Genomic DNA, 72,089 nt, shown 5'->3' on the forward strand with positions numbered 1-72,089 from the left:
AAAAGGAAGGCCTGACACTCAGTGTCTTCACAGATCTGCAACAAAAGCAGCAAGCCTAGAGAAACCTTTCTGTAGCCATCAGCTACATACAAGCGCGTGCGCGCGCATGCACACACACATACACACACTCACACATACACACATATACATATGTACACACATAATATACATATACATACATAAACATACACATGCATGCACACACATAGACACAAGCATACATACAAAAATACACATACTCACACACAAGACACATACACACCTCCACACATATGCATATACAAATACTCATACAAACACGCATATGCATACACATATAGACACACATGCAAACACAAATACACATACATATATACACATATGTACATATATACATACACATATGCATACACACATATACATAGGTACATATACACATACACACATATGCATACACACATACACATATACACACATACAAACATACATATTCATACATATACACATACATGTACACTTACAGACATACACACACATAAACACATGAATACATGCAAACACAAATACACATATGCACACACATATACACAGATACATGCACTCTCACACATACACAATATACATACTTCCATCCACACATACATATACACATACACACACATACACAAACATACAAACATGCCTACACACATACACACACACACACACACACACCTCTTTATCTCAGGACGTGGGATCCTCCCTTCCCTAGAGCTTTCAGGGTCATGGCTGACTCTAGCCCTTTTATAAGCCTCTCCACTCTTTCGAGTTTGATGATCCAGTCCTGTCAGTTCCTTCACTAAGATATCTTAAACCAATCTACTTGTTATCTCTGCTGCCACACCTGTGGTAAACTGTCCAAAACTTGGGATGTGGCAAGCGTCTTTTCCTGGGTTATTCAAGTGCTTTGCTTCCTGTCATCGGTGACACACCACCTCCAAGGCACTTTCTCAGCACAGGCTACCTCACCCTTCACTTCTTCCCCTAACACCGGAAGGCTCCGCCCTTCAGGGAGCCCAGGCCCTGCAAGATTCCTACCACTCATTTCTCTTCTCCCAGTTCTTGCCTCTTATTGCTGTGGCCCAGAGGCACTGAGTCTATTGCTGTCTACCCTGGCTTGCTCCCCACCCCAGTCACTTCTCAGGACTTACGGGGACTGCTCTGCTCATGTGTGGGTTTGGTTTGGGGGCTGTAAGCGCTGCAGAGACAGAGCTCACATCTTTCCTGTGATCTGTCCCTGTTTTTCGTAGTTGCTTGGAAAGTAAGTAATGTTCAGAAGACATTTGTGGGATAAAGGAATGTGTGGGATAAATGAATGAATGGCTGAATTCATTTCATTTGGATATGTTATGTCATAATCTTTAAGTTTTGTTTCTATAATATGATTTTTTTCTACTTCAATACTTATTTTAAGCTGTGCCTTTATAATCATATGTATATGCTATAATTTTCAATCATTTATTTTTTGCTTTCCAATTATTTTCAATTGAGGCTTATGTATATAAGATGATTTGAACCACATATTCACATTAAGATGCAAATTGATACTTTATGACATCAAAATAAACTCCTTGCCTGTTTGTAATACTTTTTTGCATATTATATTTATAATAACTAATTTCCAGAGATTATTTTTTGTAGTCTTCTTTAAGTGGAAACACTGGAGAGACATTTTAAGGCTGCAATCTGTAAACATTTGTTTGCAAATGACATGTTGATGTTGTTGCTAGATGTTTGCCTGGCCTGTATGATACGTAGGATTGGACATACTGGATTTTAACCCAGCCTTTGACAGTCTTCAATATCTGTGTGACACAGACAAGCTGTCCCTTGCTTTCTGAAACTTTCTGAATTGTGCTATCAGAAGATAATGAAAAAAAAAATCAGAGACTTAAATTTTAGTGACCAATATTGTAAAATTGTGCCAAAGTCCCTAGCATGTAGTGGTTTTCACCTGACTTTAGATACTAGTATGAGTTTCCTGTGGCAGCTGTAGCAAAGGTTCACAGACCAAGTCTCTGAAACAGCAGAGCTTTATGGTCTTACAGTCTGGAAGCAGCAAGGCTGAGGTCAAGATGTCAGCAGGGCTGCTCAGTTCTCTTTGCCTCCAGAGGCCTGGCTTCTCTCTCTGTCTTCCCTTGGGCTTCTTTCTCTGCCTGTGTCATAACCTCTTTTTTCCTATGAGGGCATCCATCACAATGGATTAGGGGCTACTTTCAGGACCTCAGATTTGCCTAGTTACTTACTTTTAAAAAAGCAATTTATTTTGTATGTCTATAATGTATATGTATGATTTGTGGAAATTTGTGAGTGTGTATGTGGTATGAGTGCATATAATGTGTATGTATGCTTGTGTATGTGCATGTGTGGTATGTATATTATATGTGCACATGTCTGTGTGTGCATGTATGCATGTGTGCATGAGTGTGGTGTGTGTCTATGATATGTGTATTTCTCTCTGTGTGAGTGTAGAGATATTCTTGGTACAGAAATCAAAGGAAAACCCATGGTCCTCACCTCCCAAGTTACATGAGACCAGGTTTGTCTTTTGCTATTCATGCTAGGCTAGCTGGCCCCTGAGTATCTAAAATTCTCTTGTATCTACCTCTAACTCTCTAGCTCTCTATAGAAGTAGTGGGGTTATAGACACACACTACTCTATTTGACTTTCAGACAGATTGTTGGGATTTGAATTAATGTTTGCCAAATGAAAGCCATCTCCCCAGCCCTCATTTAAATGACCACTTCAAAGATCCCATTTTCAAACACAGTCATATTCCTAGAGACGAAGAGTTGGGACTCTGAAAAGAATACAATAGACTCTGGCAGGCAGCATCAGGAGGCCAGTATGCAGGAAGAGCATCACTTATTTGCACATTAACGTGTTTCAGCATGAGCTTTCTTTATTCATCACGTTTCAGTAAATAGCGTATTACAGTGTGCTTAAAGAATGCAAGACTAAGGACAAACAACTGCAACGCGGATGGTGATCAGGCTGTCCTGGAAGTGTATGCTGTGCTGAGCTGTACATGCATAGGAGACTAAAACCTTAACATTTTTTTATATCCCCCAAGCCTTGATCTCCAATCGGGGCTTCTCATTGCCTGTGTAGACTTTCTGGCTCATCCAGTGAAAGCTTAAACTTAAATATAAAACTTTAAATGTTACCATCAACTATTCCATACCCCTGGGGGCTCCCAGAGACTAAGCCATCAACCAAAGAGCATCCTTGGACTGGTCTGAGTGCCAGCCCTTCCCTCAGACACATATGTGACAGAGGACTGCCTTGTCTGGCCTCAAAGGGAGAGGATGAGGTTAATCCTGTAGAGATTTGGTGCCCCAGGGGAGGGGGATGCATGGGGTAGGGAGAGCACTCTCTCAGAGGCAATGGGAAGGGGGGGCAGGGTGAAGAACTTTGGGAGGGGAAACAGGGGGGAACAATATTTGGAATGTAAATTTAAAAATTAACTAAAAAAAAGTTACTCTATTTAACTTCTTACAAGCAAGTGGAAATACATCTTTCAACCTACTTTAAATAGCAAGGGAGACATGGCTGCAGGGATCTCAGGCTCCACACTGAGAGATCCTGGTCTAGGCCAAAACTTCCTTCATTATATAGACTTGAAAGTTGATCACAGTGTTCAGGGGGCTTCTAGACAGGACCCCTACTATGTGTTAACCATTTGATGATCTGAAAATCCTCAACCTCCACTTAGCTTCGGTTTCCCATGCTGCATAACTAAGAAGGCACTGGGCATTTCTCTTCCACATCCCATAACGCTTATGTAGAGGAAGGAACCCTGAAGCATTTATGAAAGTTCAAGCAACCAATAAATCAATTTAGTTATCTCAACTTATCTCAACTGAAATGGCTTTTATTCCACTTTGATATCATATTAAGTATATGAATGGGTCTATGTAGCCCTCATAACAATCCCAGAGGGTGCACACTGTCATTAGCACCCCAGGTAATAGATGAATAAAGTGGAGTAGAGAGAATATAGGTCGCATGTCAGGGCACAGGACCAGGAGATAATGGGGTTGGGTTTTGACTCAAGAATTCAAGAATACTGGTGTATACCTGTGATACACGTGTCTGGATAATTTGCCACCTGCACAGGGACAGTCCCAAGGATGCAAAGAGAGATATGGGTAGTCATGATACCACAATATGCAACAACTAGGACTAGACAAATAGGCCAGCTAGTCACCTTCCCTGTAGGATGTGTTGATATGTGGCTGGCTTGAAGGTCTGACTGGGGGAGGAGGGTATTTCTGGGATAGACAAAGGTAATGTTGTATTACAAAAGGAAAAAGTAATGCACTGCTCCCCGAGCCTCCATCTTCCTCCTCGAGTGTCTCTTTGAGTACAGCAGGCAAGTAATCAAACAGCCCTATTTCTTAAGCTGTTAACATTGTCCCTAGAACTCTGAGCCTATAGGTTACATTTTGTAGGTATCATGGAGATACAGTGAGAACCCCATTCTCTATCATTTACCCTGAGGAGCCCAGGCAATTCTAAACAGTGTATTGAGAAATAGGACCACAAGGCCTTAGGCTTCTTCTTTCAGTGGACCCCAGGATGTGAGGCTACAGGGCACCAGTGCCTTCCTATCCAACTATGAAGATGAAGACTGCTTGTGGGAATCTGTGACAATTGAGAAGCTGTGTAAAAAGAGGCAAAGAGAATGATAGACATAGAAGATGGAGAAAAGCGCTATGAAACCTTTTCTTCTAGACACAACATGGCCATTGCACTAATGAACTCAAAAGCCATGCTTACCTGCCCAAGACCTGGACAACGTGGAGACTATGGACATTCTACTATGGATGGGAAAGGGACTCATGAGGACCCACCTCTAGTTGAGAGCTACTGACAGTTAATGGCTACTGAGGAATGGGGAGTCATTCTCCTTCAGAGATGGAGCCACTGTTACGTTGCCTATGATACAGTAAATAACCCTATACCCCTGTATATATTAGTTTAATTAAACTCTAGTTAAACTTCGTGTTATCCTTTAAAAGAAAAAACAAAGAAAGAAAACAAGGACATGAACATAGGAAAGTATGGTTGGAGTTTGCTTCCATGTTGAAAGAATCTGGAATCACCTGGGAAATAAGCCTCCAGCCATACCTCCAAAGAATGATTTAGTCTGTGGACATGTCTATGAAAGATCAGGTTATAGGGTAGGCTGATGCATAAAGGTCCATCTAAAAGTGGCGTCATTCCCTAGGCTGGCATCCCATACTATATACAAAGGAGAAAGTAGGCTGAGCATAAGTATCTATCACTCCTTGTTGGCTGTGTATGCAATGTGGCCAGATAATTCAAGCTCCTGAAACAAAGAATATATAGGCAAAACATGAACAAATATATGTTTATTCTAATACAGTTTTATTCTGTAAACAAACTAAAAAGGACTGTTTTCAAATATCCACTCTAATAGCTGTTCATGGTTATCATCTTGAGTACATCTGGAATTACTTGGAGGTCACATTTGTGAGGGACTTGAAATGGGAAGATCAACTTCTAGTCCGTAATCTTTGATGTAGAATGACACATTCGTAATTCAGATCTTTTATTTTTTAAATTTTTTATTAGGTATTTTCCTCATTTACATTTCCAATGCTATCCCAAAAGTCCTCCCGTACCCTCCCCCCCCCCACTCCCCTCCCCCCCACTCCCACTTCTTGGCCCTGGCATTCCCCTGTACTGAGGCATATAAAGTTTGTAAGACCGATGGGCCTCTCTTTCCAATGATGGCCGACTAGGCCATCTTCTAATACATATGCAGCTAGAGACATGAGCTCCGGGGGTACTGTTTAGTTCATATTGTTGTTCCACCTATTGGGTTGCAGACCCCTTTAACTCCTTGGGTACTGTCTCTAGCTCCTCCATTGGGAGCCCTGGGATCCATCCAATAGCTGACTGTGAGCATCCACTTCTGTGTTTGCTAGGCCCCGGCATAGCCTCACAAGTGACAGCTATATCTGGGTCCTTTCAGCAAAATCTTGCTAGTGTATGCAATGGTGTCAGCGTTTGGAGGCTGATTATGGGATGGATCCCCGGGTATGGCAGTCTCTAGATCGTCCATCCTTTCATCTTAGCTCCAAACTTTGTCTGTAACTCCTTCATGGGTGTTTTGTTCCCAGTTCTAAGAAGGGGCAAAGTATCCACATTTTGGTCTTTGTTCTTCTTGAGTTTCATGTGTTTTGCAGATTGTATCTTGTATCTTGGGTATTCTAAGTTTCTGGGTATATTTGAGTTGGGAAAAATCTACCTGCAATCTGGGCCACACATTCTGTTAGAAGTCTATGTATGGACATGTATGAAGGGAGCTTCTGCTCTTTGCCTGCTTGCCCTGGCCTTGCTGGCAACTCCATTTCCTCTCTGGTCTTAGAGCCTAATTCTCTGGGATTCCAGTTTATACTGAAAACCAACTAAGACATCCAACTTGTGTGCTGAACAGCTACTAGATATTCTGCTTGTCAACCATTGTTGGATTCGCTGGACCACCACCTATGTCTATAAATAGAGAGATGCATTCTGCGAGTTGTGTTACGCTAGAGAACCTTGAGTAAAGTGCCACCATGTAGCTCTCAATCCTTCTACTCGTGCCTTCCCGAGACCCCATAGTCACTCTATGCATCTTGTTTCACAGACCTCTATTGTAATACAGAAGCTTGTATTTAGCCCTGTTTGTTTCAACTTTGTTGAACTAGATCATGTGATATGAAATGCTCAACCACCTCTAAAAGGTTATAAAAGTGAAATCTTTCTTTTCCTTTGTTCTTGGCATTGACCTGAGATTCCTCAGTAGGATTTCCTGGGAGAGGTACTCTAACAGCTGCTCTCTGGAGAGGGTTCTCTGGCCTTCTCCTGCTCTCTCTCTCTCTCTCTCTCTCTCTCTGTCTCTCTCTCTCTCTCTCTCTCTCTCTCTCTCTCTCTCTCTCTCTCTCTCTCTCTCTCTGAAACTCTTCTTACTCTTCTTCAGGTTTAAAAGGAAGCCTCGATTTCCTGTTGGACACTATCATGTTTAGATCTCTCACTGTCTTGTAGTATTTGAGTCTAGTCCTCTTCCTCCCACCCCAAGACCAGTTCATGGCCTTGAGAACTTGACATTATGAGAAACCCTATCAAAGGGAACTGAGTTTCAGCTTCTTTTGCATACTGACCACTGCGGCCTCTACCTCTTCTGCACTTTATTTACAACCTGTTCTTGTGGCTCACTCAAAATTAAGATATCAAAGAGATATTGCTTGCTCATTGAGATTGGATAATTACCAACAACAGCCATGTGGGAACACTGTAAATGTGGATTGATAGAAGAGAGTGCATTGCCTAGTGGAGTATTGCTCAACTTTTTTTTTAAGTCACAATATGCAACAAAATGGATGAACTTTGAAGACATCATGTTGGGTGGAATAAAACAGTCATAGGAAGACAAAACATCACGATTGCATCCATAGCTGGTATCTGAAGTATTCAAATTAATAGAATCTGTAAGTGGAATGGTGGGTACCTGCAACTAGAAAGAGAAGAGATGGGAGGTACTGATTAACAGTCTATACATTTCAAATAATGCAGATAACAAAGCTGTGGAGATCTGCTGTACAACACTGCACTTAGAGTCAGTAACCATATATTGCATGCTTAGAAATATGTTCAGAGGCTCAATCTCATGTTGTGTTTTCTTGTGTCATGATAAAAAGAGTTTAAAAGCAAACAATACAAATGTTAAGGAAAGTTTTTAGTGAAATCCGTTAGTGTTTAAACAAATAAAATAACTATCTGAGAAACTCAAGTCATACTGACTGGTTGAAGGGGAAACGAAAGAGAGCCATACATACTGTTCTTGGAAAGGTATAGTAGACTAGATGAAGGAAAGAAGAAAGCAGAGGTGACTCCTATTTAAAATATTTGGCTTCAGATATTGGCACAAAAATACTTTTCTACTTTAAAGTAAAATAATATTTATTGCCGTGGAAAGGGATCCACAATATTTTATTGTAAAATGAGTGTGCCTTAAGCTATTACAGACAGCCAATTCTAATTTTGCTAGTATTTAAAGAGATGGGAATGAATGAACACATGAACGACCATCTAAAATATTGCTACTCAGCTCATAGAACTGCAAATGGGTTTTGCTCTCTCCAACTTTGTGTATAACTTCTAATCTTCAAAAATCAAAGACTGTCTTTCTAATAAAACGTGTTTGCACACAGACACACAGCATTTTATTTATCCCTGCAGTTGATGGATATTAAATTGTTCCCACTTTTTGGCAATTGTGAATAATAGCCACAATGAACATAGCTACTAGGAACATTTGAGTCCAAGTTTTTCTGTAGACATATGTTTTTAATTCTCTTGGATACATATACCTAGGAACAGAATTGCTGGGTCATATAATAACTCTGTGTTTAACATTGTGAAGATGTGCCAAAATGTTTTCCAAAGCAGACACACCATTTTACATGCTCTCCAGCAATGTAAGAGGGTTCCAATTCCTCTCCAACCTTGCCAATAGTTGTTGCCTTTAGTCTTTTTGATTGTAGACATTCTGGCTGGGTTCAGAGTGACTTTCTTTTGTGTTTCCTTGATGAGTAGTGATGTTGGGTGTCTTTTCATGTGTTTGTTGACTATTTGTATATATTCTTCAGAAAATTCTTTGCACATTTTCCATGTGTTTGTCTTGACATTAAGCTGTAAGAAAATTTTACACATTCTAGATACCAAATTTCTCATCAGGTTAAGGTTTTAAAGGCCCCCCTACCCCCAACATGTGAGTTATCTAATTTTCTTGATGTTCCTTTGAAGACTTATTTTTTTCTTTCCATGAAAGAACTCTAGTTTGAGTCTTTCCGTTGTTGCATCTGCAACTGGTGATGCAGCTAACCAACCATTCCCTTATCAAATGTACTCCCATATTTTCTTCTAAAAGTGTTAGCAATTGGGGTAATTTATTCGGGTATATGGTTCATTTTGAGTCCAGTTTTATGGGTAGTATGAGGTTCCTGTGCAATTTCATATTTCTGTCTATGAATAGCTCCACTTGTCTCTGTGTTATTTGTTGGAAAAAAACCCTATTCTTCCCCATTGAATTGTCTTGGCACTTTTATTGTAATGGTTAAGTTGCATGTGTTGAATTTATATACAACGGCTATAATGCTCAGTCATTTGGTCAGCTAGATGTTGCAGTGAAGGAATTGTAAGTCACCATGTGGGTGCTGGTATTTGAATCTTGAATCTCTGCAAGAACATCCAGTGCCTTAACCACTGAGCAATCTGTCCCACCCCAGACATTTCTCCCTTTACCTTTACAAAGGACCTAGCTGAAATGTTTTTATAGATTCCCTTTATAGGATTGAAAGTTTTTTATTATACTTTTTATTTGCTGAGTGTTTGAACTACAAAGAGATATTGCATCAAATACTCTTTGTTAGGCTGTTGAAATAATCATGTGGATTTTTGTCCTTGTTTTATTTATTTATAATATAACAGATTTTTTTGTGTGTGTGTTGAGCTGCTCTAGAATTTTTAGAATTAATGTCATTTTGTTATGATGTAGAATTCATTTTGGAAATTGGCACACATGCAAAATAAAAATTAGTATAGTAAAAGCATTTATCAATAAAAATATCTAAAATAACGAGTCAAGTCAAAGAAATGCAGGATAAAATTCCTCTGACAACTTCATAATTTGAAGATGTTTTTCATGAATTTTTGACCATCTTCTCTAGAAAATTGTCTAATATGTGAATCACCCAAAGGGGAAAAATCAAAACCAAGTATAATACTGACGAATTAGACTTCACTAGTCAAATAGACCTCAATGCCTTATAGGGTGACTCTGAATGTCTGTCACAATTTCAAATACTATATTCTATTTCTCTTCAGTATCTCTATTCCCAATCTTTGGTTTCCAGATTCCTAAGGGTTGAAGGCAGTGAGTGTTGGCACAAGATGTGTAGGCAAGGCTCTAGATTCCCCTCACACATGGTATACCCAATAATCAATAGTCAAGATAAGAACACACGAGCATTATGTGTGTCTAGTTACATATAGTTTTGAACCTCTCTCTGTCTGTCTGTCTGTCTGTCTGTCTGTCTGTCTGTCTGTCTGTCTGTCTCTCTCTCTCTCTCTCTCTCTGTGTGTGTGTGTGTGTGTGTGTGTGTGTGTATCTGTGTGTGTCTCTGTGTATGTCTCTGTGTGTGTAGGTACTCTCAGAGGTCAGAAGAAGGTATCAGATCCTTTGGAGCTGGAGTCATACAACATGAACTGGGAACTGAACTCAGGTCCACTGCAAGCACTGTTAATCATTGAGCTACTCTTCTAACCCCTTAACTCTGCACTCAGAGCTCTCTTGAGCCATTCAGCTCTTGGCCTTACCCAAGCTTCAGCTTCATTTTCTCTTTAAAATGACAGTTTCTAATTAGTTTTTACAACTGTTTCTAGTGTGTATTAATGCTCTTTTATAAGGAGGTCCAGTCATTGAGTGTGGAATAGCTCCTGAGTGTACAGAGAAGTGTGTGTGTGTGGGGGGGGGGGCTATTATAAAATCCTTGAAGTATCAAGGCTTCACAGTGACATGGCAGTCATTGAGTTTGTGTACTTTAAGCATCCATTAGAGGATGTGACTTCTGGGCCCTTCCATGGTCCTCATCCTTCCTGTTAGCATCAGTGTAGGATTCACTGCTAGAAGTTCTTCCTTACCTCAGATCGCATGCGTTCTCTTGTTCTCTTTATCAATGGAGATAAAGAGCATCTGTTCTCTTCTATGGTCCCATTGAACTTAATTTATACCTCTGCAAACAGTTGCTCAAAACTTAGTAGAACATTTCAGTCTGGCATGATGGAAGGGGCCTCTGTCTTATCCCGTTTAGTCTCAGTAGCTTTGTGTTCTGGCTTTGATTTATGTTTTTGTTTCTGTTGTTTTTTTTTTTTTCTGGGTTTGATTTTTGGAGTGGACATTTATTTTTATGACTAACTCTTCTTAGGAATCCTCAGGACATGTGACATTCCGTGTTACTTGTTTAATGACTTGTTCCACAGCTAGAGAGATGGCCATAATAAGACAATGAATGGACACTTTAGACATACCATGTGATGGGGAGTTAGAAATTCAGCCCTGCCACTGTAGCTCCCTAGAGGTGGTGTGGATGGAACACTGAAGATGGCCTTAAAGTTCTCTCATGTGAGTATCTACTGTCACTGCCAGTATTTCATACAAATGAAAAGTATTTAAGAGGGAAAAAACTAACATGAAATGAGGCAGCTATGTCTTATTAGGAGACATTTCACTTGTCTTTGTTAGGCTTCTATTGCTGTGAAAACACACCATGACAAAATTAACGTGGGGAGGAAAGGGGTTACACCAGCTTACAATTCTCAGGTCACATTCAATCACTGAGGGACGCCAGGGGAGGAATTTAAGGCAGGAACCCAAAGGCAGGAACTGAAGCAGAAACCATGGAAGAATGTTGCTTACTGGTTTGCTCAGCCTGCTTTCATATAGAAACCAGGACTACCTGCTCAAGGGTGTCACCATACCCAGTGAGCAGGGCTCTCCCACCTTAATCACTAACCCAAACCAATTCTCCATACACTCACCTACAGGCAATCTGATGGCGACATTTTTTCAGTTGAGGTTCCTCTTCCCAAACAACACCAGCTTGAGTCAAGTTGGCACAAAACTGACCAGGACCCCTGCCAAAAGATGGGGAAAGAAGGGTTTTTGCAAAGATTATCTGGTGGTTTCTAGCCATCATTTGACTCAGAGCTGTGACCCAGAGGGTAAACATGAGGAATTTAAAAATAGGTCTGTGATTTCTTCAGAGGAAGTTGCATAAAGTTTAAGACAGGGCTAAACATTGTCCTCCCCTGTGGATTTATGGCCTCACATATAGATAGGAAAATGAAGCAGCAGATCTCCATGGAGTGAGCCGGCTGGCTGCCTCTGTTTTGGCTTGCAGTTCCTCGGTCAGCTAAGGCTTATCTGTTTACTTGCTTGTGCATGTCCACTGCAGTCTGTGTTCTAGCCCTCACCAGACTTAAAAACAACCTCTGTGCACAGTCCTAAAGTTGATTAGGGTTGTCCTTGGGGAAGTAACAGCTAAGGAGGAAAGTGTAAGTGTCAGAGTAAGTACTTCCATTTCTATTGTCAATTCAATTTTGTTTCTTATAGCAAGTGGAATTAATTACATATTCTTAACAGAATCAATTGCAGTTTTTTTTTAAAATAACAACAACAACATGGTACAGGACCTAAGATCTTGCTAAAGTGATTGTTTCACCTTATTATCAAATGGCTTGGCAAATATAAATCCCTCTGACATGCTTGTGTTCACAAAGGAACTCCCAATAGGTGGCCAATTTCAGTAGCACATTAGTCAGTAGTGACCTCTGTATACTGTGTATTTGTAATTTCAGTGCTGTATGATGAGATGAGAGGCAGAGATAGGAGACTTCCCAGACACTTGAGGGCCATCTGCCCTGACATAGAGGGCAGTCAACGACAAGAGCACCCTGCCTCAAACAAGGTAAAAGGTGAAGAGCACACATGAGCTGTTAGACCTCCGCATGAATGCACACATACAATTGGTTTTTTAAAGAAGAGAAAGAAGAAGGCTTAGAAAGAATGAATAATTAGCTCAAAGCCACACATTTCATACCAGAACACAGACCTAGACGCTCTTCTTCCTAATCCATTTCTAGAACTCTTTTTCTTTATTGCTCCTGGACTGACACAATCAATTTGTATTAAGAGTATTATTTACAATTTATAAATATTTTTATAAATATTACTTTTAATTGCTCCATCTTCACACGACTCTGTAAGTGTGGCTTTACTAGTATTGTAGTTGACTTATGAGAAATGAGTGCTGGTCAGGTGGCCTTATGAATTTGTACAGCCTTGATTAGGACCCAGAGCTTGACACAGCATTCCTCTTTGGTCAAAGTCACTGTTGAGTGGTAGATGAGTGTCTTTGTATGTTAAAGGGTAGCATTTTTGAGAGTAGATGAAAGAAGGTGGAACCTGTAGGAAGTCTTTAGGTCATTGGAGGCATGCCCAATGGGCACTTTGAAATGTTCTATTAGTTACCTTTCTTGTTGCTGTGACAAAATACCCAACAAACTCAACTTAGAGAAGAAAGGGATTCTTTTGACTCCATCAGTCCATCATGGTTGGGGAGGCATAACAGCAAGGGCATTGGGTGACTGGTAACATCGCGTCTGTACCCAAGAAGCAGAGAGAGATGGAATAAATGTACATGCTAGCTTGCTTTCTCCCAACCAATGAGGTGGTGTCATCTATACTCAGGGTGGATCTTGTCACCCGGGTGAAAGCTTTGGAGACAATCTAATGAGCACACCCAGACCTTTATCTCCTCAGTGATCCTAAATCTTCTCAAGTTCACAGTTAACATGAACCACTCGAGACTCCAATCTCTTCCCTGTCATGCTTGTGTTCTGCACGCGGAGTACGTAGTTTTCATTTGCCATTCATTGCCACTGGGATGTATGGATGTGCCACAGACCTGAGGCAACGGTACCAAATGATCATGCACTAGAATATTTAAACTCCAAGTAAAAACAAAACAAAACAACAAAACCAACCAAACAACAACAAACTTTTTTTTTTCTGAATTAATTACCCTGGGCATTTTGATATAGGGACAAAGTTGACTCCAAAAGAGGAACAGCTCCTTTCTGAAGGCGAAGTTTTTGTGACTTTCGTTTTCTAATCTGAATTTCTTTCATTTTCTAATCTGAATTTCTTTCCTTGGTCATCTGGACTATTCAGCAATTGAAATGAAGAATGGGGGACAGAGAAAGATGTCATCTACCCTTACAGCTTATGCTTTTGATTTTTCTGTAAGACAGTGCGGAGGAGTCTCCTTTTCTAGGGATTGTTTCTTGATTGGAGCTGACTGAGGTTTCTCACCAGGAGGACGACAACAGACTCTGACTTTAACTATTCTTCTCATGGTCTTGACATGGGTTTCCTCACACCTGTGCAGTGAGGACGATTCTGTGGTTGCCAAGCTCACAGAGATATGACTCAATGCAACCTGGACCCAGAGACCCTGCTATCAAGTACTTGCCTGTATCACTCTGTCCAGAATTGCCATTTCTGCAGCAGCTTTGAGTACCAGCTCCTAGAAGATCAGTGCAGTGGCTTCGTGCTACTGAGATAACCGGTGTTTGATTGACGTGCAAGCACCCAGTCAGATTTCACTGACTTTCCTTCAAAGTAAATCAAGAAGTAGATGCAGATATATGTGAGAATGGGCATGACATAAAATTGGCTCGTTGTGAAGGAGGTTGGTCCACATGATGAGCTCAGACGCCAGTGGACTGGGTTGCCCATGGTCAGGTGGAACTTATAAAACCCAAGAGATCATATCCTATATTATATAGCATACGTGATCATAAATATTTATTGAGTATATACATAAATTAGTGGGCATCATTCAAATGTTAAGTTCTAGGAACAGCACTATATATACAATGGTAGGACAAAATCCCTGTTCTTCCTTATAGGTGGAACAACATTATGAACTAACCAGTACCCCGGAGCTCTTGACTCTAGCTGCATATGTATCAAAAGATGGCCTAGTCAGCCATCACTGGAAAGAGAGGCCCATTGGACACACAAACTTTATATGCCCCAGTACAGGGGAACGCCAGGGCCAAAAAATTGGAAATGGGTGGGTAGGGAAGTGTGGGGGAGGGTATGGGGGACTTTTGGGATAGCATTGGAAATGTAGTTGAGGAAAATATATAATAAAAAATATTAAAAATTAAAAAAATCCCTGTTCTTATTTACATCTGGTTAGAAACTTTAGGCAAAATAATATTGTTATCATACACTCAGAAGTATCGAATTCTTTCTCCAGAAAAATACCTGGAGAGGTCGAGGTTCAGTATGGAAAGAGGGGTCACAGCAACTCGTTTTGAATGGGAAGCAGTAGAAAGCTCACTGGAAAAGAGAATTTGAGTAGAATTCTCTAAGATAGAAATGAACTGGTAATGTAAATATATTAGGGAAGAATGTTCTGGATTTCAGTCCTGAATATCCTTAGCATGAAGGTGCATATTTGCTAAATAGTAAAAAGTTATTTCCTCTGCCAAATATCCTAAAGCACTTTGTGAATCTCTGTGTCTTACTCCCCACAGTTACATAAAAGTCTGGATGCCAATGGTAATCTATCTCTTGAGACATAAATGGGTGAGTGTATCCCCCCTGCTCTTGTCCCAGCCCTACCACAGTCCTAGAGTTAATAATGGAGATAAGAGCTGTCTCCCAAAAGGACTTTCTAGGGGTTCTGTCTTCAAGCTTCTGCAGTCCAAGTCCCCAGTCTCACTCAAGCTCTGTCTCTTGCAACTTCAACCAGCTTCAACCAGAAAGGACTGGAAAGAATCCAGTCCTTTCTTTCCTATGCAGCACCATGCCCTGTGCAAGCAGCTGAACTGAAGCTTTGGGCATGGAGGGAGAGTAGAGGCAGGGCAAACAACCAGTACAGTAGTGGCAGGCCCAACACCTCAAATGTACAGGCCCAGGAAGTTAAATCACTCTTTCCCTGGGCTAGCCTCCAGCAGGCTGGCTCCTTTTCTCCCTCCATTTCCCTTCTAGTTGCAAAAAAACCAAGTTCTCTTCATTTTCTCCTGCCTGTCTGGCCTCCAACATCACAAAAGTCCAACTACCCAGGAATATCTCTCAAAGTATTTCTGGAACGAATATCTCGGCATCTCTAAATACTAAACCCTAGTTTTTCATATCCCTGTGTTTAAATTACTTCAACTTTGTTAGCTTATTGGAAAGATTCCGTGAGAGAGTACTTGGATCTCTTTAGCAGCTCTACTGACGCAAATTAAATGTTAAATAAATAGGAGCAATGATGAGTACAGTTACGGAGGTGGTGATAGTAGCTGTCAACTTACTGCATTCCAGTTTGAGGCCCGGTAACTTTGGGACTTAATTTAGAGAAATTGAAGAGAGGAAAACTCTATGCTAGTAAACAACAAGAAACAAAACAAGCCCCTAGGTGCTTGGGGTGGGGCAGCGGGAATAGAGCAGAGTGAAGGATATTAAATTATGCAACCAAATATAATCTAGCAAGATTTCCAGTCTAAGTTCTAAGCCTGATGATTAATGGAACTGGTGACCTTATGCCACATAGCATAAAGCTGCAGGGAGTTACAGAAAGACCAGTGGATTCTGGTTAAAGATCAGGCTTTATAAACATGAATCTGTCTTCCCCTTCAAAATCTCAAAAGGAACCCAAAATGGAAAACAGTTTAGTTGCTAGTAAAATAAACAAGTCATGGCTACAAACTTCAGCCACAGACCATGTTGCAAACCTGCCGACTATTGTGAAATTGGACGAAAAGGAGGTAGATCACGAAGAACCACCAACATACTCTCAGACCTTGGGCAAGCTGGACACTTCCCCCAGAGCAGTTGAGACTGCCCAATGATCCAAGTGATGGAAGATCCAAAACACAGACGGTCATAGCAGAAAAAGACTCATCATAGGAATCCAGTTTCAGTACAGAGTAACCCAGGCAGATAAGAGGAACCGGGCGGCATGCATTTTATCTACTGCTTACCTAGCTATGGAAACAATCGCAGGTGAAGAAAGATGATCAAGAGGGAAACCATCAATCCTTTTCCAAATTCCCAAACTTTTCTTTTCATATGTGTGGTGTAGGGGGGAGGGGCACACATTGCATATGCAGGTGTGGGTGCTCATGTGGAGGCCAGAGATACTGTATCTTCCTTGATTATTCTTTACCTTACATATTGAAGCAGAGCCCCTCATTTAAAACTGAAACTCACCAATTTGACTACTCTAGCTTGCCAGCTTGCTCTGGGAATTCTCTGTCTGTCTTCTAAGGACTGGGATTACAAGAGGGCCACCAGACACACCTGGGTGCCCAGGATCTGAATTCTGGTCCTCATGGTTATGTGACAAGTGCTTTATTCTCCGAGCCTTCTCCTTAGATGTGAAGTTACTGATCTCTTTAGTGCTAAAAGATGGATAGCCATTGATAGTCTCCGATTAAGAAACAAAATGGAGCCGGGCATGGTGGCACATGCCTTTAATCCCAGCACTTGGGAGGCAGAGGCAAGCAGATTTCTGAGTTCGAGGCCAGCCTGGTCTACAGAGTGAGTTCCAGGACAGACGGGGCTACACAGAGAAATTTGCCTCAAAAACAAAAACAAAAAACAAAACAAAACAAAAACACAAAAAAGGAACATAATGGAGTTGGTGAGAAGCCGTGGGGGTCAATGCACTCTGAGCCACGCAGCCAATGTGGGTCTTGAACTTATGAACCTTCTGCCTTCACTTGACCCAAGGACCCAGCCACGGAAAACTTTTCAATGAATATTTATGACAAATAATCAGAAAGAAAAAAATCATGGACTTGCTTTAAAATGAGAAAGGAAGTGAATACAAAGAAAAAGAAAAATAGAGAGAAATTATCCAAGGAAAGAGAAGAAGGGCTTTCTATAACATGGGAGGAAATATACGCAGGAGATGGGTATAAAGGAAAAATACTGCACAGAAGAAATCCAGACACTGTAAGCAACCAAAACAAAGTAAACCTAACTGGGATGAGCATGTGTCTCAGTGGTAGAGCCCTTACCAGGCATGCCCGATGCACCATGTTCAGTCTTCACAAAAAACAAAATGCACCTTAAAAACCCCTAACTTAAAATTATTCATTCATTCATTGAGTAATGTCCCTTAAATGCTGATGACTGACAGAGTCAACTGGACAACATCTATTCCTTTGTATAGGTACGGTAAGGAGGAAGAATATACAGTAAAAAACTGTAAAATTTAATAGACCAATGCAAAGTGTAAAACAGCACGATACAAGAGTGTCAAGAGGTTTTGGGTAGCAAAGAACATTCTCTCTGGCCACATAACCTATATTACTACATGAGTAACTCAGGCTCACAATTATTTTGGGGATATCTTTGACTTTTGATTGATTGATGAAGGTTTGAAGGCAATACATATTCAGTAAAAAAAAATATCATTTGAACTTTGACCTTTGCACAGACACTCCTCTGGGTTGGTAGTGTTGATGAAACTATACACAACTTTAAGATACCTATGAGATCAGTAGTGGGGAAAAACCCCTACTTTACCAAGCTATGTTTCTAAGCTCTGATGTTTGAGGGCTAAGAGTACAAAATGTAACTCCATTTTCCAAGTATTAGGAAAACATCGTACAAAGTCACGGAGGATCTATATAATAATAGTAACCAGTACAGATCATTTTTAAAAAGACTAAAATAGCAGGTAAATATAATATATAGTATATACATTATATCTCCAGCTGCTCCACACTGTCATCCATTCGGTCAGGGTCAGCCAAGCCACATAGACCCAAGGACAGCGACAAATGCTATCTGTGCTCAGCCATGATATTAAGGAAGTGAATCATTAGGGCAACAAGAATGAGGACTGTCTGTTTTTCAAAATCCTTTTGATATATTTCAAGAGATAATTTTAGAAAATTATGTCTTTTATAATGAAATGTTTACCTGCATTTCAGTATGTATTACCATAATCTCCTAGTATCTGGAAAACATTGGCTCCAGGACCTATAGATACAAAATTCCATGATGTTTTAATCTCCTATGAAAGTGATATAATATTCTCTTATAACCTAAGCAATCCTCTCCAATACTCTAGATAATCTTTAGATTGATTATAATAGTTGCTATCTTATAAATTAGTTGTGTTGTACTTTCTTAGGGGATAACCACAAGAGAAAATTCTATACATGTTTGTACAAACATAGTTGTTTCTAGATATTTCCAATCCATGAATGGCTGAATCCAAAAAGGATCTGGAGGGCCAACTGTACATTTTAATTTCTTTTTCTTCTGTTAAATTAAAATAGAATTATAGTTAATCTTTTTACTTAAATAGCACTTAATGTGTTTATTAAGGCTTATTTTAAAAACTGGATCCTTTTCATGCAATTCCAACTACTTTGTATTTTAGCTATACATCTGGCTGAAGAGACACCAACAGCTGTTTTCCTAATGGTAAAACTCTGTGTAATTTTTGCATTGTTCTTTGTTGTGTTCTGTATTGCTTAAATTTAGTGTAAGGAGTATAAGCTGATGTTATAAGATAGATTGATAGGTACATGATAGACAGATAGATTGGTAAATAGATGATAGATAGATAGATAGATAGATAGATAGATAGATAGATAGATAGATAGATAGATAGATAGATAGATGGATTAGATAGGTAGGTAGATAGATAGATAGATAGATAGATAGGTAGATAGATAGATAGATAGATAGATAGATAGATAGATAGATAGATAGATAGATAGATAGATAGATAGATAGATGTGCGGATGACAGATGGATGGACAGACAGACAAAATAGAATGAGAGGTCAGTACAGGACCTAGGCTGTCTTCCTGTCAGAGGGTGACTATTCATGGAGAGCTGATGAAATTAGAGACTTTAGCTCAATAAGAAATACTGAATCATTGTGTCCACAAATGAAACGGATCCTTGCTCTGTGCTTATGGGAAATGCCAATAATTGAAGAAGCCCAGTGAAGGTCAAAGGGAACCTCTTATACTATTCTACACTTAGGTGTGAAATTAAAAAAAAACAAAATAAACGGTACTAACATGTGTAATTAGTAAGTTAAATTTTCATCCTGCTTATTTTTTTGAGAAATAGAATCTATTATTCTTTGTGGAAGAAATGAGGGATAGTTTTAAATAACCTCTAATTAAAGTATATAATTAAAAATTAAGTTGTTAGGCACATGCTACTTTTTTTTTTTAAAGCTTTTGCTTTTTCTGAGAATGGTAAGGACCAGACCCAGGGCCTCACATTTCTTGGGCCAGTCCTCTATATTGAACTATGTTATCAGATTCTGTTTTACTTATAGGCTTTAGAATTTATATTTTATAAAATGAATATCAAAAGGAGGATTATTGATGTAAATGTTCAATTTCTTCAGCACCCATCTACTGTGTTTAGCTAATATTTGATCTGCCAAGGACCAAATTAGCTTTATATTCTTTCAGTTTAAATTTAAGATTCTGTTCAGTCAGAGCAGCAGTTAAACAATAAAAACACTGCACCGCCACATTCACAAAAGACTACAAATACACAAGAAATACTGAAAGCTGCGGATGGAAGTTTGTGTCTGTGAAGCACAAAGGGAGATGCTGGTCCAGGCTGGAAAAGCGGTGTCCTAAATGAGTGACCCTTTGGTTCTCATCAGTTTTCCTTTATATCCACTTCCATACCATTACCCGTGATAGCCATACTCCACACGAATGCCAAAACACGCTGAAAACTTATAAACAAACAGCTACGACACATTCCAAATGTTCCACGAAGGAGCTATTTTTAGAAGGAGGATCATTTCATTCCAGATTCATTATAAAGGAAATTCCCTGGTGGATTCCGACCCAAATAGAAAGAAGACAGACAGCATAAACCTTAGAAACTTGGGCCTGACACAATAAATTTTCCTTTTCCTCATTTAGAACAAGTACTGACTTCTTTCTTATTAAAACAAACAAACATACAAACAGGCAGTAATTCTCACCAGGAATATTATGTTTGTTTACAAAAGCTGCATCCGAGTCTTCTGAAATACTACCTTCAAGTCAAATGTCAAGAATGTTAATGAGCTAGAGAACGGAGAGTGGACAGAGGCAGCCAGGAGGCTGGCCATCCCTGCCAGCTCCCTGTGTAAACAGCCCTGGGTCTCACATTCCACAGCAGCGACATGGGGGTGTACTTTGAGCAACGAAGAGATAAAAAACAGGAGGCATGCTGCAAAGAAGATAGGCAGAGTTTTGCAAAAACTGTTCCTGAACAAACACATTCTTCTTCAAAACTGCTAAAAAAAAAATTAAAAAAAGGGGGGGGGGTTCAATGATCTGGCTTACTGTGTTTTTGCTATTTGAGTAAGACTCCAGCATTTCTTACTTTGCCCATTCTTTGAATTAGTTTGAGATCTCTGTCCAAATGGCTTCTGCAACCAAGATTACAAAACGCAGGCACATTTTTAAAGTACATGGACAAGTTTTCCAACTCGACATATTTTCTTGTTAAATTACTAGCCCATTAATGCAAGTGTACAACAGGGAAAAAACTGTATGTTCAAACAAACAAAGCTTAACCCTTCATCCTCTCATAGATTACCTAATATTTATTGTGGTGCATGAAATTTAAAGTAGGTTAAGTTTGACAATTAATAACCCTTTAGTCCTTCATTTTAGCCCTTAAGTTTCACCAAAACCATCTCTTCTTTTGAGCAATGTTGCCCTAAATTCAACAGAAAGGACTTAGCAGTCAAACCAATGGCTCTCCCTCTGTCTGTCATGTCCACCAATGTCATGATTGTCTTAGAAGTTGCAAGGGGCATTTTATAACTTCACAGATCACTGTTCAACTCATTTAAAATAATCACCAGTTAAAAATTTTGAATTATAGAAATCAATCAGTAAGTCAGCTTCCCTAAGAGTTAAAGTAATTACATCAAAATGTTAGATTTTCAAGAAAAATTCCTGAGCATAAATGCACATGCTACTATGAATTTGTGCTAAAGACAAACAAAAATCTCCACTATATTATCAGTTGTTGAGATTGAACAAGAAGCTTAGTAGTACACCACTATCACTGAGAAGGTTAAAGTAGGGAGTAGTGGTGTAAGGTTGGGGATAGCCTAGGCTACATGGTAAGATATTAGATAGATAGATAGATAGATAGATAGATAGATAGATAGATAGATAGATAGATAGATAGATAACAAAAGTATTTATTGCCAATGAAATTTCCCAGGTATTCATTAGGCAAATCTTTAGTAGAAATCCTGAGCTCAGAGTCTAGGATATAGGTGCAAGGCTTTGTTCTTTGTTCTTTCTCCCCAATAGCCACTGTGTATTATGACCTGTGTAGTCATTCATACAGCACTACAAGCAGGCTCTGGATTAGACAAGTAGCAAGATCAAGGCCAACTCTGATACATGTTTTACTTTTGGTGATAAAGATATGGTTGGACAGTGTTGTTTTTCTTCCTGAAGGAGGACTTTACACGCATCATGGTGAGGAAGAAAATTGGGGCTGAAATAGTCCTGCCTCAGTGGACAGTGTCACCACTTGCCCTGAAAATAAGAGGGTTTGGTGAGCCTGCGTTCTTGAGGCAGAGTCTGCTTTGCCCTCTACACTGCTGCCACATACATGGACAAGGCCAATGTTTAAGAACAGGCCTCATGAGCAATGCACATCCTGCAGTGGGCACCAAGCTTTAAAGGATGAAGGGCACCGTAGTCTCCAAGACAGATGTGCCACATAGCCAAGTTCACAAGTCACTCATTCTCCTGAAGAGAGCCAGGCTCACTGTTAGACAAGAACCGATTGTACACAGTGTTTGAAATGGGCATTAGAAATTTTGTATTTAGGATTGTTTAGTCTAGGCTCTGCCCCATGGTTATCTGCCAATAGCCAGGTGTGCCTGACTCACTGTAAAAGGGACTACTTGCCACCTCCTCACTCGCTTTCTCTCTTCGACTCTTGTTCTTGCCCCTTGCCCTCTTCCCCCTCTCACCCCTTTTCACTCCCCCCTCTCTCCACATGCTCATGGCCACCCTTCTCTGCTCTTCTTCTCTCTCTCTCTCTTTCTGCCTTTTTTTGTCTCTACTCCCCCAACTCCCCTCCCTATGCCTTAATCCCCATTCCTTAAATAATTCTATTCTATACTTTTCCATTGTGTGGCTGGTCCCTCAGGACCCACTGAGGGACCCCCTTCCCCAATCCCTGATTTTCTTTTCAATTCTTCTTCCTTTTTTTTTAAATAAAACACAGTATTGGTGCTGAGATTTATCATCCAAGACAGACCCTTTCCAAGAGGATATTGTTATAAATTGCACTAGGTTGACAGGCATGTAGGAGCTTGCCTAGAGAAATCAGACAACCTACAAGAGGAGACCTACTTGGGATGGCTAGATCTTCTCTGCAGTAGGTTTGCAATCAATTGCATACTTGAGACATTAGAGTCCAGGAGGCTCCTCCTCCAGGGTTAGACTGCCTGGAAATGGTTTCAAAGATGTATTTTGGGACAAAACAGAGTTGTTGAAGAAAATGTTCTTATAAATGTGTAGTGATCTTTACGGAAGAGGTCACATTCCCACTTGCCTTCCCAGTGTGGTTAGAGAAGATTCTAGAATTAGAAAAGAAACCAAAAAAAAAAAAAAAAAGACCCGCTCTAAGGGTTTAATTTTGCCCTTTAAAAAACAAACATTCAAAGTGGCTGACGGAATCTTTTAAAAGGTCTCTGTCAATTTTTTACCTCTTGCTCATTTTGTCTGCTTTCTACTGATGTTCTCCTGTTTCCCTTTAAGGAAAAAAAATGTTGCTTTCTCTTCAGCATAGACATCAATATAAAACCTGTTACATGGGAAACTGCACATTATCCTTGCCAAAACACGGCTGCTGGTCCAGTGGGTGTCATTTCGTTCTTGCATCTTTCTTTATTTGAAATGCCTTTGATGGACCATCTCAAACAGAAATGGGCTGCCTCCACAGCTCAGAAAAGAGGGAGCCTGGGCTGTCATAGGAAGAGACCGAAGAGATGAAGAGAAGAGCTGGGGCTGGGAGAGGGCAGGGTGTAAATAAAGGCCCGGGCAGAACTACAAGAAATATTTGGAATTCCTGGCTTCCCACAAAGGATAGGTCAAGGAGAGGGGACAGGCTTTTGGGATGGTGTGTACACCACAGCTATTCTTTCTCAGGCCTAACCCAGTCCACTGAAGTACATCAGCCTCTGCAGTGGGAAGGCCCTGAGTTTATTTTGCTGTGTGGCATTAAATGCTCAGGGTAATTACACATGATGCCCGTCTATCAGGCAGGACGGGGTCAAACTCTGCAGCCAACGCACAGCTGCTGTGTTCGTGACTACGTATTAAATGTGCTTTTGCTCACAATTGTCAAAGCCGTATTGAGAGCGGCTCTGGGTTTAAAAGTCTGCATCCCCAGGCTCCAGTCAAAACAAAGTTTGCCTCTTTCAATGTGCCCACATGCAGGCAGTCTCCTTCAGAGCCCTGATGTCAGCTTTTTGCATGGGGATGTTGGCCAAGAAGGCACGGTTGCTCTTCCCTGCCTGGGCAAAGATTTGAGATTTGATGATGTATCTCATTTTTACTGAGACTCCAGAGTAAAAAACAAAACAAAACAAAACAAAACAAAAACCCACTTCATCATCAGTAATATAAAGCAGCACACACAGCCCTCGACAAAAGTAGCCACTCAGCAGCAGCTTTCTCTCAGCTCTACTCTGGTCTTTGGGGGGCAGTTTAGCTTCTGCCGTTAGACCTATAAAAACGCTATATTGAGACTATTTCACTGGGTTCCCAGTGATGGGGATTTCCAGCTACTGGAAATACCCAGTGCCAGTCTAAGCTCATTTGTTTTTCTTAATATGAGTCTCTGGCTACAGACAAAGAACAGAAACTGCTTGGAACTGGGTGTTAATTCACTCAAGTTCTCCCTAAGCAACCCTGAAGGAGCTAGGACTCGTGGGGAACAGGACGCTTGACAGAGGGGTCGCTGATAGACATAGCCCTCCTTCTAAGTTATGTGGATGGACGTTTTGGGGCAAGAAAGTTAAGAGAAGACATAGCCCAGCCTAATAACAAAGTGATCTTCATGTCCATAATTTCAAACATCGAATTGATGATTTCTATAAGCCTGTCAGGACCATGTTTCTTCTATGTTGGGTTCAGAGAATGTGGCTGCATAAATCTTAGCAGATGAGTGTATTTTACGAGAAAGATGGAGGAGTAGGAGAGAAGGGAGGGGTGGCCACTGAGTACCTCCTTTGAGACAAGAAACATGACAAGAATTTTGTATGGTTAGTATCTTCAGTGGTCACAGCCCAGGCATTATAGCCCGGTTTTATGACATCAAAGGGGAAACCGAAATTCAGAGAGGCTCAGCAACCTGTAGTATTCTACAGAGAAGTGGTCTATTGGGGAGATTTTAGGTTGAGCCAATTACATAGGAAGAGCCTCACTCACTGTGAGGTGAGCCATTCTGTGAGCTGGAGTTCCAGACTACACAGAAGGTGAACACAGAGCCAGCCCAGCATCCATCTCTTGCTGCTTCCTAACTGCACACTCAGTATGACCAGCTGCCTTATTAGCCCACCACCAGGACTCCTCCTCCTTAATGGCTCAACCAGAGGTGGATCTTCTAGATCCTGTCAAGTTGACAATCAATAGCAATTATCACAGGGAGGGCATCTGCTTTCTGGAGTCTATCCATTTACTGTATATCTCATCCAGATTATTCTTACTGAAATATCCAGGCACCTGGATATTTAGCCAGTGATAGATACATTAATACATAAATAAATAACTATCACATAATATGGTCATGAAGTGATAAAACCAGGCTTCAAAACAAAGTCCTTCTGACACTAAGACTTATGTCCTTTCTACCATTGTATAAGTTATTAATTTTGTTCTCAGCCAAGTTAATTGTTCTTCATGATAAAGATTCACAAACATAAAAACTCCCCTCATAAAGATGAGTGTTATGTGATTACAAATGGTCAATTCTACTAATGAAGTTATTTGCTCACATGCTATAAAATATCGGTCACATGTACCGATATTTTGTTTTGTTCCTAATAGAATCAATAGTTGGTCATTATATCCTGAAGAGGATTCTCAATTGCAACACAGATTGAAGGGTTTTTGTTGTTGTTGTTGTTGTTGTTGTTTTGTTTGGTTGGGTTTTGTTGTTGTTGTTTATTTTTATTTTTTTGTTGTTGTTGTTTTTGTTTTTCGAGACAGGGTTTCTCTGTATAGCCCTGGCTGTCCTGGAACTCACTTTGTAGACGAGGCTGGCCTCGAACTCAGAAATCCGCCTGCGTCTTCCTCCCGAGTGCTGGGATTAAAGGTGTGCACCACCACACCTGGCTGAAGTCTTTTTTAATTCCACACAGAAGCCATAACTTAAAGGAGTTAAGATCCTCTGGGTAAGATCCTAACTCTGTTCAATGTTTGGTGACAGAAGAGACGAAGAGTTGCCAAGGTCTAGCTGACAGCTAGAGAGGGATGTAATGTTTCATAATTACTGTCAGCTTCAAATGTGTTGTGTTCTGTAACATTTTCTGGGTATGTCCTCCAAACAAAGCAGTGTATTGACACATGCTCAGGTTACTGAGAAACAGAAGACCCAATCTCCATGCTCCATGTGCTTCCAATAGACTAGGAAAGAAACATGGTGGTTCTTAAGAAAAATGCCAAATGATAGATCCAAGCAATGTCTTCCGATGGCTCCCGATGGGAACGCTGTCATTGTGGTAAAAGGGAGGTCGGGGGAGGTAGTATTTGACATAGGCTTTGCAGTATTTGTAGGAGCCTAGCAGACACAGGAAGGGAGGGAAAAGTTGGAGAAAACGCTCAAAAGAGAAGAAGAAGAGGATTTGTCTAAATAGCAGTGAGTCATTTCTTTTCTTAGGTTGTAGACTATGGGAGAGGGAGTGGTAGGGACATGACTTAATCCCTTACCTTGCACTTGATCTTAAACTTTAGTTATAGGTAAGAGTTATCACGTTTGGCATGTGCTCCTGAGTATGACCAGACTTCCCAGACAGCAGGAAGCACTTGCCTGGGGGTCATAAGATGCTGCCCTATGTTCGTGTCTGGAAGAAGAGGACACTGGGAACCCAGTAATTTTCTCTCCATAAATTCAGCCTGACATAGGAGAGCAAACTCCTTCTTGGCTTGCATTATTGGTTTGACCTCCTTTCTGACCCCTCACCCTTGGTGATCCTCTGCTCCAGTCTACACCATTTGTTCTGAGCCTCAGACCCTCTGCATGGAAGCTGTGTCAGCTTTGCTTGCAGCAGAGGCCACAGAGGAAGCTAGGGGCCCCAGAGGAACAGCACTGCTTTCCATCTGGCTCCAGGGAATTGCTAAGGCTGGCGGCGACCTATCAATTAAGCTGCGAGGCTGTTTGCGTTTGGATGTGGTTTGTGTGTCAGTCTGAGATTTAAAACAAAACAGAACAAAACAAGGCAATTTGTTTCATTGCATCTTAAACTGTTGATTTCTCGTCGTGTTCTCAAAACATGCTGGGGCACAACCACCATAAGGCAACTTCCATAAGGAGAAGAAATCACGTGACGAGCCTGCTTGCCTCTTCCCTCATTTCACTGCCTTGTGAAAGTGGCGAATTCTAAAGTTGAACTGGACTTCTCAGCTGGGACACTTGCTGCATTTAAAATCTGCCTGGAGGGTTGCTTAAAGTTTAAGTACCAGGATCCATCTTTCTGAGAACCAAGTATAGTTCTAAGGCCAAGGACATAGGACTATGGGTTTTGAGTCTTTGAGATTTATTATTATTATTATTTGTGAATGTGTGTGTGCATGTATGTATGTATGTTTGCATGTGTGTATGTATGTTATAGCTTTGAATTTCAAGAGTTATAAGAGATCTTAGAGATTAATCAACTTAGCATTTTCCAAACTTATTATAGGAAAACTGTGAAGACTGGGAGCAATGGATGGAGCTGACAACATTGCCCAGCCTTTAGGACTGGGCACCATCTGCTCTTGGAGTATGAGTTGGAATCCCTCTGCCTGAGGATCACAAGGAATCTGTACCAGTTATGTCATCTTGACACAAGCTAGAACCGTTTAGGAAGAGGGACTTTCAACTGAGAAGATGACCTCATAATACTGACCTGTAGACAAGTCTTCTTGATTATGATTGGTGGGAAAGGGCCCAGCCCACTGCGGCAGTGCTAACCCTGGTTGGGTGGTTCTGAGTTGTATGAAAAAGCAGACTGAGCAAGACACCAGGGTCAGAGTAGTAAGCCCTGTTCTTTGATGGTTTCTGCTTCAGTTCCTGACTGCAGGTTCTTGCCTTGAGTTTCTGCCCTGGCTTCCTTTAGTGATGAAGTATGCCGTAGAGCTGTAAGCTGAAGTAAAACCTTCCCTTCCTACAGTCGTGGAGCTTGACACAGCAATTGAAACCCATCTAAGGAAATGATGGCTTAGGTCATCTGGTCAACCCCACCTGAGAACACGTGACCCATGACCTTGTAGCTTCCCTGCTTTCTGCCTGTGATGCTTCCATGTGATCCCTCAGCCTCCCATCACTGGATGAGGATGAAGTGTGATAGTGGATGAGATGCCTGCTGGAAGTGCAAAACAATGTGAGCAGAAGGTCAGGTGATCGGATTATCAGAGAGCATCCGAGAACAGTGGAAGTAAAGCCCTTTCTTCTCCCAGTGACAAACCTGGGTCTTAGAACCTGGAAACCGTGAATTTGAACACAGCTTCCATTTTGGCTTCTGAGGGTCACTAGCTAGGAATCTGTCTCTAAGCTCACAATCTCGCCTAGCTGAGGTTAACTACTAGGAGCTCTTGCTTGGAGGGGAAGATGGTCAGTGGAGCAGGGAGATGTAAGTGGAGAGCAGGAGGAAGCTGGCACACAGAATGGACAGAATGAAACCTCTGGGCCCCATTCCTCCCCTAGCTCAGACCTCTGGAGGCACGAGGCACGTTTGACCCAGACAGTGTGTGAGACCAATTACAGGGCCTCTTCATCCGATGCTGCAGAAACTATGCAATCATGCCTTCAGGACATCCAGCCTTGTTCTGGTTCATATGAATTATTCACCCATCATACAAATAATCAAGGGCCCAAAGTGGCCCGGTGGGACTTCTCCATCCTCACAGACATCTGTTCTTACCCTCTCTTTATCCCTTTTAGTGACAAAGCTCTCTAGCTGGTTGGGAATGACACTTCACTGGGAAAAACCATCTCATGACCCCCCCCCCCACCTTTTCCCTCACAACACCTCCTAATCCATTTACTTTCACATCCTTGCCTAGAAATCTCCTGGAACTTTGACTCAGCCCTGGCTCCCAGGTCAAAAGCTTTTGCTGTAACAGAAGCTAGTCCCACCTCAATTTTTAAATAGCAAGTAACTAAAATATTCCAGACTCCAAATAGCACAGGGAAAATGGCCCACACACAGGGTGGAGACTACTATCACAATAGATGATTGTTTAAAGTGTTTTAATGGGTCTCAAACCTTGGTACATAAGATCAGCCTCCACTTGTATCCCCTTGACAGGCTCCAGTAAATAACATGAATTGACAGGAGTAAAACAACTTGCTCAGGAGCAACTGAGTGGGCTTAGAAGGAACAGTCAAGAAAGGAAAATTGCCACTTGGGTCACAAAGGAACTTTTTGTTGGGAACACTGGGGGATTTGGTGGGATGTGGTCCTGTTGACTAATCACCACTATAGAAAGTTTATGGCCTCTCTACCATGCCAACTTCTCAAATAACTTGAAAAACCCAAGAGGTGGCTGTTAATTTCAAAGGCAGTTATGTGAAGCTTTTAGTGAGTATGATACAGAGTATGTAATTAACAGCCTGTGAGATAATAAACCCTTGAAATAAGGCTTACAACAACAACAAAAACCCAGTTATATTTTTGTTTCAGCTAAAAGAACAGACATTTGCTTCTGTTATTTAAAGACAGAAAAATGTATAGTAAGGCATCCATATGTCACATGAGATGGGTCATTTCATTTCCCAAGAGCATGTGCTATGCTGCAGATCCCTGACTGCCCAGGAAGGTGGGGCTCTGAGATCCTCCAGATAGTTCTTGTCCAAAAGAAGGCAGGTTACATATGGTGGCCACTAGTTGGCCCATAAACAATATCTCTGGAGCCTTCCCTGTCTCTTTGATAATAATGTGGCAGATAATGCAAGGGGGTGGGGTTCACCACACCCAGGAATGGCACTAGGTATAGAAGCCAGAGAATGAACCTGTGGCTTCCTTGACTGAGAGAAGAAAATGACCAAAGAAGAACAAGACATCCCGTGTTTTCTCTGTGGAACTAGGAGCTGAGGGGCCACATGGAAGAAGCAAAATGGGTAGACCTGGTTCTCCAGGCAGAGAACTTCTAGATCCACATGTACCATTTGATTCTGCATGTTAGGAAATGGGCACCTAATAGGTCTGAAAATTCTCAGCTGTGGTAACAGGAAGGTAGGGTCCCCCTCACCTTTAACCAGCTATCTATGACTGACCCATCTAATCCATGGAGTCTATAATAGTACCACTCCTCCTCTTCCTCCTCTTCTTCCTTCTCTTCCTCCTCCTCCTCTTTCTCCTCCTCTTCTTCCTCCTCTTCCTCCTCCTCCTCCTCTTTCTCTTCTCACCTTGCAAATCACACAGTACCTATCCTATCATTTCTGTATCGACCGCTCATTAAACATGGTCCTAAGAGCTAGGGATATAAATGTCAGAAGGTGAAAATCGACCAGAATCTCTCCTTCCCCCATTGGCCACAACTCACAGGGCAGCCCCACCCACAGGATGAGCAGGTACATCCCTGCTGGGGGCTGTGGCTGGCTTTACCCTTCTTTCCATATCTGCTGTGAGTCAGAGCGGTGTTTTCAGGCATGGGGATTCTTGAGCTAAACCTCAATGTGCCTAACGCCTCTGGCCAAGGTCTGAATTTTGTTTGTTGGTTTGTTTTTTGAGACAGACACTTTCTATGTAGCTCTGGCTATCCTGGAACTCACTACGTAGATTAGGCTGGGGTCTAACTCACAGAGATACGACTGCCTCTGTCTCCCCAGGGCTGAGACTAAAAGGCTGTGTCCCCGCTCCTAGCCCTTGGCCAAGGATCGAAACAAATATAGCATAACGAAAAACATAACATAACAAGCAGGCCTTCTTTGGAGCAGTGTTGAGGAGGGAAGGGAATAGTGTAAACAAAGAGATTAGTTACAAGAGAATGAATGGTTTCCTGCCTTGGCACTGGCACCAAACACAATCTTTCCCATTACCTAATTCAGTCTTGTTGGCAGCATCCATTCTGGCCTCAAGTCTGTGTTTTTTTGAAGGTGGTTTTTCTGCCTTGACACGGTATGGGAACATTAGTAGTTTCCAGGGACTGACCCTCAGTGCTCATCATTTTCTCTTCCCCTGGGTGTAAGTGCACAAGAGTCCAGGAAATCCCCTCCTAGAAGTTTGAAATCTGGAGAGTACTGGGTGAAATCTGACAGCTTTACCTACCTCCAGCAGATCTGAACATGCTGTGAATTGCATCTGTGGTCTGTGGGAGTCTGGAATGCATAGGAAAGCTACTTGCATAGGAAAGCTACTCGCAGCCCGTTTTGTATTTAGGATACTCTCTTGCTCTCTCCAGACAATCATATACAAAAAAAAAAAAAAAAAAAAAAAAAAAAAAACCAAGAGGGTGGCTATGCTTGAGGAAAGGAAGGCCATAGAAAGCAGAATTGCTCTCTGAGAGTCAAGAACATTATTCTAAAGTTTTTAACAAAAGAAAGTAAGGTTCAAAATGCACGTTGAACTTTGCCCTGAATTTTCAGCGTTCCCTAGTTCTCGAGGTGTCTAAGAAATCCCTGGTCAACGTGCTTCATTACTGTTAGCTCGTCCTTACTCCCCAGCCTCCACGCTAGGGAGGCTCCTAATGATTCTTAACTCCACTCCCCTGCCACGACAGACTGATGCTGATTGTCACTGGGGCCTCCCTCTGGGATAGGGTGTCTTAAGACTTAAGCCTGAGACACTCTGAAGGAACTTTGTCTTTCTGAAAACACATACAGAAGACTTTGGTTAGACAGGGTGCAGGAAGGCCAGGAGCCCCCAGTCCAGAGCCAAAAACTGCTTCTTAACCACTCCAGTTTCTGGGCTCAGATCCTCAGTAGCTAGGTCAGGGAGCTCCAACATCCCCTAGTGATATAGTCAGTAGAGGGAGGCATATAAGAAGTGCCGTCTTGGAGAGGAACTTGTAAGTTCTCCAGAGAAGCGCTAAGACGCAAGCTGACTCTCTGGTTATGAACGAGAAGCAGGTATTTCTGAATAAAGCCTTTTAACCTAACTTTAGATCCCTGCCAGGTTACTGTGTCTACTTCCTATCGTTACAATAGACTATTCCAGGCTGGGTAATTTATAAAGACATTTTAGTTCTAGGATTTTGAGGTCCAAAAGGATGGTACCAGCATCTATTTGGATTCTGGTGTAGCCATCTAATGTTCAGTGTATGGAGGAAGACGAAGGCACGTCAGCATGTATAGAACAGAGGTCACGTAGACAGAAGAGCAGTGATCAGTCAAGCATGGAAGAGATGCATCACATAGATGGAAAAGCATTGATCAGGCAAGCACGGAAGAGATGCACACATGCTCAATAGATGTACACACGTGCAGGAGGAAGTAAAAGAAAAATAGAGGAAGCTGAACATGTTTTATAGACACTCAACCTGGTGGTAACCCATCCAGTCCCACCAAGTGGGGATTCATTCCTGCAATAAAAGGAAGGAATCTTTCTCAGTCTCTTATGGGCTCCGTCACTTGTCGGCACCATTATCCTCGCAACCAGATTTGTCCCAGTGTAATCTTCAGAGAAGACAAACCATGCCCACCCCTACCATCAGCTGTGCACGCAGCTGCCAGCAAAGGCTTAAGGAGTCACTCTCTGCCCACACAAGCATGGGTGTGGTCAGCCCACAAGCAAGAGCAAACCTCTCTCTGAGAGGGATGGGGACCTTTTGATCATTTCCTGAGTTCCATAGATGTACCGGACTCTGTCCCTCTAGCTCAGTGGTTCTCAACCTTCCTAATGCTGAGACCCTTTAATATGGTTCCTCATACTCTGGCCACTCCCAACTGTGAAATTATATTTCCTGCAACTTCCTGTCTGTAATTTTGCTACTGTTATACATCATAATGTAAATAAATACCTGATGTGTAAGGTATCTGATATCCAAACCCTGTGAAAAGGTCTTTCGACCTCCAAAGGGGTCACGGCCTTCAGGCTGAGAACCGCTGCTCTAGAAAGAAAGAAGTCTTGCTCCCAGCCTCCCCTTCTTTTGTGCCCACAAGGAAAGAAACAATATCTGAGTTAGTGCCCAAGGGTCACCACTTTCCACAGCAGAAGACCTGGGTGACTGGCTCTTCAAGGCTACTCTCTTGGCCTGCACAGACCTGAGTGTGTGAAATGGAAAGAAGGCTGTTGGGCCTCACCCTCTGAGTGGGTAGAACCCCTGGCTGCAAAGATAGCTAAGCTGGAGACAACGGTAGATCAGCCTATCAAAAATTATTTTCTGAGCCACTGCTTTACCAGGGATTCCCTTGGACTTTTCATTCTGCACGTTAACTTTCAAAGAAAACCCAGGCTATGTAGGTCAAGCTGTATCCCTATGACTGAGTATGGTAACGCTCCCCCCAAACCCACCTCCTTTCTGTCTCTGGCGTTTATTTGGCTCAGCACAGTGAGTCTGGTTATAGAATTTTCTGGAGCTCTTGAGATGCCTAACTGGATGCAACTAGTTTCCACCCGTATTTCCTGTGAGCTCTGCTTTCAGGTGAGCAGCCCAGGATGGCTTATCACATGCCTGTGGTACCACCATCCTCATTCCTGAGCTTTGTGTGCATAGCATGTTCAACCTAGCAGATGAGGCTTGGCTCTGAGAGAGCCCCATTCTTCTGAACTTCTTGGGATCCTTGAGTTAACAGGGTTATCCCATCACTGGTACCCATGTTGAGCCCATCACTGGTACCCATGTTGGGAGCCCGGGGAGTCAGAGCAGCATGGCTGCTCACATTCTCAGCCTGTCCTGGAATGAGCAAAGATAGGCTGCAGGAAGTCTGAGTTTTCTTCCTTGGTCAGGCCTCTTCCCTCCTGGATCAGGCAGCAGCCCTAAGAAACACCCTGAGCAAGGTTACTGCTAGCTTTCTTGTTCCTACTTTATTGTCCCAGATATCTGAACTGGAGGGGTTGAGAGGGAGCTCAGATATCCAGTACCTCCTCCCAGTCTGAGTCAGGCTGCAGACCCTGTCCTAGAAAAGAGTGGGGAGTCACATTTGCATAGGCCTTTAGTCACTGGTCCATCTACAAAGGCCTGCTGTGCTGCTGTATGTCTAACTGTTCCCATCAGGGGTGAAGTGATGTTCAAAATCAATGGTTCTGAACCTGTGGGTCAGGACCCCTTTTGGGGGTTGTGTATCCTGCATATCAGATATCTACATTATGGTTCATAACAGCAGCAAAATTACAGTTATCAAATCATTTTATGGTTGGGGGTTGTTGGAACACGAGGGACTGGACTAAAGCGTTACAGCAGTAGGAAGGTTGAGAATCACGGCTCTCAAGGGATACTTTGTAGGAGGGACAGCAGACCTCACTGACAAGGTGGTAACAGCGTCTGTATAAATGTGGGGGCAGAGGGCCAGGCAGTGGTTGGCGCATGCCTTTAATCTCAGCACTCGGGAGGCAGAGGCACGCGATTTCTGAGTTTGAGACAAGCCTGGTCTACAGAGTGAACTCCAGGACAGCCAGGGCTATACAGAGAAACCCTGTCTCAAAAAAAAAAAAAAAAAAAAAAAGTGGGGGCGGGAGGGAAGTGCAGCATCTGATGAAGGCAACTTCTGCATGAGGGCCAAACTGAAACCTGCCTAAAAGCCTAGAGACTGGCGACACAGACAATAACAGCCTATCAGGAACTGTCGCGAGGGTGTTCTCACCTGCTCCTGGAGTCTGAGCTGTTGATTCTGAGCCACCTCATCCCCTGCCCCCAAGGACAGGATGAGTATGGTCCGGCAGCCCAGGGCACAAGGCAGCAAGACTCGTCTCTTTGACGTGTGAAGCAATGCTATCCCAGTATTTGGAATTTCTCCTGATTTGTTACTCTGGGAGGAGGAAAACCCTAAGGCCTGGTGCCAGTCAGAGGAGGAACTTGTCCTCAAGAAAGAGCTTTCATTAGGCTTTAACAACTTCCCAGACCACCTTGCAAGAGAGACTAGAGCACAGACAATGGGTCAGTCGGTCATGCTTAGAAGCGTACTTGACCAGGACTGCTGAGCTAGGTACGCCGGTTCTTTCTACTTAAAACCAAACCTCATGTCAGGACCCTGAAAATGGACTTTGGGGGTCATTGGACTTCTGTTGAGGTCGGCCAGCGGCCCACGTGTCTGGGTACTAGCCTGGGAGGCATCTTGGAATCTGGAAGAAAAGAGGGAACTAGGCGGCGCGAGAAAGAATGGAACCAAGACATCAGGCTGATCAAGGTTCAATTTTACTATTCGGAGACACTGGATTATGAAGAAGGGGGAGGGGCCCATTCCCGCCAAATCATGCTTGGAGTCTAGTTTCAGGTGACCACGTGTTGGCTCCGGAACTAGGAGCTAGGCGGCAGGTAGTAGCAGTGGGAGTGGCAGAACGATAGGGTGGCAGGCTCCACCCCCCCCCCCCCCCCCCCCGATGCTCTCTTAGTGCTAACAGTCAAACCTGATCAGCCAGATTTCAGGCTGGGGGGGGGGGTTACAGACTTCTTGCTTTGATCCTCTTCCTAATATGCCCATATTGAATAAACCTCCAGTCCCTGTTTTTCACCATAATTTGTCTCTTTAGTTGGAGCATAAGAGGACAGGTGTCTGAGCTTAGCTTTATGGGGGCTGCAAAGGCCAATGCTTTGATCCAACAACTCCAGTAACATTTAGGTACCAGGCAATCCCCCTGGAGCAGACCTCATGGTTTGCCAACCCTAGCAATGAGTGCTCACTTTGGAAACCACCATCTAAGTGAGTCCAGGCAGGCTGAGTCAGGTCCTGGAGATATTGGGCACCCAGGCAAAGATGGAGGAAGGCAGTTCTCAGCAATGAGCTTATCGACATGTGGCAAATTCACAGGGCAGCAGTGGGCTGGGTGGAAAACTTAACCACAAGTTCCTGGGGGTCTGTGGCCTCAATGACATGAAGGATGCTCTGCAGATCTGCAGAATCACTCTAGAGAGCCATCCTCCACCTGACTGCACTGACCAAAGGCCCAACTTTCCAAGATTCGAAGACTGGCACCAGACTCAATTTCTTTCTGACAAGGGTAGTGAAGAACCAAATGTTTAGAGTGTTTGATGTGTTCTTTGCAGCTACCAGGAAGATCATACACTGCTACTAGGACCCTGTCCTGAGGATTGTCCCTTCTTCAAGGGTGAAGCCCACAAACAAAAAGAGTAGGCATTGCAGCCCCTGCTCCTCTGCCAACTGGTGTCATTCACTGCATGACAAGTAACTCAGCCTTGTCCCAGCACAATGGCATCTTAGCTTCTAGGTCCCAGCCTGTTCACCTCCCCATGGGGTTAAAGTAGAATCAGATTAAATAAAGCATTTGGTTTATCTAAGCATCCTTTCCTCCCATCACACAGAATCTCACAGAGAAAGTGGGTTTTTATAAAGTAGATGAAGCATAAATTCAAACCATTAAATCATCTAAGAGTCATGTATGGCATTTAATGGAGGATGTAAAAAAGCCTTGACCTGCTTGTGACATTGGGGTGATAGATCTCTGATCAAAATGGATGCTAGAGCAGCCGTTGAATGTCTCCTAGCACGGGACCTCTGCAAAAGAAGCCACTATCAGGGCAGACATAGATGCATAGGACCTGATTAGTCAACTCACACTTGTGACTGTGTCTTCCTGGAAGAGGGAAGCACCGTGAAGCCAATAAGTGTTGGACGTGTCTTAGTGAACCATCTTTTCAGAGAAAACCCAGTTGCACAAGGAAAGATGCAATGCCAGCCCAAACTCAATTGTCTGCAAATGGTCTTCTAAAGTCTAGGGAGGTTCGTTTACCCTTAGGAATAAAGAGTCCCTTTGCTGGACAGCAGCAAAGCAGTGCAAATGAAACCAAATCATTCTAAACTGAACGGATTTTCTTATTCTGACCACAAAATGAGATCAGCCAGGTTCTTGACAAATATATCTCTCACTGGGCCCTCTGACTTCCATGGTTTGTTAAGGCAACTTGGTGAAAGTTTAAGTCCTTACACCAGTGACTTTGAGGGGGCATTATCCCTAGATACATTTTTTTCTACATTTAAAATAGGCAAATGGAATTGTAGCCATAGTTTTTCTAATGCACCTTTGGCAAATAAATATAAATCTGGCACCACATCAATGGGGTGTGCCTCCAGAGCACGTAGTAGGGCTAGTGGGATGGGCTCTGATCAGGAAGGAGAATAGCCATGGGTCCCAGGGGCTTGGGGACTGGCCTGGCATATGCCTGTGGTTCTTTAGTCCTGATCAGTTTGCATCTGGATTCTGCAAAGTTCCCCAGTCTGGATGATAAACTGCAGTCACTGGGTGAAGATGATCCACTGAGGAGAGAGCAATATCGCAGCTGTAGGCAACACTTTCAGGAATGGATGCACCCAGGACCCTTGCTTTAGATAGAAAAAGAATCTGTACAGATAGAGTTGAGTGTGGAAAAGCACTGAGGGAAGGGGCTCCAGTCTTTTCTCCGTTTTCAGTACCACCATTTACCTGGAATGGGTAAACCAGAGACTGCAGAAGTCCTACTGAGTGTTGAGGATAAGGCCACTTTCTGTCCCTGTGCTAAACACACAGAGCATAGCAGTCAACAAAGAGGAGAAAGGTGCTGAAGCCCAATGTCTGGGAAGTGAAGCTCCTTCACCCAGTTCTGCAAGAAATTAATTCCTATGTGTTCCTAAATTTATTCACAGTAACCTCAGGGTACTGAGAAAGCCTCTGGTCACAGTTTCCAAGACCCGGAGCTATATATGAAAAGGCCAAAAGCCAAAGAAACACAGTATTTGTGTTAGTATTCCTCCTTCATAGTACCTCAGGGTAATGGCACAGTCAGTAACAAAATAGGGACTGTGAAAGGACCTGCCCTAAAGACTGTGGTCATCTTTCAGCCCAGTTCACCCACTTCTGGATCATAAGTGTTTAGTGACAGGTATTCACTGTGTAGCCTCCTTAAAGTACTTCTTTGTGACAGACTGAAGCATCCCTAGGGCAGGGAACTCTGTACTTCCTTCATGGGGCATAGCCTCACTTTGTATACATGGCATTTGTATATATTACCTTTTCTCATTGCTATGACCAAATACCCAGCAGAAGTGACTTAAAGAAGGAAGCATTAATGTGGGTTCAGTCTGAGAGAGTTCAGTCAGTCATGGCAGGGAAGGATTGGCTGGGAAAGAGCAAGGCTGGAATTCTCATATCGCAGTAGACCTAGAAGCAGCAAGCTAGGGCCAGGAAGTGAGGATGCTATAACCCTTAAAACCCATCTCCTCAAGTGACCCCTGTCCTCTAGCTAGGTCCATTTCCTGAAGGTTCTACAGCTAAACCAACACCAACTGAGGCCAAGTGTTCAAATACATGAGCTTGAAGAAGGGCATTTCATTTTCAAACTATAACAGAGAGCAAACAATATCAGAGAATAGATGGATGGATGGATGGATGGATGGATGGAAGGATGGATGGATGGATGGATGGATGGATGGATGGATGGATGGATAATGGGTAGATAACTAATAAGATTCTGTATGCCTAGTTCTCCAGCTTGGTGTCAGCTGGCCAAACTTCAAAGCCAAAGTTATCAAGGAAATGGGCGAATTCATAAAATTTCTCCAGTCTTTCATGTCCTCTCCAGTCCAAAACACTGGCACTCTCAGTAGCTCTTTGTATGCACTCTTAATGACTAGACTCTAAAAATGTAATACCTTTAAAAAGTATTTTAATCAACATATGATTGTGCATATTTATACGGTACAATGAGGTTTGATACAAGTATACAATATAATCACATCAGGGTAATTAACCAGTCCTGATCTCAGATGTTTATCAGTTTCTTCTGATAAAAATATCCAAACATATTTTGAAAAGCATTGTGAATTCTTATTAACCATAGTCATTCCATTGTGTTACAGAACACTGGAACATATTTATCCCATCTAATTGTAGTTTTGTACCTAGTAACCAGTTTCCCCCTACCACACCCTCCCTTCCATCTCCTGGCCTCTAGTAATGATTCTTTCTACATTCATGAAATCATTTAAAAACTTCTATAAATGACAGAGAACACTCTGTGTTTGTCTTTCTGTGCCTGGCATGTTTAATTTAGCATAATGCCCTGTAGGCAGGCTTCACAAAAAACTAACAACTGTGTGATGTAGCAATCCTATCACAGAGTAAGTATCCAAGAGGGGAAAAATCAGGATGTAGGAGATATATTATAGCCCACTGTTCATTCAGAACTATTATAATAGCCAAAATAGGAATCATTTTAGGAATCTATCAATAGATGAATAGCGATAAAATGTGGTATGTGCATCCTGTCCTTTGTGTCAAATCTCTTTTAAATTGCGACTTTTTCTGAGAAAGAATCACTTCACCATGCAATAAGATATGAGACTGCTCTAACAATGTATTTAGAAAGTTTTAGCCTGGTATTGGCTGACTGGTGTGGAGACCTAAGCCTCCTCTTGGAGACTTCTTGACCAAAGAGGAGATGGGCACTGGTCTCTAAGTATCTGATAAGGCCTGCAGGATTTCCAGGTAGACACACCGTTTACTATCATGCTATTTATCAACCACATGTTCACAGCACAGATGGAATTTCTCTTCAGATGATTCATGTTCCTTGTCAACAAACCTTTTTACACCCGTATCTAGTTCAAACTCACCCAGCTTCAGAGTGGGGGGGCTGGCTGGTCACAACCTCTGCCCCCTTAGGGGGAGTTGTGAAGATTTGGAATTGAATTACAAGAGCCACCAGAGACTTCCCTATTTAAGGTTGAAAACAAAGCTCTAGAACTCATCTAGTTTGCTGTCTTGTCTTGTAATATTTACTGCTTCTGCTCCTGAACTGAATGAGTCAGTATTACTAATCTCATGGAGTGGTTGGGACAATCAAATAAGGGAATGCAATCAAGAAAATGTGAAGAATATAACTTTTAATAAACTAGTAAAACCACATCAAGGTAATCCTTTATAGATATGTCCAACCCTTTATAGATGTGTGTCCTAGATCCTGTAAAGTTGACAGTGACTATTGTGATAGAGCAACATAAATTATTTCTGCTGTTCAAGCATACCCCAAGGCTAAGATCCCAACATCAAGACGTAGAATAACTGTCCTAGTTGTCATTCTCAACTATCAACTTAGCACAGTATAGAGTCATCCGAGGGAGCCTCAATCGACAGACTAGCCATATAAGAACAGCATGTATAAGATATTGTTTGGATTGACAATTGCTATAGGAGGATCCAGTCTACCTTTGTCAGCGTGTTCCCTAGGCAGATGGGACTGGGATGTCTAAGAAAGTGAGCTGAGTATGAGCCTGTAAGTGAGCCAGAGTGTAAGCCAGAAAGCAGTGTTCCTCCATGGTTCTGCCTCTGGCTTCCTGACTTGAGTTTCTGCCCTGACTTCCCTCTGTGATGATTTGTGACCTAGAAGTGCAAACTAAATATACCCATTCCTCCCAAGTCGTTTTTGGTCAGGAAGCAACAGGACAACAAGCTAAGTTAAAAAATGCAATTTTGCCATGGGCTCAAAAGGAAGAATATACCACCCTGACACTGTCTATTTTAAACTTCCTAACAGCTCAGTGAGACAGGTTTGCTATCTGTCCCACTGTATAGATATGAAATAAAGAAGATAATATATCTAAGCTTATAAATATTAAAATTTGAGTCCAGATATCATCTAAGGCATAGGAGTGGCCTTTATGTCTCAGAAGCATCAAGGAACAGTATTTCTGTGGATTTATTCCTCTTTACCGCTCTAAAGTTCTTTGCCTCTTTGTTCTAAGCCACAGTTACAATGTAAAACTTCCAGATAACTTGGTGGCATCTAAGTTTCTATGACCAGCTCTGGCTTCACAATTCTTTCCACTTATGTCAGCTATGATGAGACAAGTCTATGAATAGTGTCCAAGACACCTATGTCAAAAGATGGAAGTTCGGCTTTAGCTGCCTTGATTTAGGATGAAAAGGGTGACATCTATTGTCTGAAAAGAAGCCATGTTCTGATTTGTCATCTAAATGCTTTTTGATTGGTGAGGCTTTGCCCAGATTATTTCTTACAGGAGATATCATATTTAAAAGAGAAAAAAAGAGACAGTGGAGGATAACCCTGGTGGGCAGGGCATGACGCCCTTGAACTTGACTGCAGCTGCAAAAAAAAAAAAAAAAGATTAGTCCAGAACAGAGGGTTTGTACCCCCAGAGTCAAATTTCATGGAGCCCCGCTCCAGGAGTTATTGCATGCATTATCCAAAAATCTGTTTGAACTTTTTTCACTTTACCATCCTGGACTTGTAAAGAAAACGGTAATTGCATGTTTTGAAGTCCACAAAAAACGAAAGGGTAAGGTACATGGAGACAAACTGCTCCAGATCGTGGCTTAAGCTTCTCCTGGCACCAGCCCACTTCTGTGGATTTCCAGCCGGGAAGTACCACCCGGGTTTATTTTCAGGGGTGGGAAGTCAAGTGACAATTATCTCCTGTCACAGAAAATTAAAAACCCAGGCTCACCCATCCCAGGAGCTGGACCAGTGTAGAACCATAATGACAGGCTGAGGCTGGGGCATTTCCTTTAAAGGCATGGGGCACTCAGGAAACACACAAAGTAAACAGAGACATAAAAGTGCATGGAACAGGCCCACATGCTGGGCAAGAGTCTGCGCCAAGAGGAGAGAGTGCATTGTCACTCCCCTGGGCACTGAGAACTGCGGTCTCTAAGAGAACTCAGATAAGCTGGATGAGGATGGTGTGGGCTCTACTGTGTACTGTGTGGGATCTCATGAGGATGAGATGGGTGGTCCTGCCCCTCATTTCTATGATGTTAAGAGCATTTTCCCATCCTGTTTACTCCTAGCAGAGTTTTCTCCATCCATGTCTGGACACCTGCCCATGTTCCCCTGGACAGGGTTGCGGTCCTGGAAGCCAGGGCTTTGGCTCGTGTTCTGTGTTGACATTACTGTGACAAGCTGGGGTGAAACTCGCCTCTTTCAGGAAGGCTTCTAGGACTGCAACAGCCTCTCCTCACAGCTTCCACAGCTGTCTCTGCAGTCATCTGAGCAGGGATTCTTGCATGGTCTGTTGTCTTCAAGAGTGGGGACAATTTTTCTTCCTGTTGATGTTAAATGTGCATGTTAGACCTCCCCCAAATGTTTGCATAGCTACTTCCACATCACCCAGTAAGGGATGTAGGGCCGGAAGTCATCCTGCAATCCTGCAAGACTAATTAATGGGAACTCATAGAGTCAAGTGAACAAGAACACGGGTTTCATTCAGGCTGTCTCCCAATCTGTCAAGGCCTTGGTTTCTCTCAGCTGTAAACAGGGATGGAGATAGCTCCCTTCCATGAGGCTATAAAGCATTAGAGATTCAGCAAGGTAACACAAGAAATTTACAGACACCTCATCTAGGGGAGAGGCCCTGGAGAGTTGTTATTATTTTAGAAATGATAGAATTCTAAGCTCAGAGCAGTTGATACACCGCCAGTGGCATGAGTGCCTCTTAACTTCCTCATATTTTAAATAGAAATAATGGCATCATATATCATATATACTACATTGAAATGCTTAATTCAATCTATTGTTAGCATATATAGTCAAGCAGAATAACAGGCTACGTTGTTCTGGGTCTCCCTTTTCCTCCAGGGTCACTGGCCACCGACCCATGAGAGCGGAGGGAGCAGAAGTGGACAGCAGGGTTTGTGTACAGTGCGTATGACAGAAGAACTTCTGGGAGTCAGCTTCAGTGAGATAGCTCTACCTTATCATTTCAGAGACAGGGTAGATAAGAGCTTTTATAGTGAGTAGAAAGGGCTGTTTGGTCATAACACAGTACCTAATTACCAGGCAAGAAGCCCTGTGCAGGGTCATCTTCCAAATGAGTTCAGGCACCTGTGCTCCAAACAAGGTCGGGCAAACCCCACTGAGAGAGGGATTCCTTCATCCTGCACCCATCAATGGGAACCCTAGACAGGGTGGACTGCGACCTTAGCAGCAGGGCTCTCCAACGCATTGTGCTGTTTCAGATATGCATAGGGCATACTTTGCTCACATCCAAACCTCCTCAATCTTTCCCCCTCTTTTTCTCCTCCCCTGGTTCCCTTCCCATTCTCTTTTGGACAGTTTTAGCCTCATGTGACCTCTCTCCTCCCCGCGACCCTGTCCCCCTACACTCCATGTTTGAAAGTAAGCATGTCTTTCAGAGTCTTGACTAAATTTGCTTAATATGATAATCTCCAATTCCACCCATTGTCCTACAATGATTTCATTCTTTTTGAGTTAGTAGTATCCACTGTGTATATACTGCACACTTCCTCATCCACCATCTATTGATGGGCACTGAGGCTGCTCTGTAACTTGGCTATTGTCAATAATGAGGGTGTAAAGGCATCTCGTGCATGGTGACGTTGATTCCTTTGGATGTATACTCAGGATTGGTACAGCTTGACCATATGCTTGGCCTATTTTAGTATTTTGAGGAACCTTGATAGTGCTCTTCACAGTGGCTGGACTGATTTACAGACCCGCCAACAGTGTATACAGATTCCTTCGAAGGTACTTTTAGAAGCATGCTATACACTGGGATGTGCCTCAGAACTTTAATTAACCTGCCTGAATACTGGATGCCTGGAACGCATCAGTGCTGGAGCTAGGTTTTAGTACCCCCGACTTTCCTTCCCAGCATGCCATGCTTTCTCCCTGATAGGCTGGTATTCCTTCCAGTACCAGAGCTGTGCGGTGGTCTTCATGGAGAAAGAGTATCACTGGAGATGGATTTTGGGAATCTATAGGCTTAGCCTACTTCAAGGTTGCTCTGTCTGTTTTGAGTTTACAGTAAAAGATGTGCTCATTCAGCTCCTGCTCGTGTCGTCACGCCTGCCACTTGCTGCAATGCCTCCCCGCCATGACAGCCCTTATGCCCTTGGCAATGTCAGCCAAACTAAACTCCTTTCTTTTATAAGTTACCCTGGTCATGGTGTTTCGTAATAGAACTGGAGGACTAAACAAGACGCCCATCCTTTTCTCCTCCCCACACTCACTGCAGTTATGCCAATGAAGCCAAGACCAGAAGCTAGAGCCATTGTGGCTGTGATCCTTTTTCTTACTTCTATATTGACTAAAAGAACAAATTGACTTAACAAAAACAGATCCTACGGTAGTAGGGTCAGCAGCACCAGGACTGAGCCTAAGAGTGAAGCTGAAATCTCAGACTCTGCACAGCAACCTGTACCCCATTGGTCTGTGCATTAATTTCTTAAGTCACTCTCCCTCCAGAATTTAGGGAGAATGTAGTCTGGTGGCTGCTATACACAGTTAACTCTACTCCCTCCCTGTCTATGGGAAAACATAGACTAGAAACTAGTAGGATGTCCCCTGAGAAGATGTGAACATTTGTTCATGATTCAGTTAAGGGTAATTCTGGTGGCATCGCAGGCCTCCCTGCTCAGAAGAGAGCCCACTCTGGTGGGCATTTTGTCTTGGCTGTGAAGGACTTGAGGGATTTTCTGAGCTTTTCTGCCCAAAGTTCTTCCAACATGTCCAAGGAGATGCAGACTGGGGTCTGGGCCTGGAGTGCTCAGGTTGTCCTAAAACATCCTGTTTTCCCCCTTCCTGCTTCCATGCCCCTTTTCTAAGCATTATTTATTACAGAATAATTTAGATGTCTTTGGGAGCTGATGAGAGGTTGATACTGGGAGTGTGTTGCTACCATAAAGCCAAAGGAATTGGGAATGACTGGCCAAAAGACTGGAAAATTTTGTTCTAAGCTTTATTATGATCCCCTGACACAATGTTGGAAACGTTCTCAATACCTCTCTGGTCAGACACATATGTTCAAGCACGATATTGTCCATATAGGTAAGATAGAGAAATTAATAAGCCCCTGATTTTGGATCTCACTAAATTTGAGGTTATAGCACATATGTTTACTCAAAGAATTACACACATGATAGGAATGTGTCTTCACAAATTCATCAAATTCCAAATTCTTTCTGTATTTAGTTAAAATAACCACTAAATGATGTTGAACCCACCATAGTTTAAGGGATGACATCATGAGTTGACTTCATGCCCCCTTTCAGTATTTATACAAATTTACCATCTAAATATTCCAACCTCTTCACCTTCATCATGTCTCATTTTCCTACTTTAGTGGTCTAAGCTAACAACCATGTTTGTTCTTGATTCTGTAAATTGGGCCTCATACATCTGGGTAATTCTGGTGGCATCACACGGAATTACGTATGCTTGTACTCAGCAGATAGAGGCATGAGGAATACTGGAAGGGGCTGATGGTTAACTATCAGCCTTGCTGTCTGGGTCACTTACACCCGAGTACATCAACTTGGGTTTCCTTGTGTGAGAGTCACAGGGCTCCAGAAGTTGCGAGTAGACCTCAAGGCCTGTTGCTATTTCTGCCATATTTTACTAATCAAAGCAAGTCTGAGAGCCATGCAGGACTCAAGGACAGAAGATAAGACCTGCCCTTAATTGGAAGGGATTGCCAGTTAATAACACAAGGAAGTATATATGTCGAAATGTGGAAGAAATTCCTGGAGCCATCCATATTAATCTATCATAGACTCAGAAGTTGAAAAGTTCTATTTTATCCGGTTCACATTTAGAAAGGGTCTATTATTCATGATTAAAACAGAAGAAAATCCTATTTAAATCTCCATACAACTTTACAGCAGGTGTAAGTTTCATTCTATTGTTAAGGAGGTTTGGTTACAAAGAAGACAGTGTCACTTCGCTATATAGGATGCCGCTAGGAGTGTCTGTGTCTATAGAACAGTCACAATACAGCTTCACCAACAGCAACGCTGTGAGGGGCGAGGGCTGTATGTGGGAGCCACTGGTAAACACCGAAGCAACTGCAGAAGAGTCAGCTGTTTTCGCCAGGCCAAACAGACTTTTGTGGGGAAAGAGGGTTACCTAGGAAGGCGCCAGAGCCCAACTGAGCCAGGGCGAGACACCAACTGTTGTTAGTCTTTCAGCTGCTATTTGCTTTGGCCTCAGATCAAACCCTTTACCCAGTGTCTTGGTGATTGTAGACAAGAGAGCCCTGCAATGCAGGTGGACAAGCCAGGGCAGGTTGCAGGTGACGACCAGCATGCTGTAGCCTTTCCCTCCGGGCCTGATTCTACTGTAAGAATAGACTGGAGTCAGGACTGCTTTTCCCTCCAATAGCCTGGTTAGGATGGGAGATAGAATACATGGTTTTAGTTGTAGCTGTTGCTCTTGATTCAAGATCACAAAATACAGGATCATATATATGGTATTGGACTGCTCCGGGCTTTCATTTCCATCCACTATTTCTTTTCGCAGAGCCTTATTTAAACTTTCTGCCAGACTGGACACAGCTCAAAGTCACCTGAGAAGGAGGTCTCAGTTGAGGATTTCCCAGATCACATTGGTCTGTAAAAATGTCTATGGTGAACTGGCTTGATTGTTAATCGATGTAGATGCTACTGTGAGTAGAGTCATCTCTAGGAGGTGGCCCTAGGATAAATATGGAATCTAGCTAAGCATGAACCTGTGATTGAGTCACCAAACAGCATTTCTGCATGGTTCCCACTGTACCTTCGTGGCTGTGAGTGAATTTCTTAGTCAGAGGTAATGCTTTATGGAAAGGCAACCAGTCCTGCCTTCTGGGTCCTACCTTGAGTTCCTTTCCTAACTTCTAGTAATGGGCTGTGACCTGAAAGTGCCAAATGGAACAAACAGTCTGGTCAGAAAGGATCAGGAAAATGCCCTCTTCTCTATAATGTCTCCTCCACACTTTTCATCTTTACACCCAGTGTTCCATCCCACTGTCTTATGTGCTAGCTGGATACCTCCAGTTTTGTCGTGGACCTCATTCTGTCAGAAACCAGAAGGTAGGGTCAGCTGTCTCCCGTCTTCTCTCTGCACAATGATTATCTACTCAAAGGCAGTATGCTTACTTCATTCCCAGCCCCATCATGTTCACTCTGCCCTGCCATGTTGCTTCCTCCTCCATTCTCCCATCAGTCTTTGCATCCTGGAGGATCTAGACTTCCTCCTCCCAGATACCTGCCGTTGCCAAGGACAACGTAGCCAGTGTTCTAGAGCAGTGTCCTCAACTGTCCTAAAACTGCAGCCTTTTAATACAGTTCCTCATAGTGTGGTGACCCCCCCAACCATAAAATTATTTTTGTTGCTACAGTTATGAAAACTTGTAATTTTGCTACTGTTATAAATCATAATGCAAATATCTGTGTTTTCCGATGGTCTTAGGAGAAACCCCTGAGACAAGGGTCTTTCAACCCCCAAAGTGGTCATGACCCACAAGTTGAGACCTGCTCTCAGTTATAGACTTAGTGTGCCCGTTGTTCTTTACTCACAATCCGTGACAGCTGAGTACACAAAAAGGCCTGACATGGACATGGAAGTAGACACAACGTTCATCTGAAGGAGGCAGAAGCAGGAAAGAAGCAATGCAGCCAGGGTTCAGCTCAGCAGAATGTCTGAGCAGACTCATCTGCTGGTGAGACAGGCTGCCTTGCAGATTAATTAATATTTATTATAAAACAATCTGGTGCAAGTAACAAATAAAAACTCAGATTGAAGTCAAAAAGTTTAGTTGTTCAGTTTCATCCCAACTCCTTACCTACTTATGAACATTGAATGGAAGTTAACTTCTGTAACTTCTAGGAATGAAGAATGGCATTTTTTATCACATTAGGTCATACTGAAAAAGCAAATGGTATCAAGGGCTGTAAGCTTTAAGATAGACAGCAAACATTATTATAATCCCTGTAAGACAAAATATATAACTTCTATAAAGCCAGTCTTGGTGGTAAGCCAACAGTGAAGAGCAGAGACAATGAGAGACTAAGTTCTGGCATTCCTGAACAGGAGGAATACATGCCTTCCCACTCCCTCCCAAATCCCTGGGTGTGTTCAAGAAATTGAACTCATGAAGGTGGGCATGAGAAGACAATGACAGCCATAGGAACTCCTCAGTTGGATGCTGCCTCTATCTCTTTCTTGTCTGATTGCTGCTGGGGCCACCAGAACTACAGGAAGCAGGGCTAAGAACAGCAGGCTTCCTAGTCTTTTTCTGGTCTTAGAGGAAAAGCTTTCAAATACAGTGCTAGCTGCTAGCTTAGACACAGGACTATTATGTTAGGCACATTTCCTCAAGAGCGAACTTGCAGAGATTTTATCATTAAAGATGTCTAGGTTTTGTCAAACTCTTCTGCATTTGCTGAGTCACATTCTGCTATTAGGATGATGCATCTGTTGTTTGATTTGCATATGTTAATTACATTCCAAGGAAAACTCCCAATTAGTTCTGTGAGCGATGTTCCTACCATGAACTTGCATCAGTTTGCCTGGATTTTATGGAGGAATTTTACATCTAGGTTCATCACTGGCAGTGTCATTTTGTCTTCTTGTAATATGTTCTCAGACTTGGCATTAAGGTTTTGTGAAACAGGTCTGGAGTAATCCTTTATCTCTAGTTATTTGAAAGACCTTGAGAAAGATTTGCATCGCCTTTTCTTTAGATGTTGTATAGAATTTCACCTTGACGCCATCGGCCATCGTGAGTTTTTCTTTAATGAGAGACTGACTTACTAATTCTGTCCTCCACGTTTGCTAACCAGTTTGTTTGAGCTTTCTATGTCTTCATGAATCAGCTGTGGAAAGCCGTATCTTTCTAGGAATACATTCAATTATTTAAAGTTATTTAGTCATTGTGAATTTTTTCTTAGTAGTCTCTCTACTTTCACTTCTGATTTTATTAGAATTTTCATTCCAGCCCCGCTTTCCTTAGACACCTAAAGTTTTGTTAATTTTGCTTATATGTGCATAGACATATAGTTTAATAATAGCACAGTGGTTTTTAATAAGAATGGACCCCATAGGCTTATTTGTTTGAATACTTGTATGCAGTTAGTGGAACTATTTGGGAAGGATTAGGAGGTGTGGTCTTGTTGGAGGAGGTGTGTCACTGGGCTTGAGGAAAAGCCCATGTCATTTCCAGTTCTCCCTCTCTCTGCCTCGTGTGGATTAGGGTGTATGTCCTCCGATTCTGCTCCAGCACCATGCCTGATGCCATGCTTCCCGTCATGACGCTCATGGATTCTCACCCTCTGACACTGTCAGCAAAACCCCAAGAAACTTTTCTATAAGTTGCTTTGATCATGGTGTTGCTTCAAAGGAATAGAAAATCAACGAAGACAAATGAATATCATGATTGTCATTTTCATAGGTTGAACCAAGAGACTTGTATGTGCAAGGAAAGTAAAGAACCTCAAGCCACATTTCTAATATTTTTAATTACACATTTTATTTTTAATTATAATTACATCATTTGCTCCTCCAAGCCCTCCTATATACCTCTCCTTGCTCTTTGTCAAACTCATGCCCTCTTTTTACCATTGATTAGTGTTCTATGCATACAGGTGTGTGTAGGTATATGTATGTGCATATGTGTGTGTGTTTACATGTATATTCCTAAATTTTAAAAGAGTAACTCTTTGCTTCCTTGCTCTTTTATACTTTTTGTATTAATTTTTTCACTTGTTTTTGCTTATTCCTATCTGTCTAGGAACTTTGGGCTTAGGCTAAACTTCTCGTTGTATAAAGTATCATGTTCGGTCCTTATCTGAGACCGTTCATCTTTGAAGGGTAGGTGTTATTTCTATGAACTTTGCCTGTGACACCTGCTTCTGATGCATCTGTTTCTGTTGTGCCTGTTTAGGGAGCATTTATGAACCTCAAAAGTTCACCAAGGAGCTGATTCTAACGCAATCTCATTAGGATTTTTATTCAAGCTCAAGCTTGGGCTCACCACCATCACTGATGCAGCAGGATGGGAGGACGAAGCCCAAACCCTCAAATCTAACGCTTGGGATAGGGCCATTCCATAGGAGAGGGATTTCTGCCTTTACACAAGAGTTATTCTATCCAGTCTCTTCCAATTTCCAAAGCAGGCATAAAAAATAAACAAAACCAACCATAGTTTAACAAATGCCAAAAGGCCCATGGGGTTGATATATGGCTGATGCCAAAGTGTAGTTGTGGAGGGCTATCTGGAGGTGGCTATCATCTGTGTGGATGTCTTATATTCTGCTTCCTTGAAAGTGCTTGCTAGTCATGTGATTGCTACCATAAATTAAGTCATGTCTGAGTTGATGTGTTGTAATGTTTTTCTTGCTTCCATGTACTTGGGCACATCAAAACATCACTGAAGGAATCAATGTTTTCAACACCTAGGGCAAAGGCATTATCTAACAGGAGAGGTATGTGTCTGGTGTCTAGCTGATAATGCCTTCTAGAGAGGAGCGGGGTTCCAACAGCCATAGGAATGCCAGACTGCAGACACCAAGTGGGTAACTAATGGGGTGCAGGCTGTGAGATTTCCTTGGCTCTGTCTTCCATTCGTACCTCTACCAGCCACACTATCAGCTACCAGCAGAGCTACTGGGAACCACAGGGGAGCGGTGTGCCTGGGAAAACAGAAGCGAATAAGACTAGAGGAACATAAGGTTTGAGGCAGTAGTTAGTTCTTTGGCAGAACAAATAGACTATGATAACCTCTTTCCAAGCTCTAACATGGTTTGTGCCAAAAACTACAAGATGCCAAGTGGGTAAAAGTGATAGACTTCTCAAGGGCCCCATCCAAGAACCCTCATAAACCCCTCTGAAACATGGCTGCTCTTTTTATCACCTCCAGACATGTTCAAGAGCTCTCCCCACACCCAGTGCTCGCTCTTTTCAGGCTGCAATCCAACTTGTAAAGCTTTGGCAAAGCACTAATGTGTGGGGTATTGACTTAAAAGGGCCCATTCTCTCTATAAGCCACCCCCAGGAGATGGCATCTTATCGCAAACAGCATGAGGATCCCAAATGTGATTTTTAATAGACTTAGTTGTTGTGATAAATGGCTTTTTTCTGGGGACAGGCATGCCAATAAGGCTATAGCTGTGATGTGAGATGCTGGGCAATCAAGTTAATAAAATTGCTCCATTGTGTTTTAAGAAGGAAAACGTATCTAATGAGGTAGCGTGTAGATGATCTAGTTCAGATCCCTGGAGAAGAAGATTATGAGGTGGAAGATTGGTGTGTAAGAGATTTATTGTGAGGTGAAGACAGTAAAGCACAAAAGGAGAAACGTGTTGGGCAGGAAATCTTTAGACTGTGATGATTGTCTAATGTTGAAGGGTAAGGAGAGAGGAAGAGAAGTAGGGCAAAGGGCTCTCTGCCCAATCAGGAAGAAACATTGTTCAACAGGGAAGTCAAATTGTGGTCACACATGACCACACCCAAGGATCTCCGCCAAGCTCAGCCATTGTCTGGGGGCTTCAGTGCCACAGTAGTAACTTAGTTCTGTTGCTAAGGGTAGGACACAAGAGTACTGCCGATGGTTGCTGTCTTCCAACTACCTCTCATGCACAGGAGCCTCAGATATTCTCTCGAAGGGGACAGTGAACAGCTTGACAATCACAGTCAGGAAACGCATAAGGAAAGGAAATGCTGAGATCCCCTAAGCCCAGGCCATAAGCCAAGATGCAACTGATGCAGAGTGAGGACTATGAGACCCTCTCTATCTAGAAGACAATTCACCAAGCTGACTGAATCTCAATGGCTCAGTTTTCTACCCAGTTTCCCACTATAACTCATGAACTCAATACTCATTGATCATAATGAATGTTGCTATTCCACCATGTATTGAGTACTACCCCTGGGCTCTATTCACAAGGAGTTCCTGGTAAAGAATTAAAACACTAAAACAGTACTTGCTAAGGGCTGGTGGGAATATATAATTATTCCAGGGGTCTAGGGGAAGGAAGGGTAAAACTGTGAAGTGATTGACACATTTGTCTTTACCTTGAATAGGATGCTTGCTATTCTCCTTCAAATACCACCAGTTCTAGAGTTTATGCAATTGAGATTTCCAGGTAGATGGAGATAGTCGAACAATTGGTTAGTAATGATCCTCCCTGGGGCAGAGAGTTTTCTGCTGGAGAAGTCAAGATCCTCATTACTAACTTTAGACTAGAACGTGACTATACTGCAGGTCCATTTTTTAGGAAATGAAGTACACAGCCCACTCCAGCAAATCTGTATTTCTACTTCAAGTGGAGAAAGCAAGTTAGATTTCAGCATTTGAATTACAAGCTCACAAATTCATAGACAAGATTGCCAATGTAGAATTCTAGAATACTTTTCCCGTTGGCTTTTCTTTTGGTCACATAGACCCAAAGTCTCCGAATTTAAATCGTGGTAAAAGAAGTCTCGTGCTCAACCAGCCTTTGATATGCTGTGCTCTAGAATGAGAATTTGTGCTAGGTTTTGGGGGAAGTGGCCATTTATAAAGCATGGCTCCTATTTTTAAAAAGCCATCAGTAGCAGGTCTTGGCAATGTCATTGCCCCCTGTTGGTGCTCTCCTTTCTTCTATAACCAACTACGGGTACTTCTGAGAGCTCTAATCATTGCAATACAGAGTATTCAAGTCAGATTCCTCCACACACCTGATTACAATACTGAGCACTACCAGCTCCAGACTGCATAACTGTTCAGACTACAGCATGGCTACCTCGATCGTCCCCACTGTCCTTATGTAGTATGGCTCAGTCTTGCTTTAACCTTGCATCAAGCCATTTACCCACCTAAGAATAATAATGCCAGTTCCATTATCCTCACAGGTCTAGACTGGTATCATAATCAGTCCATATACAATTCACATCACTATGCTGTTATCTGCAGTGGCTCAAGGATTGGTGACATTCCTGGTCATACAATGTCTTGATATGCTTTTATAAAGATTGGGGAAACAGACCCACCCTATATGAATAAAAGACCAATGTGCATAGGCAAGCTGACTTTCATCATACAGCATAAAAAAATGTATCAAGCCATATTTTATCGCAAAGTTCTCCCCTCTTCCCTGTTCAATGGTAGATTAATAGGAACTCCTGTTTTCACTATCTTTTTTCTCGTTAGCCTATAGTCTTTATATTTTAGCTACAAATCATTTCACTGGTAAGAGAGGCTCTGTTAGGAATCACATGCTTTGTCAAAAGCAAGCTTTACATTCTTCTTCTAATTGTTGCCTACTGAAAAGTCAGGTAGAAATTGGTTTGTTTTTATAATGAAGTCACCAACATAAATTTTCCAGGCTTAAGGCCATTTCAGCAAGCCAGCATGCTTGTATCAAGGATGACTCCCCCAGTTACCCTCTTTCTAAGGAAGAGACAAAGAGGGTGATTCCTTTTCATAAGCTCCAGTGCTGGGGAGAGTCATACACACATTTACCATAGCCACCACAGTGTAGATCAGTCCCCTTAGAGATAACAAAATATAGGTTCCAACTAAAGCTTACATCAAAACAAGGAAAATTACTTGGATTTTTAAAATTCCCCTCTAGTCTCATCAATTTTCTTCTTTCTCCTCTCAGGCTTTGGCTTTCTGTTTGTTTATTAGTTTTTAACCTAGATGAGATAGAGCATTATACTTTGGGTTAGAAAGAACCCAGTTCAAGTTGGAGATAGAGCTCCGTGGTACAGGGGTTGCCTGGCAACTACAAGCCCGGGCTTTGATTCCCAGGGTCTGCTAGACATGGAAGCGCACACCTACAATCCTAGAACTAGGGAGGCTGAGACAGGAAGATCAAGACATCAAGACCAGCACTGGCTATTTAGAGAGTTCATATAGCCTGGGCTATATGAACCACTGGAAAGAAGTAGAGAGGGGGGGTTTGTAGAGGGGGAATAAGTAGAAGGGAAAAGGAAGGAAAGGGGAAGGAAGGAAGGGAGGGGGAGGAAGGAAGAACAGGAATAGAGAAAGGACAGGTCAGGTTTGAAACCCCTCTTTCTCAGTTGGTTTAATTTTTGGCCTCTTGCACACTCTCCACCTACTTCCATAGTTGTTACAGAGGAGGAGGGACTTCATGATGTCACTGGAGGGACCCATGATGTCACTGGAGGGACCCATGATGCCACTGGAGGGACCCATGATGTCACTGGAGGTACCCAACACATATGGATGTTTCTGGCACAGAGGCACCAATTTTCACTCCCTTGACCAACGTCACCTCTGAAATGCATCTCATGAGCAGCCCACTTCAGACCTTGCATCATCCTCTCCGCTAGAATGCCTGCCTGAGGAACACCAGTTAGCTGCTATGACCATCTAAGCAGGTCTACGCTTAGGCCAAACACACCTAACTTGAATCCAATGTTGACTGGCCCATATTTGCCAGTAGAACCCAAGCTAATGGTGTTTAAAGGGGCGAAGACATTTATTTTCCCTATACTTCCTCTCCTTTTCCTGAATTTAATGGCTGGAAATTTTGTCAGTGACTAAGTTTGTCATGAAACCTTCCTTTAGCCTCTCGAATATTGTCTACTGAATGCTACCTCTTCCTCATCCTGTAGCCCTCTCTTCTCTCCAGCTTCTAATTTCCTGCTAAAACAATGGCTTCCCCCCCCCCAATAGTCTGAAACTGGTCTGAGAAAAATTAAATGAGACGAACTGCTTGCATCACTCTATGACTAAGACACCCAGGTCTTCCCTATCCCATGATGAATGGTGTGTAGATTTCTCAGACTGCGTTTCAACAGCTTCCCCATTTGGCTCTGACTTCCTTGCCAAACTCACGGCTTGCTAGGAAGTAGCGTGAACTCAATCACAAGCTATGTGTCCTCCTTGGCTCTCTTTGTTTTCACTCCTGTGTCTCAACTCCATTTCGAATTATTCTCTACTCCTTTCCATACATCAGTCTTCATGCATCTTTCAATGGTCATTCCAAGCCCCCTGGGCTGAATTAACTATCCATAGTAGGAAACCTCTATGCACTTTGGACTCAGATGGGTCTCTGTCATTTATTAGTTATGAAATGGACAGCTCACTCATATGCATCCTACATCTGCAACGTGGAGAGAGCCCCCCCCCCAATCATGTTTTGAGGAGAATTAAATGAGATGAAATGTAGAGCCTACTAGTTTGCAAGTAGCAATCAATCACCAGATGGTGTCCATGATTTCAAGTCTCTCATCGTTATCTGTTCATCTGTAGTTCATCACCAGTCGGAGGCAATGCTCCTTAGTTTGACCATATTGCATTCAGCTTGTGACCAACTGTGGAGATTTTGTGACAATTTCTATGGTGTCAGAATTTAAGAATAGGGAAACTGAGGGCATGTGAAAATAGACGAATTGTAAATAAGATTTCATTTATTAATGCAGAACAGTAAACTCAGAGATATTAGCCATATTTTATGTGTATCACTGCCGTGGAAATAGTACATTACATTTACAATCCTTTATGCATTAGAAACTCTGCTGGTACCCCATGCCCATGCAGAGTTAAAATGATGCCTAGGTGTTCTGTTTTCTTTGTAAGGGCCAGTGCCAGAGCCATCTTGTCTGTACTGGCTCCTCTACTCAAACATCTTCTATCCTTAGATGTGGTGACTTGGGCTATGGCCTTCCCTTCCCAGGAACCCTTGAAAAAGGGGACCCATGCTTGCCTGTTGTCCACAGGTGACCCATTATCACAACCCCTACCCTGCCCTGCCTTTGTTTTCCTCTGTTTCTCCACACTAAGATCTCACTGAACCGAAATGAAGGGTTCAGCCTGTCATCGCAGAAAGGCTCTGTTTTGTTTGGGATACTACACCCCACCTCCCAAGGAGAGGAAGTCCATCAACTGGGCCAGGTCAAGCTACTCCATCCCTAAAACTTCACAGATAAGACCCACTGCCCTGCAAAGGGACCACATATCTTTTGGACTCATCCTTTTTTCTCTTTCTCTCTTTCAGGCCAGTATCTATTTGGTGCTTTGTTCCTTTAAAGTTTCTTCTTTCCCCGTTTTTTTTCCCCTGGGAGCCTCTTTTTTCCTATAGGAATTATTTGGCTTTGGGCCCCAAGATTTGCAGTGATGGGTAGCTGGGCTGTGTCAGGCATTCTCCGGATGCCTCCAGCCTCCTCCTCAGTGACTGACTGCAGACTCCAGGAAGGGAGGAGAGCTGTTGTAGTCCTTTCAAAGGAAGAAACTTGGTACTTTGTGCTGAGATATCTTCTCTCAAATTTCTAAAAGTGGGCACTTTCACCATGGTGTTTTTTTCAATGACTCCTAACTAGTCTCCATTGATAATCCTTCTAGTCAGATGATATGACTCTCTAATTGAGTGTTTAGAGCCCTAAACTTCTCATACAATTATCTCTTTCATATGATACATGAACAGTCAACAACATATTGTGTTTAAATTACTTGTGCTAAACACCACAACTCCACTACTATAGAGGTAAAGGAAAATAGCAAGCCTCAGTTTACCTGGCAAATTTCATAGCTCTACTACTACCCACAACATCTATTAGAAGGTACACCTACACATGATCTCAGGAAAAGTAAATAAAAATAAGCTCACAGTTTGGAGAGCAGGAAGTCATTGCTGATATAACATTCACCAACATATTTATATAGCAAAGAGTACTTTATTGGGATGGAAAGCTATTGAATGTACTGTTGTCTCCTCATGGATAGCTCCATGCATACCTACCTCCCTTTATCTCTTCTGTAGTAGTCTTTATAGACCCAAAGTCTTTATACAGACTGCCTTTCTTTTTTTATTAGATATTTTTTTTATTTGCATTTCAAATGTTATCCCCTTTCCTGGTTTCCCCTTTGAAAATCCCTTATCCCCTCTCCCTTCTCCCTGCTCACCAACCCACCCACTCCTGCTTCTTGGCCCTGACATTCCCCTATCCTGGGGCATAAAGCCATCACAGGACCAAGGGCCTCTCCTCCCATTGATAACCAACTAGGCCATCCTCTGCTACATATGCAGCTGGAGCCATGAGTCCCACCATGTGTTTTCTTTGGTTGGTGGTTTAGTCCCAGGGAGCTCTGGGGGGACCATCCAGAGGCTGCCCCACCTGGGGATCCATCCCATAGACAACCACCAAACCCAGACACTATTGTGGATGCCAACAAGAGTTCGCTGCCAGGAACGTGATATAGCTGTCTCCTGAGAGGCTCTACCAGTGCCTGACAAATACAGAAGTGGATGATCACACCCATCCATTGGACAGAGCACAGGGTCCCCAATGAAGGAGCTAGAGAAAGTACCCAAGGAGCTGGAGGGGTTTGCAGCCCCATAGGAGGAACAACAGTATGAACTAAGCAGTGCTGCCTCTCTTTCATACCTAGATGAGTCATCTCTATTCAGGAAGCAGTTGCTGAGAGCTGGTTATGGATTGAAGGGGATCTCTGATCTGGCAAATCCACAGCCACTTTGCAAAGCATCAATCCACCTTTAGGTTTCTAGTTGTTGTAAACTTCATTATCATGACCACAACTGGTCAAACTAAGGGGTGAACATACAACCAAAGACAGTGATGTTTTGGTTGCCAGCATCACAGAATCATACTAGTGACACAATTTTGTCCTTCAGGAAAAGTCCACAGTGAGTGTTATACAGAAGACCAGGACTTCTCCTTGGGCTAGATGGGATTAGAGATTAGAAACAGAAGATAGTAGCATGAAAAAGAGAACTTGAGTCACTTAGATGGACTCAAATCACTGATGTTGATTTACTAATCCTGCTGCCCAGGTATCAAAACTAGCACATTGTTAAAGGGTATTCCAGCGAGACAACAAGATGTCTCAGCAGGTAATGGTGCTTGCAGTTAAATCTGAGAACCTGAGTTTGATATCTGAGACTCACAAAATGGAAGAAGAGAACAGATTGTCACACCTCCACATGTGTGAGCACACTTAACAATAAAACAAAACAACAACAAAAAAAGATGTTCCAGTAGACATGAAGCTCAGCAGAATAGCTGCTGGGGCAGCTTTGTCCATTACTTTGTATCCCATAGAGTACCTGTAATGAGCATCTTTTATTAGAGTCCATGGGAATGTGTTGCTATTGTTTGCATCCTAAAAGGATCTAAGTGTGCTGGTATGCCCAGTGATGGGACGCAGAGGTAAGCTTGTGATCTCTATCTAAAGAGATAGATTGTAAGCAGAAATGTCACTCAAGTTAACGCCTCTATGTCCTAGATGGCTATGGCAAATCATCAAACAACTCAATGACTTATGCTAACCCAAATTTATTCTTGAAAAGTTCTAGAAATTGGAAATCTCAAATCACTTTTACCATGCTAAAGTCAAGGTGTCACAAGGGCTGTACTTTTTTAGAAGCTTTAGGAGGTCCCATTTTCCTGCCCTTTCTAGACCCATCTTAGCACAGGCTACAAGCTCTGTGGGTTGTGCACAACGGTTCCTGACAACTAGACCAGGTTTGAGGCCAAACACACACACAAAGAGTTTTAGCAAAGTCTTTCTAATAAGTGAAAAATATCTCTTTTCTATCTTCTGTAATTTCTCCATCTTGGGGTTCCAGAAGAGGAAGAGTAATGAATTGGGTAAACATGTGGACAGGGCAACGTTGCCCTGTTCTCTGTATGAGTCTTGTAAACCTTACGCAGTTTGTACCTTGATCACACAGGACTGGGGAAACAACCTTGAAACTTCTCATGCCTGAATGAGAGACTGCAGTAACGCATGCATAAATGCATTGCATTCATAAAAAGAAGTGATATTGCGTTGCCAGAAATGACAGGGGTTTGGAGGAGCAGAAACACCAATTGACATTTCTTGGGCAAATGCCCAGACTTGAGGGGTTCCTGACCATAATTTGAGTTGGAAATGGAGCATGCATGAAAGAAAACAAAACGTGTATAGCTCGGAATTAAACTGTGTGCTGTACTGTTAAAAAAAAAATAAAGGTGGCTTCATTTACTTTAATGAAGTTAATTTTTTTTTCCATTTTTTATTAGGTATTTCGCTCATTTACATTTGCAATGCTATACCAAAAGTCCCCCATAGCCACCCACCCCCTCTCCCCTACCCACCCACTCCCCTTTTATGGCCCTGGCGTTCCCCTGTACTGGGGCATATAAAGTTTGCGTGTCCAATGGGCCTCTCTTTCCAGTGATGGCCGACTAGGCCATCTTTTGATGCATATGCAGCTAGAGTCAAGAGCTCCGGGGTACTGGTTAGTTCATAATGTTGTTCCACCTATAGGGTTGCAGATCCCTTTAGCTTCTTTGGTACTTTCTCTAGCTCCTTCATTGGGGGCCATGTGATCCATCCAATAGCCGACTGTGAGCATCCACTTCTATGTTTGCTAGGCCCAGGCATACTCTGACAAGAGACAGCTATATCAGGGTCCTTTCAGCATAATCTTGCTAGTGTATGCAATGGTGTCAGCATTTGGAAGCTGATTATGGGATGGATCCCCGGATATGGTAGTGTCTACATGGTCCATCCTTTTATCTCAACTCCAAACTTTGTCTCTGTAACTCCTTCCAAGGGTGTTTTGCTCCCACTTCTAAGGAGGGGCATAGTGTTCACACTTCAGTCTTCATTTTTCTTGAGTTTCATGTGTTTAGGAAATTGTATCTTATATCTTGGGTATCTTAGGTTTTGGGCTAATATCCACTTATCAGTGAGTACATATTGTGTGAGTTCCTTTGTGAATGTGTTACCTCACTCAGGATGATGCCCTCCAGGTCCATCCATTTGGCCAGGAATTTCATAAATTCATTCTTTTTAATAGCTGAGTAGTACTCCATTGTGTAGATGTACCACATCTTCTGTATCCATTCCTCTGTTGAGGGGCATCTGGGTTCCTTCCAGCTTCTGGCTATTATAAATAAGGCTGCTATGAACATAGTGGAGCATGTGTCCTTCTTACCAGTTGGGGCATCTTCTGGATATATGCCCAGGAGAGGTATTGCTGGATCCTCCGGTAGTACTATATCCAGTTTTCTGAGGAACCGCCAGACTGATCTCCAGAGTGGTTGTACAAGCCTGCAATCCCACCAACAATGGAGGAGTGTTCCTCTTTCTCCACATCCACGCCAGCATCTGCTGTCACCTGAATTTTTGATCTTAGCCATTCTGACTGGTGTGAGGTGGAATCTCAGGGTTGTTTTGATTTGCATTTCCCTGATGATTAAGGATGTTGAGCATTTTTTCAGGTGCTTCTCTGCCATTCGGTATTCCTCAGGTGAGAATTCTTTGTTCAGTTCTGAGCCCCATTTTTTAATGGGGTTATTTGATTTTCTGAAGTCCACCTTCTTGAGTTCTTTATATATGTTGGATATTAGTCCCCTATCTGATTTAGGATAGGTAAAGATCCTTTCCCAATCTGTTGGTGGTCTTTTTGTCCTATTGACGGTGTCTTTTGCCTTGCAGAAACTTTGGAGTTTCATTAGGTCCCATTTGTCAATTCTCGATCTTACAGAGCAAGCCATTGCTGTTCTGTTCAGGAATCTTTCCCCTGTACCCATATCTTCAAGGCTTTTCCCCACTTTCTCCTCTATAAGTTTCAGTGTCTCTGGTTTTATGTGAAGTTCCTTGATCCACTTAGATTTGACCTTAGTACAAGGAGATAAGTATGGATCGATTCGCATTCTTCTACATGATAACAACCAGTTGTGCCAGCACCAATTGTTGAAAATGCTGTCTTTCTTCCACTGGATGGTTTTAGCTCCCTTGTCGAAGATCAAGTGACCATAGGTGTGTGGGTTCATTTCTGGGTCTTCAATTCTATTCCATTGGTCTACTTGTCTGTCTCTATACCAGTACCATGCAGTTTTTATCACAATTGCCCTGTAGTAAAGCTTTAGGTCAGGCATGGTGATTCCACCAGAGGTTCTTTTATCCTTGAGAAGAGTTTTTGCTATCCTAGGTTTTTTGTTATTAATCCTAGGTTTTTTGTTATTAATTTAAAAGTATGAGTGATACTAAATTGCTCAGTGGAAGTGACAATGTCCTTGTTAAATACTTTCCTGATAGTAAGATGCTATTCTTGGCACTTAAGTAGGAGGTTGACTTCCATTTTTGCCAGTCACCTTCTTGTTCTTGAGCTAAGCAACTTATAAAGAGGACAGTTTTATTTAGGCTCATTAATTCAGAAGTTCCTGTCTGTGGTTGCTAAGGTTACTTTGAGCTTCTGGCAACAAAGCACATCACGGGAAGAGCATGAGGCAGAGGAGAAAGACAGACCAAGCATCCCTAATGACCTAACTTCCTGCCGGCTACCTCTGAAAGGTCCATTTTCTCCCAATAACACTGTATATGGTGCATGGGCACCAAGTCTTTAACCTGTGAAACCTTGAGGCTCATTTAAGATCCAAATCAATAGACAGAGTGAGGAAGATAGGGGAGAAAGGGGGTGACCCACCTCAAAAGTTAAGATATTCAGATACCAGAAGTGTCCCTGGCGCTTTTGGAGAAGATTCGAGTTTCCATTGTTAGGAACTCACTAACCTGACACAAAATAAGTGCTCACTAGTGAGCTGATGTGTTATAGAGGATTCAAAGTCTAAGGGGTTTGTGGGTGGGTGGATAAATGGATGAGTAAAGGGGTAGATGGATGCATAGATAACCATGTGAATGATTGCCCCAACTGGAAACTCTAGATCTAAGACAGACAGAGGACAGTATAACATGGCTGGACTCAGGAAAGCATTGTTTGAAACTTGATAACATTCATTTGCATCTTCTTTGGTTTATTTTCCGGGTTGTGTTTTCTTGAAACCCATAGGGACTGGGGTGACATATGCTCGGGGTATCCAAAAGATAACTTCCCTACCACACAGAAACTCTAACAATGCCACTCTGATCTATTCTCTGCCTACCTTTGTCACTTTTAACTGATTTACTTACTAACCAATGATCCTTGCATTTCTTCACACACACATCCCCCCACCACACCCCCGCCAGGAATCTCTTTTCTCAACTAATTATGATGACTGTAATAAGAATCAGCAGAGGCTGGTTCGTGGATTACATTTGGCAACCTCTCAGTTCGTTAACAGTTTTACCTTAGAGGCGTGTTGTGACTGAATTGGCCTGGAGAACTCTCTCCTGAGCCTCACTCTGTGTGATTTTATTTAGCCCAGTCTACCCAGCCAGACTTACCCCTTGTCTCCCTCCTCCGCCCCACCCCTGCTTCCTACATGGAAGCCAAATCAAACTTCTCACCGCTACCCCGGGGACTGCTCATGCCCAGCAGCCCATGACTTTGTTCATGTGGCTCATTCTGCCTCAAGGATCCATTTCTTCTCTACAGTTCCCATCTCCTGTCAGTCCTTGAAAAGCCAAAACTGGAAACAATGCAGTTGAGGAAACTCCCATTGACTCTTCCTGCCCCTCTCGCCAATTACTAAGTATACTCTTTTGTACATAAGGCATTAGAGCAACTTTAAACATATTCATAGGGGAAAATAGGAACTATACTGCATGCTTAACAAACAGGGCAAGGAACCAGCATCTGAAAAAGATCCCTAGTACAGATGAAAAACCAGAGGCCCTGCAATCAAAGGGCCAAATGGGGATTAAGCGACAATACCACCAAACGTTGTGGAATAAATAACAAAGCATGAGCTTTGTCCAATTTGCCAGAGATGTTCTTCTTTGTTGCAGCTGAATTTGGAGCCTAGATCACATTTACTTGGGGTGTAAACACATTCCAGGGCCCAGAAGATGATCCTCCTACATCTGCACTGACTCTTGAAGATTCAACCTGAGCTCTGTCCAGGGAAAGGGGCACTCAACAGAGCAGTCACATTTACCCTGGACATCAAGGGGATGACATCCTTTATGGCCAGTTCATTTTTGTTCCCTCCAGGAAGACAGTGCAATTGTGGTCAAACATTGGATACATCAAGATCACCTAGAATAGGGCTACTCATCTCCCCATCCCACCTACCACCAGGTAACTTCCTAGTTTGTGTCAAGCTAACACAACCTAACCAGCACAGAACATACTAAATACACTGCAAAGCAGAAATTGCTGTTTCTCAGTTGAAGGGGGTGTTGATTTTCAGTTAAGGACATTCATCACAAACCTAGATGTTAACACTGACGTTCATTCATTCACGGGAGTTTGAGCTCTGAAAGTAAGCCATCAGAGAAACTGCCTACAAGGTGTAGTGACAGAGACATCCCAGTCTCTAAGACCAACATAGCAGAGCAGCAGGCCTCCATCCCAGTTTCCTCACAGAAAGCAAAGACAGTTTCTCCAGGTTTCTGCATTGAGCTCTTACTCCGGCTTCCCTGGAGGATGGAGTGTAACCTGTGAGGCAAATAAACCCACTGGACCTGCAGTGGCGTGATTATGCACATTCCTGGAGGGCTCTGGCCCTCTCTGGCTTTTTGTAACTCCCCCTGCCATATTTGAATAAACCCTTTTCCTGCGTAAACTGACCAGAATGAATTCTGTTTGGGCAACTTAGAGCCCTTACCAATAAACACCCAGTCTTACTGCGAACAGAAAACTCAGATTTCAGGAAATATAGACCTTGTTACTGAAGTAAAAGTAAACACTTGTTTGTCTTTAAAACAAAAATGTGACTAACTCTTACATAGTATTAAAGAGGCCAGGTTTCCTTACAATGCATTTGGTTTTTTGTTTGCTTGTTTGATTGGTTGGTTGTTTCTTAAAATATATTTTTATTGGTTATTTTACTTACATTTCAAATGTTATCCCCTTCCCAGTTTCCCCTCTACAAACCCTTACCCTATCCCCCTTGCTTCTATAAGGGTGCTCCCCCACCCATCTATCCACCCCTGTTTCACCCTGTTAGCATTCCTCTTTGATGGGACATGGAGCCTCCACAGGACCAAGGGCCTCCCCTCCCAGTGATACCAGATAAGACAATCCTCTGCTACATATGCAGCTGGAGCCATGGGTCTCCCCCCCCACACACACACACCATGAGTACTTTTTGGTTTGTGGTTTAGTTCCTGGGAGCTCGGGAGCAGGGGGGCTCTGGTTGATTGATATTGTTTTTTAAAGTCACATTTCTTAGTGAGATTTTCAAGTCACCTGATAAAGATGTTGAAGCGGAGTGGGAGTGATTTCTCTGGGATGCTGCATTCACAGGAGGCACATGAATCCATGGATGATCTCAGCTTCTCCACACAGAGTTGCTCATCCAATTCTCAGTAGCCTAAACTCTCAGGACCACTGCAAGGATGGACCCTGCTGGTAGCACAGACTAAAACTGTCGTCCACACAGCTATTACCCACAAACACTGGCCTTACTGGTTCTGTGCTTAAGATGTTGTACAATAACCAGAAAATCAGACCTTCTTTTACTCTGAAGAAGAATGGGTAACAGATTAAAGAAAAGGAAAAAAAATAACTCTGTAAGAGTAGCTAGACCAGTATCAGCTCAAATTAAAGATGAGAGAGTTGTTCTTCCCTTGGATCAGGTTCCTGCTAGATTGCTAAGTCTCATTCAGTCTCCTGAGATTTAAGCATGGCTTCTCAAAAACTTATTTCAGGTTAGCTATAGCATTCCACACTCACCAGATATTTTCCCAACACCATTTGATTTGTTTAGTTAGACCTTACATAAGAGCCACATTTACGGAGAGATGCCATGCTTTAAAACACAAGCCACTGGGGACATTAAGAACGTGTGTTTCTTTTTTGTCGGATGCGTGGCCACCAATGCTTGCTCCAAACTTCAAATCTCTGTAGATCAAAAGTCCTGCCAATGGAGAAAGCAGAGCAAAGCTGTAGAGGAACGTTAGTTTTGGCAAGTTGAGCAAAGAGAAGTGGGAAGCAAGGAAGCAAAGAAAACACAGAGAGGAAATTCTACCTTGACTCGCTTCACAGAAATGTCATTTAAAAACAACAAACAAGCAGCCAGCAGTGTCTTTCTATCACTGAGAAAATAATTAAAAAGAGCATTCTCAAATGCCTGGCCTCTGCAGGCTGCACGCCTTCCAAAACGCAGGAGGCCAAGGTAGAAAGTTCAGTGGGATTTATTCTCTGGAAATGAAGAGGGGAGCAGATGCAGGTTGACTACCCTTGGAGTAGGAACGGCTAGATATCTCCTAGTAGGTAAGAAAACCCAGATTCCAGGGATCGTGTCTGTATTTGTTACAAAAAAACTCTTCTTGGGAGGTGTGGAGAATTGGAAACCACAATGTCGGGGGGGGGGGGGTTCACTTTCTGGCCTGCTGTGAAGCCGAGGTTCAATGTTGATTCATGGCCTCTGCTCTCTGCCTGTTGATCAGCTTCCTTCTGGGAGCTCAAGAGAGGGAGGATGAACTCTAAATGTTCTTTCTCTTAAGATAAAAGAAACACATCACTTTCTACAAACGTAGAAACTCTACTGGGCCACACCCTATCCCTGAAACATAACCGTTTATCGCAGAAGTGACAACACATCCAGAACTTCAACAGTTTGGGGTCATTCTGGCATTTTCCAACAGACACATCAGAGGTGCCCTGTGATGGCTAATCCTGGTTGTCAAGCAGACTCAGCCAGGAAGAGGGTCCTCAGCTTCACCTCCAAGAGATTGGCCTGTGGGTGTGTCTATAGGGATTTTCTTCATTGCTAATTGATAACTGTAAGCCCAGCCCATGTAGGAAGTAACCATCCCTGGGTAGGGGGCAAGGACTGCTTAAGGAAAGCAGCTAACCATGAGGCCACGAGAAAGCCAGTAGACAGAGTTCTTGTCTTGCGTTCCATGTCTTCCCACCAAAAAGAAATGGAACCTGCATGATGACATAAATCGTTTTCTTCCCCCCAGGTTGCTTGTGTGTTTATCCCAGAAGCAAAATCCTAACTAGAACACACATTGCCTGCATCTTTCCCCAAGTTGCTAACTTTCATTGAGTTGGGGGGGGGGAAAAAGCCTTATTGGTCATAGGATCATAATTCCATATGCAGCTTGACTAAAGAGTAGGAACATCGTCTCTTTCTCTCGAACATCTGTGCCCAACAGTAAGAAACACAAAGAAACACATAGCATTCTGCTCACTTCAAGTTTGTTGACCTCAGGATTGGTGTTCTATGTGGGCTGGGTTCTACTCTACCTACGCTCTTACTTCTTTTCACTAGAAGTTGTAAGCAAGAGTAAATAATAGAAATTGTGTTTCATAGCAAAAAGTTCCAAAACTATGTCTTGTTTCAGGCAGTTTCAACTCAAATACGCATCTTGGCCAGCACCCAAACCAAGAATCAGTACATGTCGAGTGTTGACTTGGGAGCACCTGGAATATGACTCATTTCTTCACATGTTCCATGCTTCCTGCGATTGGCTTTAATATGTTTCATTTTCATTGAGAAAAATCCAACTTGGGTCACATACACACACACACAAAATCAATTAGAGCCCTGTACTCTATTGGATGCTTAGCCAGAGACTACGTTGAGAAGTGGTCTGTACGTTACTAAATGGAAATGGAATATTCACCTACATGCATTCGCCTGCATATTGGTGATTGGGCTTGCTTCCAGATGGACTGTCAGATGAAGTTTATTGTGAGCCAAGCTGGAAAAGAACACAGAAAGCAATTATCATGGACAATAAAGACGCCCTCCAACTGAAGAAAAGGTTAGTGTGAATGGACTCTGAGTTCCCGCCGAGTTCAGCAGTTTTTATCTTCAGTTGAGACCTGAGTGGTTCACTAAGTCATTCACACAAATGCAGACGGAGCTGCATATCATTGCACACACATGGAGAGGGTAAGGAAAGACCATTCGAAATATAATAAGAGCTGGAGGCTTCTATGTCCTCAGGTTTCAGATTTGAGTTTTTCTCTAGAGAAGATCTCAACCATTTTGTAGTGAGCTTCGGTGGTGTTGTGTACCTGTGCATGGTACAGGAGTGTGGATGTTTAATATAAATATCTCAGGACAGTAAGCCTTCACTTGAGCAGATGTCCTTCCAAAGCAAGTAAAGAGATGCTCACTTTATACACAGTATGCCTTTATAGCCTCTGTATTGTAGTGATCTCTAGTCACAAGGACAAAACCAGACCTAATTCTGGGTATTGTATAAATATTCTTAGGAAGAAAATTTCCAGGCGCTCTGGCTTTCCCTTCATATCCATCTCCATAGAGACGAGCAAACAGAGCTTTATCTGCATGCCACTTGAGCTGCCTAGGCGAAGGTGCTGCTAGTGGCTCCCTTCCTCTGAGAGAGCTCCAGGCGCTCACTGGCTTTTGTTTCCAGCCTTCTTGCTCCCTTGAGAGCAGCTTTTCTGATTGAAGCTGGAGAACATCTTTTTGGGGAGAGAGCAAAGATGCTCCTCCAGCCCCTCACACCTAGAGCCACACCCAGTCTTCCCAGCAAACTTGGAAAGGGAGCCAATCAGTGTTTTTATTTTGTATATGAGAAAACTGAAGTTGGGAAGACTTGCCTGAGGCTGTTTGCTGTTGGGCCCTTATTCCTGAGCTCAGTGTTTTCCGTTTTCTGCATTCTGCATGGGCATGTGCATTCGCACGTGTGCAAAAGGTCTGACTATTTACAGCTTATGAGTGGGTAACTGGCGTCTTTAGAAAGGACCAATTCTCGGTTAGAAAGACTCTATAAAAGGATTCACATAAATTGCTCAGATCTGGCAAGACTCATCCTTCTTCATGCTATTTCTTACGTGTGCACTTCCAACGCATGTTCCTGACAAGGTGTTCTGACCCGTTACGAATGTGTGTTTCTTTTACTTACACATGGAGCAGAACTCTCTTTCCCGTTTGGCTGAACGTAGGCTACCGAAGTGTCATTTGCAGGGATATTCCCTTCTGAGCCTGCTGTTTGGTGGTAAACGGACAGACTTTCAAGCCACTTCTGGATGTGAATGAGCCCTAGTTTGCTGGCATACAACCTTGAGTCCAAGATCCATTAGGACCATTAGCACTGAGACACAAGGTGGGGCAGGAATAGTTCTGTAACTGAAGACAAAGAGTGGGTGTTTGAGTGTCAGCATTCGTGTCTATACAACACTAATACAGAGCTAGCTCACTCCGAGAGTCTCTATGTAATAAATTGAAAGCCTCTATTCATGGGTCAGACTACACAATAAGTACAGAGGTCTCTAAGCTGAGCATATCAGATGCGCATTGCCCCCGTGGGAACTTTTGTTATAAGTACTCTGTCCCATCAGCACCTATAAGAGCTGCAAAAAAGGGCTTACTCCATCCTGGTCTGGGACAGTGACTACAAAAGCAGATCTTGTCTCCCCTGGTTCACCTTCTTTCCCTGGCATTCTCTCCATTGTTCTTTCCTGTGAGGTGGCCAACTCTCCCAGCCCTACCTCTCTAGGGAAGCCTCATGCCCCGTGCTGGGGTCTGGAGAAGATCAGAAAAAGCTTTAATGAGAAGTGTCCAGGGGGTAGCTCTACTGAGAATTATTTCCACCAAATGTCACACTGGAAATAAGACAAATGAGTTCTGTGTTTGTTTTTTTGACACAGGGTTTCTCTGTGTAGCCTTGGGTGTCCTGGAACTCACTCTGTAAACCAGGCTGGCCTAGAACTCATAGAGATCCACCTGCCTCTGCCTCCTGAGAGCTGGGATTAAAGACATGCACTACCACCACCATCTGGTGCCACCTGAGTTCTAAAACATCAATCTACAAAGGCAAGATGGTGCCCTGATATCTAGGCTCACTGGAAAACTACCTCAGCTCAAGCATTGGGCTCAGACTGTTGTGGATGCAGTTCAGTCAGCCCAAGGAACCCTACGGTTGTAATTGCTCCGAGATAGGATTGGGCTGTGCACATACAAGGGAATATCAAACTTGACTTCTGGTCATTTCCAGACAGCAGATGTTCTGAATTGTATTCTATGGCAATTGTTCTTAACTTATGAGTGGTGACCCCTTTGGTGATTGATAGATTCTTTCAAAGAGGTTTCCTAAGACCATTGGAAAACACAAATATTAACATTATGATCATAACAGTAGCAAGATTGTATTTATGAAGTAACAACAAAACTAATGTTATGGTTGGGGTCACCCCATTAAAGGGTCACAGCATTAGGCAGGTCTATGAGAACCGCCAGTCTACGGGCTAAAGGAGACAAACTATCTGTTAAAACTCCCTTGCTTGGGAAAGAAGGAAATTGCTCTAGCAGAGGACCCACTTTCAGGTCCCAGCACCCATATCTTGTGACTTACAACCGCCTATAAGTCCAGTTCTAAGGGATCCAGTGCCCTCTTCTGGCCGCCTTTAGCACCATCATACATGTGTTACACATAGCACTCATACAGACAGGCATATATATATATATATGTGTGTGTGTGTGTGTGTGTGTGTGTGTGTGTGTGTGTGTGTATATATGTGTGTGTGTGTGTATATATATGTGTGTGTGTGTGTGTGTGTATACATTTTAAAATCTTTTTAAAAGATGCAACCCATTTTAAAAAAAACTTCCTTACAAAGTGTAGTAAAATGGAAAACAGATCAAATGATTACCAACAAGTGAATGGAAAGACAAAATGTGGTGGATCCATACATGTTGTATAGTTAGCAAAAATAAAATAAGATAAATGCAGTGTATTTTTATGTAGAGAAGCATGGGTTAGTCTTAAAATAATCGTGGCTGAGTGGAGAAGCCAGATGGAAGAGAAACCATATCAATGAAACCGCAGTGGCAGGAAGTGCAGGAGTAGTGGATGGTAAGGGTGTGATCAGGACGGGGTGGGGGTGGGTGGGGGGGAATAAGGATCACAAAGGGGCTTCAAGAAGCTTCTCAAATCTTCACCCAACCTATTCTTTTCATTTTTCCCATGTGCTGTGGAGCCCTAGTGACTAAATATTCACATATCCTACCTTAGATTTTTCAAAGATGCTTACTCTTAAAAATAAAGGGCTATAGAAGAAGAAAAAAACTGTACCTCACTGAGTTATACTTCCAATATCAAACCTTCAATCACAAGGGCAAAATGGTTTAAATGACACTTTTTAATGGCTTTAAAATATACCAGTTTCTGGATATAACCTCAATATTTCTCAACTCTCTTCCAGAGGGAAGAATGACACTTAGACATGTCTAACATTTGACATAAAATTATATAGGCAAAACCACACATGATATTAGCCAGGCTCTCTGACTCCAAAGCACAAATCTTTCTACTGTCTTGCAAGTCTTTCCCTTAACTGCCCCTTTGTGCAAGTCTTCAGGCTATTAGCTGGTTTGAATTAAGGCAGACATGAACTTCAATGGGATAGCTATTTTTACGGGACTCTCTGTAACTCAAATAGGTACCTTGAGGGTTACTTTAAATTGGCCTAGTTGCTCTGATGGTCTGTCAAATGGGTCTCACCTTCTCCTTTCCTCTGGATATAGCTAAATGCTGACATGTAGACGGAGAGGATAGTAGCCTATGGAAACAAGCCAATGTCCCCAGAGTCCTTGGACACTGCCCTGGATTAGTGTGTCCTCTCACCTTCCATGAACAGCTTAGCCTTAGTTGCTGAGATGTCTTGTAATGGTCCCCCAGGGAAAAAGCACTGCCCCACTGGTGGCCTTGGCCCAGCCCTGGCCATAAAAAGGGATTTCATATCATTAGTGACTTCCCTTTCACAGTTCGTTAGCATGAAATGTCCTGGCAGCTGAAATGACAAAGGAGACCCTCTTCTCACCAGCCAGTTCCTGGAGAGGGACAGAAAACACTCTGTGCTAAAAGCTGCCATGGGGCAGCTGTTATTCTCTGCTTCAATTTGTGGCTCTGGCTCAATAGCAAGCTGAGATGCTGGAAAATGACTGTAGCCCTGGTCATCTGGCTAGCAGATGGCAAGTGGATTAAACTTTGCACGGTAGGTCTATCGACCAAACTAGAAGGCTCTGGATACCTAGCTTCATTCACATTGATAGAAGTCTAGGCTACCAAGCAGAGCTACACAGTGAGGCAAACTGAGACATCCTGGATGGCCCGATAACGTGTGTGCTTGTATGTGTAGACACATTTCATGTATATAGAATGTAAATAAGTGTTTTACTCCATGCTTCTTGACTATCATCCAAAGAGAGGTAGGAGATCTATTTGCATTATCCCCTGAACAAGTTACATTTGAGGTCAGGACTTGAAGTGCCTTCTTTTCAAAGAATTGGTCCACCTGTGAGGTCCTAAGAGATAGGAGTTGAAATCAGTAGATTCCAGAGCCCTCTGATATGTACATTTCTTTAAAAAAAAAAAGCAGAGAGAGCTGTTGACTGAGTCTCTCTAGTTCTTGACGTGACATCTATAATTTCTTACTATATTGAGAAACACTCATGCTTTGACTTTAGCTAAAATTCTTTCTTTCTTTGGGCCTGCTGATTTAACTGCCACCAATAGTCAGAAGTCATTGAAAGTATCAATGGAAAGATGGACATGAAAGCTGGCATGTAGACTGTTAACTCTGCTGTTTTCTAACAGTAGTGTGGCAAGTTCCTTCTAAGATATCCCGCAGCGACCTCTGGCCCAAGTAATTGCACTGGTGCAATTCTCTTTCTGAATGTGTGCTAAAGTTGACTTGCTTCTAACAAACATGAGAAAAGATGACAGCATCATGTTTGAATTTTGGTTATTCACAGAGTCTTTCATATCCATGTACATTTCTCTCATTTAGATTCCTCTCTGTCTCCCTTATCATTTTGCTTTTACTCTTTCATTTTTTTCCCCTCTGATGACAGGGAAATCAGATACCATGCTGTATAAACTAGTCCAGTGGAGAAAGATATGGCCTTGCCAATAAATATACAACTAATCATGAAAATAGCATTCCCTCTTCCTCCCATATCTGGACTTCGGTCACTCAATTTTTGACCCATAGAAATTAGGAGACAGTGAGCATTTGTTTTTTGAAGCCACTGAGATCTGGAGCCATTTGTTAGTCAGGCAGCAACAAACAACCAACTCAGAGGCAGTGGAATACTAACCAGTGTATGGATGAGCCAAGTGCTTACAAAACTAAGTGGCCAGAAAACTTGAGTTATAAATAAATCCTGGGTTTGAGGAGGAGTTTTTCTAAGTTTAAACAGTGGAGTCACCATGTGTAAATCACTGTGCATGCAGAGATTCCTCACACACACTTCTACCATTCCACAGGATGGTTTGAAGATGGTCCTGTCAGATTACTATTAAAAATGCTGAGGTCAGAACCCCACCCTAGACATACTAGAATAGCACTTCTTGTGGTGGGAACTGGATCTGAATTTTTAGAAAATCAGCCTGGTAATTTTGCCACTTAGTTCAATTTAGAAGCTTCCGGGAAAACAAATAACCACTTCAGGTTATATTCTTTTTCTTTTCTTTATGGATTCTTTAGGGGTTCCATGTGTAGTACAAGTTGCTCGATCTGAAAACTGAGTCCCAGAATGTGTT

General features: G+C 42.6%; 2 long non-coding RNA genes across 3 annotated transcripts; both read right to left on the reverse strand.

Annotated features, from left to right (window-relative positions):
• Nucleotides 1-6,981: 6,981 nt before the first annotated feature.
• Nucleotides 6,982-20,777, reverse strand: Gm32954. 2 transcript variants are annotated; one of them, XR_001782318.1, is made up of 4 exons: nucleotides 20,641-20,777; nucleotides 11,633-11,728; nucleotides 8,489-8,725; nucleotides 6,982-7,547 (listed from the first exon to the last, which is right to left on the reverse strand). It is a non-coding gene; the product is annotated as a predicted gene, 32954 (long non-coding RNA). The 2 variants fall into 2 exon arrangements; XR_876979.1 differs by having other exon boundaries at nucleotides 6,982-8,725.
• A 23,909-nt stretch (nucleotides 20,778-44,686) lies between these two features.
• On the reverse strand, nucleotides 44,687-46,948 carry 4930429F11Rik (RIKEN cDNA 4930429F11 gene). Its single transcript, NR_033463.1, has 2 exons — nucleotides 46,762-46,948; nucleotides 44,687-46,115 (listed from the first exon to the last, which is right to left on the reverse strand). It is a non-coding gene; the product is annotated as an RIKEN cDNA 4930429F11 gene (long non-coding RNA).
• Nucleotides 46,949-72,089: the final 25,141 nt, after the last annotated feature.

The sequence above is a fragment of the Mus musculus genome, chromosome 17, assembly GCF_000001635.26.
Source record: "Mus musculus strain C57BL/6J chromosome 17, GRCm38.p6 C57BL/6J".
Classification (NCBI taxonomy): domain Eukaryota; kingdom Metazoa; phylum Chordata; class Mammalia; order Rodentia; family Muridae; genus Mus; species Mus musculus.